A 72089-nucleotide genomic window follows, 5' to 3' on the forward strand; every position below is an offset into this window, starting at 1 on the left:
TAGGAGGCTTCTAAGTCCTACATGCCTCACAGGGTTCATGTCGGGCCCAAATGAGAACATATATAGAAGCTGGTTTGTAAATTATGTTCCATTTCATAAACTGACACTATTATCCCAAGCTAAGAATAATAAAATATCACAGTCATACTTTCACAACCATACTTTCACAAGTGTTATAGCAGGGACAAAACACTAATTTTAGTAGAGATATTGGAAACTTGAAATGGGTAGTCAGCTCACTGTCATTGTATTTGATTGAAAATGTTTAATATATCTCAAGTTATTGAAAAAATATGAGTTCTATTTCATTTTGTAGGTCATCTTGTATTTCTTTCGAGGAATCCAATTACATTCTAGATAGTATATTACAATCTGGCCGAAATCCTCCTTGTATAAATAGGGCTTCTGTGTCCACAGCCTTATAAAAGATACTGACTGTATCTGAAATTATTTGGGGAAAATAAGTTATCCCACTTAATGTGTTAAAAGTAGACAACGTTCTGGCATAATACTGAAGTGCTGCACTGTACCCCAATGGTCTACATTTAAGTGATATTATCCTCATTTTTAGGCTAAGCACGTTCGATTGTTTTGTCTGTCATTTACTCAGATCTCTGTTTTGTCTAGTGCCATGAATGTAAATTAAAACCTTAAACATGGAGTTTTTATTCTCTGTGCCCCTGAATAGACTGTGGTGCCTGACAGACACTGTGAGGTCAGTATTTTGTTGTACCAAAGTTCTAGTAGCTTCAGAAATCAGAGCATCCAATGATTTTGTGGCGTGTGGGTTTCAAAACTATGGTTGAAAACTGTATTCAGTGGTTGTTTCTGCACACTTTTCAAATAAAAATGCATTTTTATCAATTATTTTGTATATTCAAAACAATCTTATTTCTGTGCTGAAGTTGAATGAATGGTGGATGGGGAACATTAAATCAGTATCAGTATGGGAATTGTATCCCATTAAAAATGATATCCATCAAGAACTAGGAAAGAAGTGATTTGGATTTGGCCAAGTGGTTTTTATCCATCTCTCTAAACTTTCTAATTTATTATTTGTCTAAAGGCTGGAATTTTCAAGGGACCTTTTCTAATAATTTTAAATGATACATTTATAAAGTTAGCAGTTAGCATGTTACAGTATTCCATGGTATGTCAACACCTCAATGTATTATAACCTATTTCTTCACCATAATAAAATGCTGAGGCGGATGGTAATATCTCCTTTAGTTACAGACTGGTGACAGGACCAATGTTCAAGGCCAATTCAAGACCACAACCATACAGCTTCCTCTTAAATGTTCATTTGCAAAGGCTGCCTTGTTCCCAGAGTTGTTCTCCCTCCATATGTTACTTAGATAGGCTTTGCCAAGATAATGATGAGTTTTTAATTTAAAGATAAACAACTCTCCCACTGCAAGCAAATAAATCCTTGGCACCGTTCTCTCAACTTTACTCCATGGTAGCAGTAATGCTGTTTCACACAGGCAGAATCTTTTGCCTCCTGGATTCATCTTAAATAATTCAAGTCAGTAGAGACTTGCTTTTCCTAATGGTTTATAGGGTGTAAAAATAGTCATAACATGCCCCCTATTGAGGAAAAAATAAGGCCATCTTGTAATGGTAGGATTTCTCTTTTTAAAACTGTATGTAAGGTATTTGTATGATCACAGTTCTCTATACCAAGGAAAATTTCATTTCTAATATGGATTACTACTTGTGGAGAAAGAATAGCTGTAATAAGAGTGTGAGCATTGCTCTTCTGTTAGAAACTCATTTAGGGGACTTGCATTATGGTTTAGGAGGCCAACACACTAATTATAATTTGACTGAGGCTATATTGTAAGTAATAGAAAAAATTTGTGATAAGAACCAGATTTTTGAAATTATCATCACTTTGGACCATTTCCGTAGGTCTCTGAGAGAATGACTCTCTTAAAAAAGACTCTTTTTTAAACCTTTAACCAGAAGGTTTAAAAAAAAGAAAAAGCAGATTTCAGTCTCTTTCATTGATTCCCTAGAGAAACTTACATCATGAGTTCATTCACTCTCATGAAAAAATGAACCAGAAGGAGCAACTTGGCATCATGTTAGTCAACACATTGGATTATGAAACCATATCACCCAGCCTCATGGGCCCCCTTCTCCCCTGACTCCCAAGAGCAGTTCTGCGTGAGTCCTCTAGGCCAAGAGGGTAGGTCAAAACAAGACTTCTCAAATGAACCTTTTAAGGGCAGTTTTCTCTTCACTGCCCCTTCCACAGAACATGAGCTTGCTCAGTATGTCAGGGAAACATGGGCAAAGGAGAGGATTGAGATACAGATTCCTGAAAATCATTAGCTTACCGCCACTAGGAAGTCAAAAAAGAACTTGAAGGATAACTTACTAAACAAATACAAGGGATGAGTTATACAATGGAAATGTGAAGGAATACGTTGTGTGGAGAATAATTTAGACAGTACTGGGGCTTATTCTTTACATGCCCGTCCAGCTGATGTCCTGGCTATTCCGGAATACACCTGGCCTGCCTGCCCCTAGGGACACATGCACTTGTGCTTGCCTCTGCCTGGACCCCTCTTCCACCAAAAAACATCTCCTTCCAGTCACTTCCCTAGCATTCTTCCTATCTTTGCTTAAATATTACCTTCAAAGAGAGAGGTCTTATTTAAAATCAGTATCCTATGTAACTGACCAATCTATACACAGTTTAGTTTCAATTATCAGTCAGATAAAAATTGCTGCCACAGCCTTTCACCCCTGGTAACTCCTTTTCCCTATGTTCTGCTTCACTTTTCTTCATAGTCCATAGGACTTCCCTGAGTTTATCTGTTCCTCATCATTGGAAGATATTTCCATGAAGGTAGAGATTTTCCGCTTTTCTTTCTTCCCTGCCAGATGCACCTCTTCCCTCTCCCCACTGCTGTCGCCTTGGCATCTAGAACAGTGCCTGGCAAATAGAGAGCCCCAATAAATATTTGGTGAAAGAAGAAATGAATGAATCTTGTGTGAGAAACGAACTGGGTGGATTGTAGAATAACATAGTGTTAACTTAAATTTTTTATACTACTTTATTGAAGTAAATGTTTAAATTGGGCCTCCCTGGTGGCGCAGTGGTTGAGAGTCCGCCTGCCGATGCAGGGGATACGGGTTTGTGCCCCGGTCTGGGAGGATCCCATATGCCGCGGAGCGGCTGGGCCCGTGAGCCATGGCCGCTGGGCCTGCGCATCCGGAGCCTGTGCTCCGCAATGGGAGAGGCCACAACAGTGAGAGGCCCGCATACCGCAAAAAGAAAAAAAAAAAAAAATGTTTAAATTGTACAATTTATTGATTTTTTGTCATAAAACGTACCCACGAAAATATGACCATTATCAACACACTGAACATGCTATTACTTCCCAATGTTTCCCTGTACTCCTTCACACTCTCTCCCTTTACTCCGGTCCCCAAATACTGATTTGCTCTCTGTCCCCATAAAATAATATGGTATATCCTCTGTTTTTCTTTTGGATTTTTTCAAGTGTAATAATTTGATATTTATCCATTGTTGTAATATTTGTGGTTTATTTTTATTGTTGAGTTATATTTCAAAATGAAGGAAGGAAGGAAGAGATGTAGGAAAGGAATTATAATGTTTATGATATTTGTTTAAAGAATTTTTAGTTATTGATAGATTGAATTCCTACTCTGATATTGATAAAGATTCTATAATTATCTTCAGATCAGAAGATTTCAGGTTAGGTAAGAATTTTCAAAGTGAAGCAGTATGAAAGAATTCGATAAAGTGTGTGTTCTTAATTTTATAATGCTACCATTTTTTTCAAATTTAGAATAAAAACATAATAGATTACTTTCGCTGTTAATTTGGATTCACAGAAAATTCGGAGAAAAATTCAAAGAGCTATCTAAATATCTGCACACTGATAAAAACAATCTATTTATTATGGGTTATATTGTCATTAACAGTCAAATAACAACTACTTAATTCATTTATGCATAATAATTTTAATGTAAAAAGAAACAAAACCCGCAAAATATGGCATCAATTTTCTTTATTTTAAGGCATATCATAAGCAATTATTAAAATGGTATATATTATACCAATTGTTTAAACATTTCTTAATAATTTGTAACAATATATGTAATCAAAGTGAAACTAAGTTTCTTTTCATCTCCCACCTCCATGTAGTTACTTCATAGCCCACCTCAGACCTTCTTATCCAATATTTTGATTAGTATAATTATAAGTACAAATACTTTGACTACAATTGAGGTTTTTGTTTTTGTATTTTCTGTGTGGTACTACTTTTAGACTCATAAATTTCATTCTCCATTGTAGTGATTTTTTTATCACTGAGAAATGTTTATTTAAAGAAAGAATTCAAATGATGAAGCCGAAACGATGAGGAGATAGGAAATAATCCATACGTGACATATAAATTATCTACTGATGTTAGTAAAACAATACTCTTGTATTTGAAGAGTTCAGATCTTTTTAGGCTTCTGAAGCTGCTTATTCTTATTCTCAAGAGATCCAAACACCATCCCAAAGTGAAGCTGGAGACCACATGAGCAGGTCCTACCTGTATTACATTGAACTGTACTTCTGTGTTCAAAAATGAATATAGTGAAACCCAAATAAAATTCAACAGTGTCCTTCCATTTTTGATTTGAAAATACATTATTCTAATGGAAATCATCCAGGTTGTTAGGTCAGTTAGATGGGTCCATTCCAAAAGCTCACATTTATTACAACCCAGCATGATGGTTGGGGTATAAGAGGAATCTAAGTGATCTCTAAGTGAAAGGTGAAATCTCCTACCACACTGCAGATGCTTAAAGCAGAATTCATGATCCCAACACCCCTACAGATGTGCCAGGAAATGCATTACCAAAAATCTTCAATGTGGCATAAAGGCATGAATAATAAAGGTAAAATTAGCAGATTTTTAGCAGGAAGCTTTTCTGTACTAAGTACTCACGAGGGTAGACCAACAGTGAAAGGCCAACTCATCTCAGCAAAATATTTACCTGATTAGTAAGTGTTGTTTCTGACTGTCATCCACAGTGTGGTGCAGAAAGCCAACAAAAAAGCTGTGTTTGTTAAAGTAGCAAAAAGAGAGACATTTCTATAGCTGGGAGGTGTCTCAGACCACCAGGTAGTAGTATCAATAGCCAAGTCAAAGGTTCAAATGTTCGCTCCATAGTTAGCAGTTAGGAAAATTACTTAATCAATGACAGTATCCTCCTCTGAAGAATAGGGATAATAATATGACCTATTTCTGAGGGTTGTTGGGAGGACTAAAGCAATTAATACAGGTGAAGTACTTAGAACTGTTCCTGGCATAGGGTGACTGTGTCCTAAATATTATTAGATAACTACACCTTAAAAACTACAAAGCAATAGAAACAAGAAGTATGAAACTCACACACATAGTTACGCAACACTGCAAGGACTACAGTACTCTGCTGAATTTAGAAAGATATTACTTCATCTCATTTGTAAATACCTTTAAATATTTCATAGATCATACAGATGTTTCACATTCCACCTTGAAAGGCATGAAGCATCTTTCCTGAGAAAATGTTTAGAGTTATACACCAAAGAGAATGATCAAAAAGCCTACAGGTAATTCACCTTTTAGGATGACAAAGGTCTCCCATTATGCCTTTCGCTGAAGTGTGTTCTGCTTTCCTGAGTGTCAGTATGTTTGTATTTCTACAAGTTAGAGTTTTCTTTTACTTATAGCAATCACAAATTCCACCTGTAATTAATGCATTTATCAAAATTTAAGTCACTTTCATAAAATCACTAGACATATAATTCCAAGTTCATGAATTCAGATTCCTCCTGGCTGCAGACAGCAGCCACTGCTCCTTTGAACCCATAATGAATACCTTTTTATGGAGGTATGAGCTAACAGCACTGTGTTCTATACTTTCCCCTAAACATTCTACTTAGATAATATTAATAAAGATCAAAAAGAAAATCAGTCACAAAGGCAGAATCACAAAGTGTATTTCTTTGTGCTGATGTGTGGGTTGCCTCTAGCAACCGAAGTTCAATCCCAGCTGAAGAACAGCAGCCTCCTAAGGTGTTGTGAAGCAGCCAGAATTCTCGACTTTGGAGGGTTGTTTGGTTTGGGGAATTAGCTAAAAAGAATCTACTCCTTTTTCTGCCCTTAATTCAGTAGAGAATAACTCTCCCACTAACCATGGGTTAGGAGATGAATTTATATCATGGTAAGATATTTCTTATTATCCAAAAGTCAACTTTAAAATATATAATTTATTCACACACACACAGATAATCGCAGGTTCAGTACCAGAGCACCAATCTAAAGAGAATATCACAATAAAGTGAGTCACATGAAACTTATGGTTTCCCAGTGAAACTAAAAGTCATGTTTACACTATATTGTAGCCTAAGTGTGCAATAGCATTATATCTAAAAATATATATACATACCTTAATTTAAAAACACTTTATTGCCAAAAAATGCTAACCATCATCTGACAATGCAAGGTTGCCACAAACCTTCAATTTGTAAAAAAACCCACAGAGTCTGTGAAGCACAGTAAAAGGAAGCATGCCTGTATATTCTTCCTTATATTTATGTACAGTCAGCCCTCTGTACCTGCAGGTTCCACACTGACAATTGATTGAATCCATGGATGTGGAAACCATGGATACAGAGGGCCAACTGCACTCTGCCATTTTATATATGGGACTGAGCATCTGAATGGGTTTTGGTACCCGAGGGGGCTCTTGGAACCAATCTCCTGTGGATACCTAGGGATGACTGTACATAAAAACCACTATCAAAAGATCAGAGTTGACAACCTTAACCAGTTCCTTCAGCAAAAATCTGCCAAAAAAAAAATTCAGTTTTTTTTTTAAAGTTTAAAGAAAAATTCATCTTCCATCATGGGAAACCATCTGGTTTCTTCATCCATTAGTAAGTTTTGAAGAAAGAGTTCCTTTCTTTGAACATATATTGGTTTGATTTTCTGAAATGTCATCTTCCTGAAAAGTTATTGATGTATAAATTAAATATAATACAATATATTCCATTAAATACTGGCATTGAGCAGTTTTAATATGTAAATTTAGACTGTGTTTCAAGGAGTAAATAAGATGCAGGTAGTGATCTTTCTCACTCAGATCTTCAGCCAGGCGGCTCATTTCCGTAGCCTAACCAACATCAAATATGGGGTCACGCCTTCAGTCTTCAATTCACTGTAGAAAAGACCACACAATTATCAAAATCGAGCACATAAAGCTTTACTGACATAACTGCTGTACCACCTTCATTACCATCTCCACTACTGCTGTACTACCAAGTCTGAACGAATTGCTTTAACTGAATTGATGATGGTTAATCGATTGATTCTAATTCCCCATGAGGCACAGTAGAAGCACGTTATGGCTGCATTAACCTTAGGTAAATGCATCTGGTTGTAAGAGGACAGGAGTGAGGAAGAGTGAGAGTGTGTCTGCCCTTCTACTCAGTGAAGACATGCACCAGAGTGACTTGGAGATGGGACACACAAATCGACTGTTCCGTCAGGATGTTTTAGTTCTGTGGGTTTCTCATAGCCTAAACTTCTCTCCTCACTGTGTGAGTCTAGTTAAAAAAATATGCACACACACACACACACACACAAATACACACACGCACACATCAATATGTGTGTGCACACATATATGTATATATGTGTGTTTTATTGTTGCTGTTTTCTAACAACCTGATCCTTAATATCCAGCAAACCATTTCTCTGGTGTTCAACATAAGAAACATCTATACGTTCTAATGCTTGGGGGAAAAAAACTTTTTTTTTTTTTTTTTTTGCACTGACTGAGAGAATTCTATTTTATGAGTGATTTAAGAGATTTGCCAAGATTAATTTTTAAATATATGTGATGCTTGTTTTTCTTTGCATTAACAGCTACTTTTACATTCTAATTCCTCCCGGGAGTTATAATTCCATTCTACATTGGTGAATCTAGACTTACCAAACCATACTACCACTTACATTCTCAAACGGCCAATTGGTCAGATTTCATTTTGCAAACATGAGACCTACCATTATAGATATATCATTACTATTGGAATTTCTACCAAAATCATAAAACAAAGGGCATATTCATTCCAGTTATCCTATTTCAGTTAGGAAAATTTCCCATTTGACCTTTCCTCAGTCATAGGGAGAAAAAAAGTCTTTAAAACTACCTTTATTAATGAACTGCAGCTAAAGAACTGGCCATAGAAGTCATTCTCTCAAACTCATCCCCTCTGTACCAGCCTGAGTCTCATCACGCAATACTGGAGTCAGTACAATATGGAGACCACGTGTTGCTCCTTCCTCTCCTCCACTCTGGCTCCATTCCCTCCAGGGTCAAAACAGCTGAGATTGGCCATGATACCTCACTACCCCAAGAGGATGTAGCTGGTAAAGGAGCTAAAATCGACCATCCTCCCTTTCCTTGGAAAGTCATGCTTCCCTTTCTATTCTAAACGCTTCATCTCTTCCTGCTCTGAAGTGTCTGCTTCTCTTACTGCTTCTGAAATGTGGGCATTTCACTTCCTCTTTTAATACTTCTCGGGCTTAATTTTTCTTTATTAGACGTTGCAGGGCTATTGGCCAAAAAGTTAATGACTTAGCCTCTGGGGGCCCAAAGATTTTAGAAAACTTGATGCATAATGCTTCATCTCTAGTCTCTAATTACATACATCATTAGCAAAGTGAAGCATGGTTGCAGGGTGTCTTGAAGAGGGAGAAAGATCTACTTGAATCCCTAGACTGGGGCTAATCATAGGGGACCTGATTCTCCACGTCAGGCACTGTGCAGAAGAGAGTTTCAGAAAATGGGTTTCGGCCCTAGAGAGACTAGGCTGGAAATTTAAAAGTTGCTAGAACAGGAATTTTTTAATCACTTTCTAAATGATTCATGTAATTACAGACTATGTTTTCTTTTAAGTGATAATTTCATGGAATTTTATGGAAATGAGACTTGAGCCCAGAAGTCTTTTTTTTTTTTTTTTTTTTAACAAACCTGTCACTTCTGATTCTGTCAACATTAGAAAGTGATTTGATGGTTTCAACTATTATTTCCATTGCTTTAGGGGTCATTATCATTGCTTCATTAATTCGTTATTAGGTAGTTGTTGAAGACACTTGTCCTTAACAATGCAGGAAATAAAGTGAAAAACAAGGAACTATTCCTGCCCCCTTGACATTTACAATTGACTTGAGAGACAGACGTGGAAACTTAAATAAATACACATGATTTATGATTAAAATGCCCATTGGTAACACAGAAAATATGAGCAATGGAGGAACAAGGATGGTGGAGGAGATAATCTGTACTGTTTGGATTAAGCGTTGAAGCCAAGACTGGGCTTGTTTTATGCCAAAGAAGAGGAAAAAAATATCTAAATTTGTTCATTCATTTACTCATAAGGTAAGAATTCATATATCAGGTTTCAAGGATTCAGTGGTTAACAAGATTAATAGAGTTCCCACTCTCAAAGAACTGGGAGACAGACCGTAAACACGTGATTACGTAAGTATTAATTGAATGGATAATTTCTCAAGTGGTATAAATGTCAACCATGCTCAACAGGGGTCGTGAAGGCAGATGGTGGTGGGGGAAGAGAGGCCTTACCTTGTAGAGACGGCCTTGGATACCTTCAGCCTAGGAATTTCAGACCAAAGTGCCACTTTGGTTTTTAGTTCTTTGTTCTGAAATAGAAAACAAAAATTGTGCAGAGATCACATGTGTGTTAGCACATTTGCTAGCCATGTGCTTAGTGTTTCTGGACGACCCACCATCTACATCCCTCTTTAGCAGTAAGTCTGTTGTTCCAGTCACTGTATTAGAACACAGAATGTAGCCAGTTGCGAGTCCCCAAATATTACTTCTGAAAATACAAACACTCCTTGAAAAATGCATAATTTACCAAGGGATTCAAATTTAGTATTCTGACTTAGCCTCTGAAATTCAACAGCTGAACTCTCTGTTTCAATGTACAGTTTCTTTTATATGGACAGATGCGAAGAACTTCATGAAAGGACTCTATTAAAGAACCTTTTGAAAGACATGCACGATATTTATTGCACATTTGTCTTTCTTGTGCAATCTCTTGATTAGAAACTCCATGAAAATAGGCACCATCTGTTCTTTTGGTTCACGGCATCCTTAGCCTCAATTTTCTCATCGAAGCCTCAGTTTCTTCATCTCTAGTAGTAGTGGTCCTGACTACCATATATAAGGTGGAAGAAACAGATATCATATGACCATAATATTTTAAATCTGGAAGCACCTTGGAATTCTGGCAGATAATGCAATGGCTAATAACAGGAAGGGAAAGCGTTTAAGTTTTCAGGTACAAATCCTAGCACAACCACTTGCTACCTGTGTGACCTCATTTAGTTTACTTATCCTCTGTGCCTAATTTCCACATCTGTATTAACAGATATGATCATAGTCCCTTCTTCACAGGTTCTGAAATGAAATAAAAGTACGTAAACTACTCAGCTCGGTGTCTGGCACAGATTTTAAGACTGAAAGGCAGTTGGTTATGACTTTCTAGTCCAAGGACCATTATTATATCTAAAAACTGAGGTCCAAAGAGTTTAAGTGCCCAACATCTTGTTCAGGGCAGAACTCAAGATTCAAAGTCAGGTCCTCCGATAAATGGGAAGGAAATCCAAAAAAGAGGGGATATATGTATAAGTATAGCTGATTCACTTTGCCATACAGTAGAAACTAACACAACATTGTAAAGCAACTCTATTCCAATAAAAATTAATAAAAAGAAAAAGTGAAAGAAAAAAACCTCACAAAGTCAGGGCCTCCCAGTCCAGAGACAATACTTTCTCTACAATGCAGCCAAGCCAAACAATTTCTTTTTACAGCTCTGGAAAATGAGACTTTCCAGCGAAGACTCATGCCCAAGGTTGACTTGCCAGTTGGCTGCATGGGCAGGCCAGAAGTCTTTCAAGGATACATCTGCACAGAAAGTTCTGGGCCTGAAAGGTAACCGTGGGAGGAAGGCAGAAGAGGAGCCATGGCTTTCAAAGAACAGCAACACACCAGCTCCCTTCCCTTGTAGGAAAAGAAGGACTTAAAAAGTCATATAATTGAAGTTTAAAAGTTATTTTGTAAGACTCCAGCTGCTCGTTTGGAGTCAGCCAGCACCAGAATGCATGGTTTGGGGAAATAGACACCAGAATTTTGATGGAAGAGAAAGAGTTAATAATTCTGAGTACCTAGCAAATGTCAAGACTTTTGCCTGGTGTTTTCCAGACATTCTTTTCTTCGATAAAACTCATCTCTGAGGAGTAACTTTCATTGTTATGTGTGTGAAAGAAATAAGGCTGGCAAAACTCAAATTGACGAGGAACCTTGCCTCCAATGACCCACAGGTAGTGTATGCAGCATGGGTCTGCAAATGTGCAGCCTTTATGCAGGCCCGTCTGACTCCAAAGCTCATGCTCTTTTCCCTGCAAGATGTTATTTTTCTGTGACCAGAGGAATTTGCCCAGCCTCGTTATATTACAAATAAGCAATCGGTGGACCCCAGGAGATAAAGAGATTCAGTGATTTCTGAAAGGATTCCAGGTATGATATATAGGAAAGAGAAGACAGCAAACTGTCAGGGAATTAGTCAACAATGAATCTACCCCAAACATCCAGCCCCCTGCAATACACCCAGTTACTCAGTCCCTGCCATGTCTGCAGCACCATACTAGGAGCAGAGGGAATGTGACACAGCACAAGAAAGGATAGTACCTTCCCTTTTAGTACACGGGATGCACCGTATGGTGGAGGTGATAAATATGTGACCATTCAAAAATTAAAAATAAATAAATTAAATGCGATTCAAGAGATGCCATAAGGCAGCCAGTGATTCAAAGGTATAAACAGAAATCAGTGTGACTAGAATAATTTTCCTACACAAGGACGTTTAACCTGGACCTTGAAGACAAGGTGAAATGGGTTAGGTGGAAAATAGGGAGAGAAAAAAGATGACGGCACAGTTCTTAAAGTGTAGTCCTGGAATCAACAACTGGAACATCCCCTGGGAACTCATTAGAACTACAAATCCTCAATTCCCAACCAAGCCATTGGATCAGAAACCCGGGGTGGCCGGGTGATGTGTTTTAAGATGTTCATCAGATGATTCTGATGTCTGCTCACATCGGAGAGCCACTGGACCAGAGTAGTTTTAAATGTTGGTTGTATATTGGAATGACCTGGGAGATTTACAATCTAGTGATGCCTGGGTCCTACCCCCAAAGTTTCCATTTAATTTGGTTGTAATCTAGGTTCAGGAGTTTTCAAAACTCCACAGGTGATACTAATGTACAGTTAAGATGAAGAACTACTGAACTAAGGAAAGCAGAGACAAGATGTGAATTTTGTACCTTCTTATCCCTCAGCATCTACACGGAATAATAACTAAAAGATGGAGCAAAAATCTTCACACATGAATCATTTCACTGTGATATTTCAAGAGTTAAGCACTTAAGTCTCACTCAGGAAATGTACTTCAGATTTGACAAATGGATGATATAGTTGTTCCTTGTATAATGGAGATATATCGAATATACACTCCAAACAAGTGCAGGCATATATCAGGGCCAAGTACGTGGCTAAGAAAAACTCCCCTCTGTACAGTACTTTACAAGTTATGAAGCACAACTTGAAACACAATATCATGATGACAACAAGCATTGGAATAAAAGTATTTTTGTGGCTGGACAAGTATGTAGAAGCTATTTGGAGTTTTTCCAAAATAAACTCCTACTTTCTCAAGTTGTTGCCTTCCAAACAATGCAGAAGCATAAGAGTTATCAGTTTAGACTATCTTTATTTTCATATATTTCAACTTCTGTGATGATTTATTTCATCTACTGGATTTAGGTCTTTATTTTTTTATCTTATTTTTTTGCAGTACACAGGCCTCTCACTGTTGTGGCCTCTCCCGTTGCGGAACACAGGCTCCAGACACGCAGGCTCAGCAGCCATGGCTCACGGGCCCAGCCACTCCACGGCATGTGGGGTCTTCCCGGACAGGGGCACGAACCCGTGTCCCCTGCATCGGCAGGCAAACTCTCAACCACTGCACCACCAGGGAAGCCCTAGGTCTTTATTTTTGATTCATAGGCTTTCATATGCTTTTCTTTAACTAGAACAACCAAATGCATGAGTTTTCATCATTGGTTTACAAAATTACAAATCAATGACCAGACTAAGTCCACCATTATTATGATTCTATCCAAGGATAGTTCACTGACACAGTTTTCCAAAAGAACCTAATTTTTGCATACTTAAACTTCTAGCAACATGCTCTTGGAAGTATATTAAATTTTAGGGATGATGGTGATTACATAAAGTAGAATACTCTTCAAAGCCTAGAAAATGGAGTCATTTCTGAAGATGCATTTTCATATGAGCATGTCATTAGTGAAGAAGTTAGAAATGTGTGAAATGTGAGATGAATTTCAGAGCTGTAAATTAAGATGATGAAAGATATGCCAAAGTAGAAAGAAAAGTAAATAATTTTGGCAGAGTTAAGCAGAAATTTTCTGGTGATACTTAGAAGAGGTTTAAAATCCTGAAAGATTGAAAAGAAAAAAAAAAGGACAGAGTTAGATGAGTGAATTTTATCCCCTTGTGTGTGTGTAGTGGGGGGAAGTCCTTGGTAGGATAGAAAAGAATACACAGAAAAAAAAGTATTCATTTCCATGAGTCAAAAAACTGGAAAACAGAAAAACATTTAATGTAGTAACTGTGACAATGGCTAAAATATATACAAATGATCCTGCAAATTTAACATTATATCTGTTCATTTCTAAATATATATCTTTTTTTTTTTTTTTTTGTGGTACGCGGGCCTCTCACTGTTGTGGCCTCTCCCATTGCGGAGCATAGGCTCTGGACACGCAGGCTCAGTGGCCATGGCTCATGGGCCTAGCCGCTCCGCGGCATGTGGGATCTTCCCGGACCGGGGCACGAACCCGTGTCCCCTGCATTGGCAGGCGGACTCTCAACCACTGCGCCACCAGGGAAGCCTGAAATATATATCATTTTTAAATACAACTGTGTGTATACTGACACACATGCATATCTGCACATGCACACACTTATTTGATCACCTAGATAAGTAGATATTGGGGGATGAAAAGCATGTGCTTCAAAGTCAGGAAGACTCAAATGCAGCCGAGTGATTTTGAACAAGTGTCTTAACTTCTCTGAATCTCAGTTTAATCCCTGAGGGAATAAATAATAACCTTCTCCCAGAGTAGCTTTGAAGATTAAACAAAATGAAGTATGTAGCATGCCTTAAAAGAGATGAGTTATTATGGATGAGAAAACTATGCTGTCTGTATGGTTTAGAAAGTTGATGTCTTTAAAAGGGTTATGCAGCTCTGGTGACCAATTTTTCACAAACTGAATCGGCTCACACTGTTATTTCTAAATAGGATAGTCCTAAGTTTGTGTGCAAGGTAGTATACCCCTGCATATGTCCTCCCAGTTTAAGATCTTCATAACGAAGTATCGACTAGGGCTAGACTAGAAACAGGTTCACTCCAGCTCAAGCACTTACTAAATTCAGGTACCTGGTCCAAGATCACAGGCTCACAGATGCTCTCCCCGACTCCCATCACTTTATAACTGTCACATTGTTTTACTCTTCTCGGAGCAGTTACCCCTCCCTAATTAAGTTGTGTACTTACTTGTTTATGTATTTACTGTATGTATCTTCAATTAAAATAAAGCTAGATGAAGTCAGGACAGTGTGTCCTGTTCCTACCATGTACCCACCACTTAGAACATTTCCTGGTACATCATAAACACACAAAACTATTTGCTGAATAAATAAACTAATGTGGCTTGGCCGGGCTTTTTAAAGCTGAAAAGGGCATTGTAACATTCCCTGCAGTGAAGGAAATGATTTATCTATTGAAGACAATAAATTTTGAGGTCATAAAAGTCATTCATCAATACTGCTATTATCTGAAGACTTTTTTAAATAAAAGAGAATGTTAGAAAATAGTAGTTTGAATCAACTTCATACAGAGAATCTCAGGCAGTACTGAGAGATGCTGCCCCATCAACATGGGCAGACTGCATCCAACCAAGAAGTTTCCATGAGGGGAACACAAGCTATTGCTTCCTCCTATCACACTAGTGGCTAGTCTGCAATTATTTGCTAAATTTGGGGATATAGAAGCAGTGCAATGGAAGCAATACATTATTCTGGTCTAGCTATTACACCAAAAGGCCAATTGGATAATGTAGTGTATAGGTTAAGTTGCCAGTTTACTTAGGACAATAAAATTACCTTTGGGGATGATATAAATAGAGACACAACTAAAAATATAAGATTGAATTAGAAGCAGTAGCACCATTGATGCCCTGACTCTGTGATGAGGGCTAACACTTAATTAGACATGACCAGAGCCTATGACCATAACAAAAGATCAGAGAAAGACAACAACGTCTCCAATTAAAATGTATTATAGATGTATGATAATTAAAGCAGTAGGGCATTGGAGCCAAATAGGCAGATACACCACTGGAACAGATTTCCAGCATAAAAATTTAGTCTAGGATATATCAACATTTCAAATTCATGAAGGAAGGCCAGACTGCTCAATAAAGTGAGACAGCTAAAAAGTTAGGCCCCTACCTTACACCGGACTGCCTTGAATTACAGATAAACTTGGATCTAAATGAGAATTCCGCCTCAAAATAGGAATCTGAGCACGTGTGTTTTTCATCTCTACTTTCTTAGATTTCATTAGAATGATACCAAAGGATTTTTTTTTTTTTTTTTTTTTTTTTTGCTGTACGCGGGCCTCTCACCGTTGTGGCCTATCCCGTTGTGGAGCACAGGCTCTGGACGCGCAGGCTCAGCGGCCATGGCTCAAGGGCCTAGCCGTTCCGTGGCATGTGGGATCCTCCCAGACCGGGGCACGAACCCGTGTCCCCTGCATCGACAGGCGGACTCTCAACCACTGTGTCACCAGGGAAGCCCCCTCAAAGGATTTTTAAATATTGAAATCCCTTAATAATAAAGAGGAAAAAAGAGGGCTATTAGCAGATCAGAAATGTCAGAACTGAAAGACCAAAAGTGAGTAAAGAGTTAACTGCAAGAGCAGAGGCAGCTGCAGGTGAAGCTGTGGCAGCTGAGGGAGATGTCTGATCCAGCAGACATGGAAATTCAGAGAACACAGATCAACAATCTTAAAAACGGATAGTTTTCGAGTTACCAATTCAACTTCTAAAAATGTATCTTAAGGGAGGAAGTAATTATACAAATAATCAGTAATGTTTGTAAAAGTCTGTTGAATTCATTGCTATTTACAAAAGCTCTACTGGAAAACAATCCAACAGCAGGGATTAAGTTAACTAAATTATTTCATAGCAATACAGTGGAAACCTTGGTGGCTCTTTAAAAAGATAATGTAAATTTAATTTGCCTGGTAAGCAAAGACTTTCTTGTTATACTGTTCTATAGAGGAAAAGAGCCCTTAGCATGGCCTAAAGGCTTTTTATGATCTAGCACCTTCCTACATTTCCAATGTCATCCTACACTATTTACAGCTCTTTTAGATTAGAAGCACCCACAATGGCCTGTTGTCTGGCTACCTGACATGCCCTATGACCCAGTTTTCCACAAAGGTCATATTGAAATTCATTTTCTTAGAGAGATTGTTCCCACCCACCAATCTAAATGGTCCATATACATTTCTCCATCCAGGTATTATTGCCCAGAGTATTTTGTCCTTTTCCTGCAGAACCTTTCCAAGATATTATTAGTTACATATTAATATATTTGTATCTGTCTCCCTCACCAGTTAGTAAATTCCAGAGAGCAGGGCTCATGTCTATTTTGTTCAACATCGTTTATCCAAATTTAGTGCCTACACCATAGTAGCCACTCAATAAGTATTTACAGACTTAACGTAACTAGTGATATGAGAAAATTGTTGAAACAAATAAAAGTTTAAAAACACAATAAAATGATGCCATATATAGTCTGTATCTCTAATATATACACACAAGTATGTAACAGGCACAAAATTCCCACAGAAATAGAGATATACACAACTGTGCTGAATAATTGCCCTTGGATGGTATGTTTGAGTGGTTTTCTTGTTATATTTGTTCATCCATATTTCCTAATTTGTATGGGATGAATGACCATGTTAGTTATGTAAAAAAATAAAAAATAGTTATTAAAATATTATAAGAAAAATATTTATAAGAAAAAATATTTTATCAAGTAACATTTGTCAAAAGGCCACTACATAAGAAAAGTTGGGAGGAAATGCCTTTAAAGACATTTCTTAAGAGGAGGGGGCTCTAATGCGACATAAATCACATCACCTGATGTAAACTAACCAACTTACATCTTACTTAGGTGAGAACCTAAGGAAAACCCAAGATGCGACGAGCTTACCCTCTAAAAGAAAGAGAACAGTGGTCCCAGGAAGGTAGAAACGGCAAAACTGGGGGATGGTTACACAACTTAAGTTGCAAAATATTTACAACCTCTTTATGTTATTATGATTTTTTTCTTCTGTTTGAGGAAAGCAGAAAGAATGTGGTGGTAGAAAGACTGGTGAGGCGTGTGCTGGGAGTCCGATCATGGAGCTCCGCTCTGGTCTGTCCTGGGGAAGAGAAGAGCTCCAAAAGATGAGCAGATTTCCATGGAAGACAGAGCATCTCTGTACTCCACAGGACAGGACAACGTGACACACAGAGAAGTCACAATGCTGAGGGATGAAGTAGAAAAGGTGACCAGGTCTAGGCAGTCCGTGATGAGCTATTCAACAGAGACAGAAGGGGTGACACTGAGCGCAAAGCAGTACTGGGCTGGAGACACCTGGGGGTCATCAGGTGCTCCAATAACCACAGGGCTTCTCTGTACTTCCTGTGAGGCAGGGGTACCACCAGCCTAGGACTGCAGCTCAAGGCCTGAAAAGGGCTTCCCCAGTCAAGGCGGGGATGAGTGGGCACAAGTAAAGCACATCTTACCACAGTGTATTCTAAAGGTTGATGATAAGTTTTACAACACTGAAGCATAAGAAAATCTCAATTGGCTTCTTTTTTTTTTTTTTTTTTTGCAGTACGCGGGCCTCTCACTGTTGTGGCTTCTCCCGCTGCAGAGCACAGGCTCCGGACGCGCAGGCCCAGCGGCCATGGCTCACGGGCCCAGCCACTCCGCGGCATGTGGGATCTTTCCGGACCGGGACACGAACCCGTGTGCCCTGCATCGGCAGGCGGACCCTCAACCACTGCGCCACCAGGGAAGCCCCCCAATTGGCTTCTTGAAGTAGGTGAGCCCTGAGGCAAAGCTTGGAGGCCCTGATGGGTATGGATGGAGAAAGAGGAGGAATAGGACGCCTCAGGACGGGGGAAAGAAACAAAGACAGGAGACAGCAAACCCGGCTATCTGGCTAGAGCTGAGTTCACGCAAGAGGGGCCTTGGCCAAGCTTCTAACTCAAGTCCACATCGAGAGATAGTATCACTGGTCTCCCCAGTAGAGAAAGTATTCTGGAACATTTGAATAAACTTTCAACAATTATTTAATAATATTTAATATTAATAATTTAATAATATAAAATTATGTTTAATACTTAACATTTTAATAATTATTAAGAGTACCTCCCCCACAGAGCTATAATTCTTATACATAGAAGATGCACACACACACTCACAAAAAGACATTCATACCCACATAGAGACACATGCATGTCCTCACACATACACATAGACACAGTCACACACAGACACACACATTCACATACAGACATACTTGGACACAGTGTCACAATGGCACACCATTGCACACAAGCACTCACACACACACAGGACACATTCATACACAGGCTCACAGATATACTGAACACACACACACTCACATTCATACTGAAATATAGAGCAGATTCCATCCTTACCTGGGCTTCAAGTATGTTCACTTTTTCTTTCAGATCTTCAATTCTTTTATCTTGTTCTTTTAAATTATTTTTTAAGCCTTCCATCTAAGATTTAAGGAACACAAATGCAAAAATCTTGTCAGGCAACAGAGAATAGTTCCTTAAGTCAGAGACTGTACAGGTTTCTGTGGTCAAGTAATGCTTATCAAATCAACAAAATTAAATCCCAAGCATTAGCGGACTCAGCAGGCTACAGAAAATAACAGGACAAATTGGCACCTGGGGACGAGAGCACACAGACAGTGCAATTAAACACTTTCATCTTTAGAAAACCTGTTTAAACCAAACTCAGCAGGAGTGCATCCTGTGGGAAGCAACACTGGTCCTTGCTGTGTGTCTCAGCCACTTAACGTTTTCATCCTGCACAGGCAGAGGCCAGGGGACATGATGCAAGGCCGTGGTCTGGTATGGGGAAGCTCCCTGCGGCAGAGATCTGGTCAACCAGCAGTATATTAAGGTGAGCCCACTTTGCTTTGGAAGAAAAGCATGTGTTAAGAGACAACGTGGAACTGGGGGATGTGGGGTGATATCCAGGACGGTGCCAGAAGAGAAGAAACACGTGGATTCCAAGGCTAGCTCTATCATTTAACTGCTGTGGGCCTCGGTTTTCTCATCTGTAAAATGAGGACACGGGATTCCCCCTGTCCTCCCTGACTCTCAAGGGCTATGACTCAATCCTCTGGCTGTTTGGTGAGGTCCTACCGCAGCAAGCATGAATGTTACATTTATGTCAAGAAGGCATTTGAGTTAGTTGGGAGGACTCCTTTTAGAAACAAATATTGGGTAGTTTTTAAAAAAAATGAATGGATGAAGTTCTGGTTTTAAGTCTAAACCAGATCAATACAAATCTTGACGTAAACTGTATGAGTATGCAATTCACCATCCATCTGGCTGCCATCGCGATGACCTCTTCTCTTTCACCTGCCAAGATGTTCCCAGCGAAGAAGGGCCAGGTTACAGCCCTGTGCTAACACACCCTCTACGTAAGTTAACCACTTATGAGGTTATGAAAACAGATCATTTCTTCTTCAAGAAAGGGCTGAATCTCCTAATCTACAAAATCTGCTAAAGAACAGTGTGCAGTATCTGGCTCAGAACACTTAAAAAAAAAAAACACCAAGACATCTAAAGAGCAAACACAATTTCCCAAATATCTTCATTGAGAACATCACAGGTGTCGGCATGGAGACAAAAGAGGACACTGAAAACAGAGCCTTGTCACATGGGGATAAAAAGGAAATGTCAATGGGGAGAAGAATCTCAGTGCTCATAGAGTCCAGGCAAGCCATGTGTGTTTGGTCTTCTCACTGTAAACATACTAGCTACCAGAGAAACACACTTGATTAATCTGACCTCCTGGATGACACTGCGCAGGTTCTGATGCTGGGAGTGAATCACAAACTGCAGATGAGAGATCTGCTCCTGGAGGAGGGAAATCTCCTTTTGAAGATCCTGGCAACTGGAAATGCAAAGGAAAAAAGAGAAAGATTTGCTAAAGCATTATACAGCTATTTTTACAGCTGTGCTACCAGGATCTCCTCACACATGACTCTGCTACTGGGCAACATGTGGGTAAGATGCCCAGGGTCCCTTATGCCAAACAAGACACACTGAAGATAAACAGTCATGAAGCATGCTCTGATTAGCTCAGACATGAACTTGAATGAGAGGATCAATTCATGTCAAAAGCTCCTCTCTGGCCACCCATGACTCCCTCCCTCCAGCAAGTAGTTGAGTCAAGTTGCATCGAATCAGGTGATGCACTTATATATCTAGTCTGTCTTACCTAAGAGCATCCACAGACCTAGCATCCATCAGAACACACACATATGGGATAGTAGGGTTAGAACATGGGGCCAGGAATGGAGACTTAACACACATATCAGAAACCAACTTCCAAGGATACAGGGGTTAGTATAGGTTGTGAATTGCCTGTTTTGTCTTTTTTTTTTTTTTGGCTTCCTATTTTTGTTAATTCTACTACATGTAAATAAGGCAAGGAAAGAAAAATTAAATTCCAGCTAATTTTTTTTTTTTTTTTTTTTTTTTTTTTTGCGGTATGCGGGCCTCTCACTGTTGTGGTCTCTCCCGTTGCGGAGCACAGGCTCCGGACACGCAGGCCCAGCGGCCATGGCTCACGGGCCCAGCCGCTCCGCGGCATATGGGATCCTCCCAGACCGGGGCACGAACCCGTATCCCCTGCATCGGCAGGCGGACTCTCAACCACTGCGCCACCAGGGAGGCCCCCAGCTAATATTTTGAGTCCACATTAACCATGGTGAAGAAAGATGAGTGAAGTTTGAATTTAGATTATTCATCCTTTCCCAAAGCTCCATTTAAGTAACTGGCATTGATTACATGGCTTTTGACTATTTCTCTTCTTGCCAATATTATTAGAGTTTGAGGCAAAATGCCTTGAGACAAGACCACTAAACTTGGGAGCATTGTAATTTTGGAGTCACATAACCTTTCTAAGCCTCAGTATAACAGGTATAACAATCCCTACCTTTACAGCATTAAAAGATTATACTGTACACTTAAAGAGATAAAGTGAACATGCTTTCGGAAAATGAGCGTTTTATAAAGTAATATATTATTTTAGCTTATTAAGGTTTCACATTAGTAGCCAACATCCAATTCAATCGCAATTCTGATTTTCACAGTCTCTACAAATATTACAAAGGTCATAGAAATTCATGTGACACTACAGCGGAACTTGTTCTCGTTTTTTAAAAAAGTCTCCATTTTGTTTTACATCATGTACTAAAACATTGCTTCTCAAACTTAATATGCATTGGAGGATCTTGTTAAATTGTCAGGGATCTTGTTAAGATGCACATTCTAATCCAATAGGCTGGGGAAGGGCTTGAGAGTCTGCATCTCCAACATCCTCCAGGTGTTCTAGTGATTTTGCTGGTCCATGAGCCAGGCTTTGAGTGCTTTGAGTAGCACAGCACTAATCCACTACAGTTGTCTCAATAATGTTTAATATAAAGTCACTCAAAGCCGAGTAACTTTCAGGCAATTTGTAATATTTAAGACAGTCTTGATTTTTTCCCTTGTTCAGTTTTGTATGAGAGAGCTTTAAAAAAGAGTTTGGGGCTTCCCTGGTGGCGCAGTGGTTGAGAGTCCGCCTGCCGATGCAGGGGACACGGGTTCGTGCCTCGGTCCAGAAAGATTCCACATGCCGCGGAGCGGCTGGGCCTGTGAGCCATGGCCGCTGAGCCTGCGCATCCGGAGCCTGTGCTCCGCAACGGGAGAGGCCGCAACAGTGAGAGGCACGTGTACCGCAAAAAAAAAAAAAAAAAGATGAGTTGTGGACATAAGGATCAAAGTGACACAGAAGGCAAACAGAAATCTGGCCCACAGCTGGTGCTAAGATTCAAAATTGCTCCAGAGAGAAGGGGAAAAAAGAGAAAAGAAAAGGAGGAAAGAGAAGTCAGACTCAGGACTTTCCTGGGGAATAATGAGAAAGAACTTGGGATGCTTTGCAGAGCCAGGTCAGCTTTGAAAATTCATAAAATATGAAAATACTGTATATTATTAAAGGTGAGTATTCAAAATGGTCCCATCGTGTCTTATGATGACCCAGAACTCAGGGACTGAAAGGAAAAAAAGTCTTTAGAAGGATGGGAGTGGGTAGATATGTTCTCCAAAATAGAAAACTCAGGAAATTTCCCCATGTATTTCATGAGAATATTACCATCAAGCTCACTGTAAATAAATAAAAATCTGAAACAGGTCTTAAGATGGAAGAAAAGTATTTCTGGAAGCACTCTGGAAAGTGTAGGGGTTTCAGACTTATCTGCATTATACACTGGAACAGTGATTTAAGGAAGTCGCAAAAAAAAAATTCTCTTAGGTTTGTTCAATAAACAGAAAACCTAGTCATCCATTTAAGGTCTTTGAACGTGAGAATATAGCTAAATAAGCTGCATTTGAGCTCCCTTTAATCTCTGTTATTTATCTTTCAGTTGAAGCACTCAGTCTTAATGTACTAAAGCAAAACAGTAAGAAGAAACATAATGAAGGCCAGGCCTAAGAAAGGAGGCCAAACGTCTGTATCTAGGATTTATGCTCTGCTTCCCAATGCCTCAATATAAATACAAAGTCAAGGTTGAAATTAAAATAGAATTGAAAACTGCTGCTTCCAGAAAGATGTAGAAGATGTGTTTTCCCCTATTCTTCCTATTAAGTCAACCCAAAACCTGAACATTATACGTCAACAAACACAAGAAGACTCCGAAAGGTGGAAAGAAGAAGGAACACTAGCTCGGGACCCTGGGATCCAGGGAACAACACAATGGTGACTTCCCCGGGTTTTCTTTTTGCTTTATAGATGCTAGGCTTGGCGCTGAGAAAGTCCACAGCCTAGAAACGGCAATGGGAGCACAGAAAAAGCCCAAACAAAAAGAGAGGAAAACCTTGGCTCCACCCTTTTGAGAAAGGGAACTGAAGATGCTCTCTCAAATCACTACGGATGGAGAGTGAACAGAGTACCATTTCTGGTCTTCTTCATGTTAGATTCCCTAGTGCTCAAGAGAGGAAGTCAATCTTATCTTTAACTTGCAGAAATGTGAAAGCAAATGGTTTGTCTTTAGTAACATAGGATAATGGTAGAATAAGTGCTAGGCAAGAAGCACATCCTCAATCTCTCTGCTGGCCAATGTCTGCCAAAGACTTGGTCAAAGGAAATCAAGATCATGGAGGACTGTCTCTCCATCCAATTGTCAGGATACTTTAAAATCTATTTGGGGGTTAACTTCCACCACCCGAGGTAGCATTATTGAGTCCTGCCACACTGCCCTCTGCTGCTCACTGTTCAAACGGCTTTGACTGAATTGTTCTTTGGCGGCATGGTATCCTTTTTTTTTTGCGGTACGCGGGCCTCTCACTGTTGTGGCCTCACCCCTTGCGGAGCACAGGCTCCGGACGCGCAGGCTCAGCGGCCATGGCTCACAGGCCCAGCCGCTCCGCGGCATGTGGGATCTTCCCGGACCGGGGCACGAACCCGTGTCCCCTGCATCGGCAGGCGGACTCTCAACCACTGCGCCACCAGGGAAGCCCAGGAAGCCCATGGTATCCTTTTTAGAAGTATTTTCTGAGGGGCTTCCCTGGTGGCGCAGTGGTTGACAGTCCGCCTGTCGATGCAGGAGACACGGGTTCGTGCCCCGGTCCTGAAAGTATCCCACATGCCGCAGAGCGGCTGGGCCCGTGAGCCATGGCCGCTCAGCCTGCGCATCTAGAGCCTGTGCTCTGAAACGGGAGAGGCCACAGCAGTGAGAGGCCTGTGTACCACAAAAAAAAAGTTTTTTCTGAGGTACAGCTTCTGTGTTTACTATAATGATTTTGTTGAAGACATTGTTCATGGTACTTTTTACGAACATATCCTGGAAATTTTTCTCTCTGGCCTTATAGATACATTAAAAAGAACTGGACGTTTCCTAAAGAACTGGTTGGGTTTAGTCATTTGGACACTGTGAATCACAAAACTAATCATAATTTTCTCGTTGGGTTGGCTGCTAGAAAATTTAAAATTGAATCAGTGGTCCACTGTGAGCACGTGTACACATTTTGTGGGCCAGCCTCATTATATTACCTGTTCTTGTATCTCCTTGGCCTTCTCACCTAATCTATTTCCAGTTAAAGGATTATGTTACTTTTATGTAGTTTTTGTAAATGATCTTACATTTTCTTAGAACTCAGGGTACATAAATACATAATTGCAAAGGGTATGAAGAACATGAGGATGGCCATATTTGCACAATCCCAGAACATAACCCTTTTAAGTCTTTATAAATTGTACTTATTATCAGGGATTAATGCATTATGCTGTTTATAGGAATGAAAATTCCAGAAGAAATAAAAAGAACTAGATACTGAGAGACAAAATGAATGCAATAAAAGTGGCAACTGAAACTATGTTGCATGTACCAGATGCTGCTACTTCTGGGCACACTACTCATAGCCAGGCATTGGGCATATGAATAACCCCATATGGAATTCCCACTTGAGAGAGAAGATAGTGAGATTGGTGGCATCCTGGAGCTTCTTTGAAGCTATGAAAATATCATACTAGAGTCTACAAGGACTCAGGTTTCCTGCTATTTAGGATTTGATGTTTCTTTGGACCTTTATGGTGGCCATTACTAAATGTGAGTCCCCAGTGGAAGAGAGGGAAACTGACGATCACAACCATAAGAATAGGAGATGCCAGGTCCTTACCTTTCCCAGGCCAGACCAAGGTGAAAGAATAAACAAGACGTAGGTATAGCTCTGTTCACATTTCAACCAAAACTCAGGAATATGTATTATTATTGCCAGTCAAAATCTTCCCCATTGTTGTTTTCAGTGGTAGCACTAAATGGGCGGGGGATGGGGGGGGTGTTTAAGACAGCCCTCAAAACTACCAAAGATAAGTGTACAATGTAAGTAACAACAGTATGCTTTGACATGCAACCACATCTTCAAGATACCCTGTTTCTTCCTCTAAGGAATGTACCATCCCTAAGCAGCTTCTACAGGTACGCTGAAGCCAACACACTACTTGTCTTTACAAAGCTCAAATGTGTTCCCCAAGGGATAACTCTAAAACGGGCCTGTGTGTTTGTCTGTGACATCACAGGGCAGAGAGAGAAGTTGGAAAACTGCCTTCTGCTTGTAGCCACACAGGGGACTGAGGAAACCAGTCAGAGAAAAGGTCTCTGGAGTTTCCAGAAATAAGAGAAAAAAAAGTCGTCTCCTCTATAGAAGAACAAGCACAGGCTTTGCTATGGCAATACTAGAGCCCAAACTCCCAGCCCTACAACTTCTGGAAAGCTGAGTGATCTTGACAAGTCATGTAACCAATTAGAAGCTCTGTTTCCTTCCTGGAAGGTCGATGGAAAGATTAGATTAGATAAGGTACCTCAGGTTATTTATAAACTGAAAGGCACTGTGCATGTGTCAGCTAGTACTGGTGGTGGTAGAAATATGGGTCAACCTTGTTTTTAAAAAAGATGCTTCTGCCTAACCTTTTTACTCCCATTAACAGTAATTGTGAGTTTCTGCTGTATAACAAAGTGAATCAGCTATACATATACATACACACCATTGTAAAGCAATTATACTCCAATAAAGATGTTAAAAAAAAATAATTGTGAGGATTAGCTTAACATAATGGTACATACATGTCCATATGCAAGAAGAAACTCTTTTTCTTCTGAATTATAAAAACTTAAAAGTTATCATCCTCAGAGATGTTTTCTAATATTAGAAATGCCAAGTTACAACATATTGAATTTTTTATCTCTTTATCAGAATTGTAGAATGAAACTCACTGCAACTCAAGAAAGTCATGGCACCTATCAAACTATCTATGTTTAAGGGAAATTAAATCACACATAGCCCCCTGCTCAGGGAAGAAGCCCTAGGCTATTCTTTGAGTAAGGGGAGACCACCCACAAGGATGGGAAGGGACGCCTGCCAAAGGCTATTGGTTGGATGTCAATGCAGGGGTTGGTCAAGATGATCTATCTGTCCAATACAGGAAGTAGTATTAGGCCAGTCAGACTCTTTCCTCTGGAATCTGAAAGGAAAATACAGAGAATACAAACCAGCTGGTGAAAAATGGTGGGAAAAGGTAATGAATCATCCAGGAAGAACAAAGAACAAGAAAAGAGTGAAACTGCATAAACACGCATCACTAAGTGGATCAGCAAAATAATCTGGTTTTTCAAATCACATTAGGTGCTAAAGTGTTGTCCTCCTGTCTTCCCATGAGTACATCTTCTTTATGGCCATATCTATTCAGTCTTAACCTAACAGAAATCCTATTTATGGTAGCTTAACCAAGTCTCTATTGCTTTAACTAAAAGAATCTGACTCATACTGATTTCATTTTCTTGTCACTTAGCAAAGTGAATACCTCTACACATGGCTCAAAATAACAAGTAAAATAAATAACTGTGATACCTACAATTTATGAAAACTGCACAAGCCAGGATGTTCAAAACCTTTCTGGAAACACAGAAGCTCCATTTCCCTCAAGATATTTCTAAAACCTCCTCAAGAGTTTTTTGAGAATTCTTTATCCTGACTGCTCATATATAGCAGAACTGAAAGAATAGATCAGTGTGGTTTTTAAAACCATTACATTTTTGGCTCAAAGACTGACAAAACCTCTATTATCAATAAAAAATCATGTTTTAAAGAATAAATCAAACTCATTGTCTGGACTCTTAATGCAAGGCACAGTGTACCAGCTGTAGTTCTGCTGCATGGAAAAGCTCTCTTTAGGGAAAAAAAAAAAGAGGTAAGCCAAAAATTTACTTAGAGTTAAATTATGAGTATATACACGTAATTCCAAAGACTTATGGATATTTTCCATAGTATTTCCTTTATTCTCTACAGAGATGTACTGTGCTATGAAACTCAGAATTCCACCTTCTGGGGCTATATGCGTGTTCACAGGGAAGCATATGAGGAAATTAATATCAGTGGTATCCCAGTGTGTTTCAAATATGTTGGTACAATTGCCAGGGTCAGCCCAGTTCTGGACTTTGGCTTATGAGGTCCAATGAAGAGAAAGAGAGATAATGGGAAAGGAAAAGGAGATAGGAAAAAATCAAAAGACCAAGAGGAAGTGATGTCTGAGCATATGTTATTCAATAAATGAGAAGAAGAATGTGTACATTTTGAGATTCATAATAGTGCCTAGAGCAATAGCTCTAGATGGATGAACTAAGATCTTGAAATAGATTTGACTTTGAATGTTATATCAGAATATATAATGATTGTGGTAGGCTTAGAATTAAAAGAAAAGAAAAAAAAGAAAGGAAAGGAAAAGAAAAGAAAAGAATAAGTTCATGAAATTTCATATGATATGAGTTATTCTATGATATTCCAGAGAATTTTTCTAACAAAAGCTGAGTAGTCAAGCCATTCGATATCCATAAACCCATAAATCCATCCCTACCCCAGCACACAAGGACCAGGACTGCTTGTGGATTACGAGTATTTGTAAGTAAGTTCCAAGAACTAAGGATGATTTTCACAGTATTTCCTTCATTCTCTACAAAGTTGGGAGCACGACAAAACTATCTTACTATTCCACTTGCGGGCTAGCTAATTTAAGGCCAGATGTAGCAGAGATCCATCAACAAAATCAGAAGCATCAGGGGAATGGAGACCTCAACAGCATCCTCTTCAGCACCAAGGGTAAACAGGGAGGGGACAGGCTCATTCACTCTTCAAAAGGATTAACGAGCCACCACACACATATACACACACCAGTTTCCCTGTACCCCCAGTGACCTCTGCCCTGTCCAGATTCCCCAGTGGGTAGGGAGGGAGAGGCACATGGCTGTTAATGCTAAGAAATCTCCCTTCCTCCTGCACTTTCAGGCTTCCTTTCCCTTGGGGGATAGTTGCTTTCTATCCACTGGTCAGTGGACCGGAAGAGAGGAAAGATACCAGGAACTGCTTTTACTTAGGATATTTGCAAACCTTTTAGCATATGTAGCGTTGGATTTGAGATGCAGCAGCTTGTTTTCCAAGGACAGTTTTTTTTCTAGCAGTGTCCTCTTTTCCTAGGAGAAAATAAAATACAATTTTTGCTCATTTCTTTTCCTTTATTTCTCTCTCTCTCTCTCTCTGTCTTTCTCTCTCTCATTCTCTTTCTATGTGCGTGTGTGTTCAGCAAGGAATTCTTGCAAACTGTTTGCAAAAGATGCTTCTTGTAATACTAGAAACATGTTTTGAGCTAAAGAACTAATTTCATATGGAGCTGTTACAACCCACCCCAGTGAAGTCCGGGGCAGGCATTCTCCAGCATGGTTTACAAGTGTAGCAGGGAAGAGCCAAATCTGACTCCATGTTGGATCTGTTTCTTTTACTTTAACCTTTGCTTCCCATTGTTTTGGTTCACTGAAAGGATACTGTCTATACATAACGGCCTGCCTCGGGGAACCCTGCCCCTCTGCCTGACTGTTAAACCAAAGTGCCTTTGTTCAGGGAAACATCCAGACCCTGTTCCACCCGTGGATGGCTGCAAGAAAGAAGAAATTAACACATCCCCTCTCCGAGGCTGGCCATTCCAGGTGATATTTGCAAAACTATGGCCTTTTTACTTTACTTCCTCATCTCCTCCCCCTCTGTGCTATAAAAGAAACTGGCATCCAAACCCCGATGAGATGGTTATTTTGAGACTTTAGTCCGCCATCTTCTCTGTCTGCCAGCTTTGCCTCAACACCTCGTCTCCGATTTATTAGCCTGTCGTGCGGCGAGCAGAGCGGTTTTGGACTCGGTAACATAAGTCGCTCAAGGACAGGTCAAGACTAGTTGTCTTCACTGCCCTCGTTTGTCTGGAGAGCTTCGCTTTGGCCTCTCCCCCAGTCCACTGCTCAGTCAAACTTCTCTTCTGTCTCCCCATCCCGCCCTAAATGCTAACTGCCTGCCCATCTCTCTCTAGACACTGGCTCTCCCATCATTCCATCTGCTTCTCCTCCGGTAGTTTGAGTTGTTGGTATCCAAGGGTATTATTGCACTTGTCTTGATACCTACCTGCTTACATGGCATCTGTCAGAGGTAGAAAAGTAGTAAATGTATATTTAGTGAAGGATCAAGGCCATAAGTGATAAAGTCACTTCCTAATTAGGATATAACAGAAATGTTGACATTGTGAAATAATCCCTAAAGAAATGCCTTATTGTCATCATTAAACCAAACTCTCTCCATCCAACAGGAAAATAGACAAGTCCATGAAAAACCAAGCTGGGATGATTGTGTTCTTTTTTATATCTGATGGAAATAGATGTTTTGACAGTATTTACAATGCTGTTTAAAATCATTCCTTCGGTAGTATTTATATGGGTAAAATACAAGACAGCGCCATTATAGCAAAAACCTCAGAATGTCTTTGGACATGGACAGGACTGGTTCTGAAACTTGGTGACTGTGTTAACTTTTGCCAAGGTTTTAACCCCTCTAGACCTTATCACTGTTAAGAAAAATTAGCCAAAACTTGTAAATCAAAATATATTATTTTAATGTCATATTGGGTCATTGTTTAATAACCTGACACAAGGGTTTTTTAATTCTCTTGGAGAATTTCTTTGTGTGTGACTTTATTATTTATTATTTGATTAGAGCCCTGACTTTGTGAAGTTGCATGATAATTTGTGGGTTTCTGACTGGTAGAAAAGGTAATCCCAAAGGTTATGGTTTATTGCCTTAAAGAATATTAACTACCTTTGTATCTAACCTAGGAATCCTATTCTATATTCCTTTTTTCAAAATGCACGTAAATAGACAATTTCAAAAAATATTTTATTTAAACCAGCTTTACAATCTTACTGGTTCCCTCATTAATTAATGAGTTGACTAAAACATCTGACATGTATTCATTCTATATTTGTTTGAGTCATGTTTTGACTTTTTGTTTGTTTGTTTTTGTGGTACACGGGCCTCTCACTGTTGTGGCCTCTCCTGTTGCGGAGCACAGGCTATGGACGCGCAGGCTCAGCGGCCATGGCTCACGGGCCTAGCCGCTCCGCGGCATGTGGGATCTTCCCGGACCGGGGCACAAACCCACGTCCCCTGCATCGGCAGGCAGACTCTCAACCACTGCGCCACCAGGGAAGCCCTGTTTTTGACTTTTTGAACATCCCTAAGATGGGGATAATACTATCTATATTGAAATGTTGGGATGATTGGAGATGTATGAGAAAGGTCTACATGCTTCTCTGAAACATATTAGGACCTCAATATATAATAATTTGAAGGTGCGAAATACTTCTTATCTTATGTGCTCTGTTATTTTTTAAATTTATACTTTTTCAAAAATTTCCTGTAGCATTCTTGTCACATGTATTAGATATTATTCTGCTATTGTGTAGCCTTAGTTGATCTGAGGGATCAAGATACTCTTTGCAAGCTTCTTATGACACTTGGGTCATCAAAGAAACACATCACTGATAATATATTTTGAATTTATAGGAGGCAAAATGGTGTTTAACAAACATTCTTTCTAATGGACTTACTCTCAATTCATGAATCTTTTATCACCAGGGTTCAAGGAGACCAGACAGCTGGACAAGTAAACCTTCTGCCTTGGTCAAGCCTCCAGTATTTAGCTTGGACTCTTTTTTTTAATTTAATTTTTATTTTATATTGGAGTATAGTTGATGTACAATGTTGTGTTAGTTTCAGGTGTACAGCAAAGTGGTTCATGTACACATACATGTATACCCATTCCTTTTCATATTCTTTCCTATATAGGTTATTACAGAACATAGAGTAGAGTTCCCTGTGCTCTACAGTAGGTCCCTGTAGCTTGGACTCTTAATGCTCCTTCTCTGACAGCACGGAAAATCACACTACATCAGCTAGCACTTCTCAGGGACAGTGTCTTCTGGGAAGGGAAAGGCGTTCACAGCACCACCGAGTGGGCAATCCACTCTTGCCAAAACCACACCTCTGAAGAGCATAAGAGTTCCCTCACCTTATTGATCAAGGTGGAGTGGACACCAACTTAAATCATTGCCATATGTTAACATCTAAATGATTGAGGAACCAATGGTGTCCTTTTTATCCCACATCAGAGAAGATGTGGGCATAATGGAAAGGATTGTGAACTGCTAATTGGAGGACTGTGGAATAGTCCCTCATTCGCACTGTCCTCGTTTATAAAATGATGATGAGGAATTAGGTGGTCTCAAAAGAGCCTTTGAGCTCTAAAATTCTAATAGAGCTAAATCAATGACACTGGGAAAAAAATATGATGCAACAGAAGTGCACTGCCAGCCAAAGGAACATATGCCATATTAAAATGCTCTTATTGGGCGGTTTTGCTGGCTTATCACTGTGTTTATGGAATTCATTCTCACTGCATTCCTGATTAAAGTGGGACAGATGGTGAAGGTTTTAAGTAATGCGTTCATTACCAGACCTCATACCACTAATGGCTATTTACCAGAGCAGTGACTTGTGCAAGTGAGTAGAAAATGAATCCTTCTCCAGGGGGTACCCACCACCAGGGCAGTATTTATCAACCTGTGTTGTGGATGTTTATTTTTAATTTTCATTTCCTTTTTGAACTCATGGCCTTTTCTTATTAATACAAAGGTCTCAGTACCCCCTCCTCTCATTCCAATACACACTTCCCTCCTGAGAAACCCTTCATCACAGCCTTTATCCTCAGTATCTCCTTAGACCAAGATGTTACCAAGCTTTGCTTCTTATAGTTTTATTTATTTGCATGATCATTTTACAAATGTAATGTATCTTTAAACTAAATATGTTTTAAAAATAAAAATAAAACTCCTCCACATTTTCCTTCCACTGCATCCCCACCTACCTCCACCTCCCAGAGATTCCAAAAGACTCCACTCTAGGAAGTCACTGAGCTAGAATGTTCTGGAAGGTTCCTGCGTGGCCTTGCTGAACCATGGGCATTCTGTCCACTTACTACGTCACAGAGCTCCTAGAGACAGCTCTCCACTATGGGTCAATATCAAGACAAATGCTAGGCCATCACTTCTCAAAAATGTCTGCCAGTCTCTAAGCCACTTAACCTTATTCTGGGGTCCATCCCTACCTTCAGTTGGATGTCAGCTTCCCTAAGGACCCCTGGAAGAATGAATGAAAGGAGATCTGGGCAGTTCCTTGAGTCTCACACAACCCAGATATATTACACTGCAATCTCCACAAAGAGACTGTATCTGGTTCATTCACAAAGAGATATCTAGCTTGGAGCTCTGCCTGGTACATGGTAGGAGCTCAAATATTTGTTGAATAAATAGTCCAGTGACTATACCCCGGAATTCTGAGATGAACTCACATCCAGTACAGATTTCCTGGAGTTTCTAGAAGATAGAAATTACATTACACTATTATTTTGTTAATTTTCAGGGACTGACAGCTGACCAGTAAACATGACCCAGTGTTACTGGGTTTGAGGTGATCGCAAATCTAAATTTAAATGTCAAGCTGTCAAGTAGTTTGATTAAACAACCCTATTTGCATTCCAGAATTGTCTTCCTTTCCGAAATGCAAAGGTACCTTGTGCTATCTTAGTTTGCTAAACTATTTATTACAGGATAAATATTCTAACATTGCAAAGTATTCATCCAAATGTTACAGTTTGTCCAAAACATCATAATTATAAACTGTTACATGAGGGCAAATCAGCTACTTGAGGACATTCTAGCCCTGTGATTTTGGCTAAAGTAAAACATTCAGCATCACCCACCGTACAACACAGATGTAGCTGTATATTATTATTATTAGATTCAGTTAAGGTTGGGCTTATTTAATTTTTGTGATTTCCTCATAGGACCTTCATTAAGATCACAAATTCAGCCAAACTCACAGTGTTATAAATTAAATTCTTGGGAAATATGTAAAAAATTAATCAAGGTTTCTCAGGCAAATATCTTGAATGTTGAAATGTGATGCTTTTGAAGTGATATTTCTGAAATAGCCTCAATATAAGGAGACTCATAAAAAAAAGTAAGACTGAGAAGACTGAAGGAAAATCAGGGAATTCATGTAATAAATATTAAAACGTACTGGGCAGTATTTACTAGAAATTAAAGTCTGTATTCTTATCTACTCCAACTCAGTTTCAAAGATGCCAGTTTTCTATTGGTTTGTTTTACTATTTAAAAATATTGCTTGGTTTATCTGAATTCTAAATTCTAAGGCATGCAAAACGAAATTTATGTGCTCACCTTTTGTGTGTATTTGGAGGGGCAGTTACTTAAAGGAACACTGCATGAAACTTTTAATCATTTTTGTTCTATCATTACTCTTCCCTAAATTTGGCTGAGCCGTGCGGCGTGCCCCCTGCACTGGGAGCGTGGAGTCTTAACCACTGGACTGCCAGGGAAGTCCCAAGAATGTCTTTTCTTAATTGTGAACTATACCTGTCCTAGGGCAGCCATAGGTTTTTATAAATCTAAAGGGGACTTGGGTGGCCAAAAATAAACACTTCACTGACTCCAATACATAAAAATGCTACAATTACAGGGATTCGCTATATTATTGCTAGCAGTAGGTAGACTTTGTGATCTTTTCCATTATTTCTATTCATAGCCTCACATGTTTCCCCTTTCTAAGCCATACATTTAAGAGAAAAAAAAAAGTGACAGATAATGATTCGACTACAGTGTTTGTAAAGAGGTAAATCAGTAACTACAATATACATCATATTAAATGTGTAAGGGAAGAAATGAACATTACTGAGTACATCCTAAGATCTTAGGAGTTGCAAAGAGCACTTTCACTTAATGTTATTTATTTTCATATTATCTTCTTTAATTCTCACCCTAACCCTGTCAGGAAGAAATCCCTTTAATTCTCCAGAGGCCTACCTTTTGCATTCTCTGTACAAGATTCTCCAGTTCTATGATTTGATTATGTTTTTCTTCAAGCTTTTCAGCAATTTGATTCAGATTTTCAACATGTTGCTTCAATTTCTGTTCTTTTTCAAGTGTGTTAACCTTTTGTCAGAAAAACAGTTATCAGACTATTGTTTTCATTAAACCTATACAGCTATTATCTCCCTCTAAAATTTTCTGAGTCGCCAAAAAACTTTAATAATTCACACTTGTTTAGAATTACTTCCTTGAATTCAGTCTTTCTTCAAAATAAACCTGATGGACTACAGCAACACTAAATCAATGGAGAATTAATTACATATAAATATTATTTCTAGAATGTTGACATTTGCTACCATAAAGCATACTCTGTGAACTGGTATAAGAAAGAGAGACAAAAATTTAAGAAAAGCAAAACTTTTGACTTTTTCTCAACAAAGCTTATCTAGAACAAAAATAAAATCTTATACATTCAAGTAAAAAGTGTTTTCTTTTTAACCAGAAAGTGTCATAAAAGCAGAATAATTATCCCCACTGTGTCAGGGCGTTATCTCCTAGGCATATAGCAGGAGTTATACTAAAAGACATAGGAGAGAAGTCTTCAGCGGGCAGCCCATAGGCCACACTTGGGAGTGTTTCAACTGACTTGTAACTGACATGCGCACCCACATCTGCTTGTGTGTTTAATAGAACTCAAGATTTTACGGTTAGAAAAAAAAAAGTGTCTTGACTTCCCTTGAATATACCAGGTGGGCATTCCTGCCCAGACACTCCCTTTGCTGGGACATGGGCACTCCCGTCCACACACACCTGCTCACTCTTTCACGTAGGTACTTTATCTGCACCCTGCATGCCTAGGAGTTTGTGACCATCATCACCCCAACCTGAAGCTTGAGGGAGTGTCGCCTATGCAGTGGATTCCTACTGGGCTTCCCTGGGGACCCTCCTAGGGCCTGAGCTGGCAGAGACCCAGGCGCCCTACCCACGCCTGAATGAGCTTCCCTGTTTTGAGTTTTGGCAAACACACACATACACACGTTTCCCTCTTCCAGTCCTAGAATACATTCTCCAGATAAAGTTTTACTGGCCCTAGGACACATATTTCAGATTCAAAAACAAACAAAGTGTAGGTGTGTGTCTATGATATAGAGACACCCATATACACACACATATATATTTGTATGATTTTATATTTTAATTTATATATTAAATATAATTTTATATGAAATATATATATGTACATATACATACATGGTTTTGTTCATTTACTCTGAAGAACGTATTCCAGGACCAAAAAAATTTTGAAACCATTTATGTAGCCCAACTCTTTCATTTTAGAGTCAAGTCAGAGAGACAGAGTGATTCAAACTGGGTCACCTAGTTAGTCAAAGGCAGAACCAGAAGAGAAGCCACTGGCCAGTGTCATGAGGCCAGCCCTGATTTCTAGGATGGGTGACAGGGCTCTGGGCAAGGGGGGCATAATATCTGGGTACCAGCCTAAACAGGGGTGGGGGGAGATCAGGGCAGAAGACGGGCAGCCTGCCTTTCCAGGGACTTGCCAAGTCACATGGCCATTGCTTGTTTCACATCTAACTCCTTCCCAAAAGAGAGACTTGAACAGCTTGGAGGTTAGTCCACCAGTATGCAAGCTGCTAGCTCGGTACCTGGAGTAAGTGTCTACTGTCCTCATGCTTCTTTCTAACTTCTTTAGACTGTGTTTGATAGTTTTCAAATAATCTCTGGGCCACATTTCTCAGAGCCACTGCTCCTGCTTCTCTGGAGGCTTCGAGCTAGAAACAAAAGGTCACTGTGCATGTTTTGACTTTTACAATAAAAAGGGTTAAAGACAGAACAGTTTGATGGGCAACCAAAAACACAGAGGCTGTAACCGTACCATTTGCACCTTCATAGACAATGGGTAAGAGGAAAGATGCTGTTATCTGGTAAGAAGAAAACATAAAATGAGAACCCCCTATTTATTGGGGCTGTCATGCAGGTGATTTGCACTGGCCAGGCCAAAGTGAACTCTATGAACATCAGTGCCCTGCATATATAGACCACACCTCTGCAAAGTGTTCCCCAGTGCCCCATCAGCTTATACACGTATTTGCAAGCGTTTTCGTATCATTGGCCACAACAGTACTAAAAGACATATTTCCTGAAGTAGAAGGAGGACAAGATTGAAGTATTAGGGGCAATATCGACAAAGTGTCACGAAGCTTTCAAAGATTTAACCTAAAGAAATAATCAAGGATGGCTGCAAAGATCTACCTACTAAATCACTGTAGGACTGTATATTAAATAAGCCAAAAAAGGAAAATATAAGGCACCCAACAATAGATTAGCTAAATAAGACAATGAGACTTTTGACTGAGTGCTCTAATTAATATGCAATTTTTAATATCTAATTATTACATATATAAAGACTTTTAAATTTTACTGTAGTAAAAACACTTAACATGAGACCTGCCCCATTGACAGATTTTTAAGTGTACAGTACAGTATTAAATACAGGCACAATACTGTACAGTGAATTTCTAGAACTTATTCGTCTTGTACAACTGAAACTATACCCATTGAACTTTTGTAAAATCTTTTTAATAATAAAAATCGCCTTCAAAATAAAACAGTGAGATTTAATTGATCAAATATAAAAGTGCTTCTCTAAGTATGTGAGCACATGTGTGGATTTATGGATGTGTGTGGATGTCTATCTAATTTCACAGATCCACAAATCTATCCTATTGGCACAAAGTACAAAATTAGAAATTTCTCCTACTGCTCATACCTTGATTTTCAACACTTCATTCTCTTTGTTCATTTCTAAGAGCTGTAGGTCTTTTCCTTTTATCCTTTCCATGAGCAGATCCAAACTGCAGCAAGAGGGATCCATTTCAGAGTCAAAGCCATTTTGAACGTGTCGACAGTGCTGAAAAGAACAAACAAGAAAATCATTCACCTGACTTTTCCTTTTCTCTACTAACTTTGATAACAGTAATTATCACTCAGTATTACATATGTCAAGGAAGATTCAGATCAACACAAATAAATCTTTTGAATCTCAAATATCAATGGGAAGTTCCAGATGAAACGCAGCTGGCCTCTGTATTTGCTCAAATTTGAATAGATTCTTATATTAAAAGGAAGGTAGAAGTACATCTTTCATGCCTTTTATATTCCCTACAGTTTAAAATATACTATTAAGACCTTTTAAGGAGATTAAATGATATCCATAAAGCCAGTTGTTTGTGTTTTTTTTATCTAACTTGTTTGCTGACCTTCTGTAGTTTGAGATGGCCGAGGCAGACATACTGGCAGCACAATTCATCTGCATTCCCAGGAAGCTATTCCTATTAGGGTCTCCAAAAATCTCCCCATTGTTATAGCCAATGGTCGATAACTAGCCCTCAATTTACTTAACCCACGGACACCATTTGACACAGCGGTCCCTCCTCACTTTCTGAAACCCATTTTTTTCCTTGTCTTCAGTAGCTCCATTCTCTCCTGTTGATCCCCCTAATTCACTAGCCTCACTTCTCAGCCTCCTGTGATGGATTCTTCTTCTTCCCAACATCTAAATAGCATAAATCTCAGGACTAAATGCTTAGATTTTCTCTCCTTTCTATCCACACTGATATGTTTGGTGATCTCCTCCAGTTTCAGAACTTTAAATACCATCCTTACTCCCCAAATCTCTACCCCATAGCCTGGACCTTCTATATCAGACTTCTACCCTCAACTCTAGAATCAGATATCCAACCTCCATCAGAAACCTCCACTCTGATAGGCAGCTCAACATAGTCAGAACTGAATGTTTGATCTTTCTTATCATTCACAAACATTAACCTTTTTTTCAGTTTCAGAGCACTTAAGAAAATAATTGAAGTGAGTTGTGTTAGTGTAGGAGCTAAGGATGTGTTATACATCTTACGCTATGTTCTAGTGTTCTCTGTGGCCATCCTGCAGAGTGGATAACACTGACATTGATGAGATGCGTGTGGCTCAGGTGAGGTCTAACCTGGCATAATCCAGACAAGGCTAAGTGCACATTGATTGACCTTAAGAATAAAAGGCTGGTCACAGGGGACCAGCTTATTTAAGCTTATTGACTGATCACGCAGACTAATGGCTTAAGCTTATTGACTGATCACGCAGACTAATGGCTTCAACTGGGTGCCATTGGTGTGGCCCAGGTGAATCTAAAAGCTTGTACCTTTGTCTGTTATTGGAACATGTTGCTGCCATGTATCCCGGCTGAGCCAATATCTTCCCATACAATTTAGATAAGTAAGCCAAGTTTAAAATATTCAAGTAAGACCTGGCCATTCCAATCTGATCCTACTAATGACATCTGTAGTTAAATATACATATGCCCATTAACATCTTTAGATACCAAGAAAATATTTAATACTCATCATTCAAAGAATAATTTAATAATATCAAAAAGTTATTTAAAGGAAGTCTATATGGCTTTATGTTCATTTACTGAAGGAATAAAAGTGGTACATTTTGATAAATTCATTACCTTTGCATCTTGTTTGTGATTTGTACTATTATGTCTTACATCATCTTTAAATATTTGATTTCGGATCTTTTCCAGAGTAGTTCGAATCTAAAAGAAAAGAAAAATATTTTTTTCAAAGGCATTTAATACCAAATACTTTTTTTTTCTATACCAGTTACAGGGTACCAAATTTATCTAGAAAGTATTACATATATGTCAATCTCAGATTTAAATAACTGCCATCAACCTAACTTGTATTTAGGCCATTATTGTTTAGATTGCAGAAAATGAGCATTTGGTCTTTACAACTGTTTCTTAGGCAAACCTAAAATATAACCCAAATGAATATTATACCACAAAATAATTACTATTTAGTAATTAGTATTTAATACTAGTTAGTTCTGTTTTTTTCTATATAGTAATTTAGTACTAATTTGCTATTTGGTAATTACTATAAAACAATTACTATTTGGTAATCACTACAAAATAATTACTATCCAGTAATTACTGAAAAATAATTACTATCTAGTAATTACTAGAGAATAACTACTATTTAATAATTACTAGAGAATAATTACTCAGAGGAGATCATACAAACTTATGCATGAAATACAAGCCCCGTGTCTTGGTGACCTATGGAATTGCAAGACACTCAAAGATGAATTAATCGCTCTAAGTCACAAACTAGCTATGTCCAAATTTTTCCATCTGTTCTAAAAAGTAGTTCATGAGAATATATACCTTTGTCAGACATTATCATTGGATTCTCATAAGATTTCACATTTTTAATGAAGTAACATGCCAACATGTACAAGTCATTGGCGATAGTCGCTCTGAACTGCTTGAGAAGGAACAAGGTAAGGAGAGACAGAAACTCAGCAGGCATCATAAATATCTACTTGGCAAAAAAGTATCAATACTTATGAAAGAACTGAGAAATGATGTAAAACAGTAGGATGCAGTGGTGAATAGTGTGGGACAAATTAAGTGTTGATAGGTGCTCTGAACCCTCCTGGCCCTTTATTCAGTTTTAGTCCAAGTGTAGGAACAGAGGTTCATACCCTCAAGAGAAACGACAACGCATGTGTTTAAATTTCAGCTATCAAGGTTGTCCTTTGGCAAACTAGGTTTGTTCTTCCTCACATGTTCTAGGAAGGGAGAAACAAAGCCCAGTAATTCATATCAGACTTTATTGTAAAAAATCATACCATGGTAACATGATTTCCAGTGCCCACATACCTCTTTCACATATTCGGTTTCTTCAATAATGTGAGCTGATGTGGACTCATACGAGGCAGAATTATCTTCTATCTTCCCCTTCAGGGGAACTGTCGTGGTCACTGTTACTGCTGTCATTGTGAAGCCCAGCTTTAGGAAAACATAAATCGGTTGGACAAAACTAACCTCCTTGATGTTATAATTATGTGGTTTGTAAACTGAAAGGAGTTCTGTATTAGCACTGTAATCAAATATAGTAAAAAATATTATAAATTATGGAAATCTGTATATATCCAAAACCCAGGAATTAATTTAATATTAAAACAACACCAGTTGAAACAGTCATTGATTAGAAACTTAAAAATTAAACTGAGAATGAAAAATGGGAAAATTTTCTTTTCATTCAGTATCAATTAGACTATAAAACCTCAAAAGTAGAGACTATGCCTTATTCATATTCATATTCTAGCACACTGTAAGTGCTTAATAAATGTCTGTGGGGCTAATAATATAACAAAATCATATATATATATATATATATATATATATATATATATATATATATATATATATATAAAACTTATATACATGTATGTATATCACTTTATACTTTACAGAGACCTCTAATGTACTGCATTTTCTTTAAATCTCAGTAGCCTGTAAAGGCCATTTACTGAAGAACTATTTGTAGTAGTAAAAGATTTAGAAAAGCCCAAATGCCCACTAAAAGAGGACTGACTGAATGAACTACCTACTTCTATAGAGTTTTCTCTAGGATATATTTATTCACTGAAAAAGCATGGTGCAGAAAAGGATACATATAATTTCTCTAAGAAGAGAGAGTAGGATAGAAGGGGAAAATCTGTACTTTACAGTTTTGACACTGAAAAATGTAATTATTTTACCTAATTATAAAATAAAACTAAATTAAAAAGAAAAAAATAAAATCCTCAAAAATAAAAACAAATAAAAACAAATGAATATATCTGCATACAAACTTGGTGGCATATCCTCATGAATTACTTGAAGTGACTTTAAAACATGCACCAGGGACTATTTTTCCCAGATGTGATATGTCCTAAGAACAAAAAGAATCCCAAAACAATCTTAAACCGTACTCACTAATAATACTTTTAGTGGAAATATTGCTATTGTTACTTTGAAACTATTATATGTGTGTGCACACATTCACGTGACTCACACACATGAATGCATGATGTAGAATAAAGTCAAGAAGTCATTGTCTTAATGTCTTAAGAACCAAGATTTTTAGCATAAGACAAAAAGAAATCCAAATTAGAACCAAAAATATTACGTAAAAACCTTACAATCCAAACTGGAACTGTGAGTAGAAAATAATGATTTATTTTCCTTTAAAAATGTATATTCCAAGTCTATCCACTGAAAATTTAGAAACAGAAGCAATTAACACTCCCAGTGCCCAGACTATGGTCTCAGTACACTATTTTCTACTAAAATGCAACCAGGGCTTCTTGAGTGATTTAGATCTGGAGCAAGAAGTATATAAGGTGAGCCTGAGATATCTTGTCATACCAGAAAGCAAAAAAGTAACCAAATACTACTTGAATAAGACAGAAAAGCCAACCTGAAGAGGAATGACTGTGTTGGATTAGAACATATCAAAACTTTTTTAATTCCTGAAATTATGTTGACAAGAGAAAAACCACCACCAACAACAACAATCCTCAAACTCAATGGAGACGGGCCACGATTATACTAAAAATTAGCCCAGAAAAAGGGGTGAGGGGGACACCAACAAGCATTGGTCTTGCCTTTATGATATGAATTTACCATGTATTTCTTGGTAACCAAACAGTTGATTAGGAAAATTTTGCTACAGAATTTCTGCTAATAAACCCAAAAGGACTGATAGAATTAGAAAACCTACATTTTGCAACCCCTTGTGAAGTAATGGATCTAAGCCACAGTCATCAACGAGCTCTAAAAACATTAGGTGAGAGGTTGATGAAGAATGCATCAACTCGAGGGACCCCACTAATCAACCTTAACAGAAAACTAAAAAAGAGACAACCAGACACTATGTTCTCTAGATGTGGTACAATCACAAGTAGAAAGCATCACCTATGAAGTGTGCGGTCCCTCTATCTACTGACGGTAATATCTGAGAAAGAGGAAACTGTTCAATGACTCTACAAAGGTGAAGGTTGCAAACAGCCAAATCCAGATTATGTAAAATTTTACAGGGCAAATAATTATTCTTTCCACAAATTAGTTATATGAAGAAAGATGGGGAGAAGAGAAGAGAAATTGCCAGAAATTATGAGACTTAAGAAACATATGACCAAATGCAATATGTGAATTTTCTTTGGCTCCTGATTCAAATAAACCAGCAATATAAAGTCATTTTTGAAACAAGTAGGGGAATTTTAACACTGACTGGATAACGGATGATGTTAAAGAATTATTGCAATTTTGCAAAGCATTATTTGTAATTATTGTAATTTTAGGTGTGATAATGGAATTGATATTCCTTAGAAAGATCTTCTCTGTTAGTTATACATACTGAAATATTTGCAGGTGAGATAATATTACATTTGAAATTTTAAAGAGAGTATTTCACTCTAGTATTTAAAGAGAGGAAAAAATGGGGTGAGGTAAAAATGAAAGAAGTTTGATAAAATGCATGGAATTGTAGAAGCTGGGTGAGGGCACATGGGATCCCTACAGTCCTCTACTATTTTGTTTCTCTTTGAAATTTTCATAATAAATAGTAAAGGACTAAAAAAATAAGATAAAATAAAAGTCCTGTGAGGTAGGATTATTTATCTCATTTTACTGATAAGGAAGCCAAGAATCTAGTAGGCGCTATTAATTTACCCAAGATCACAGTAAAACTAACAGAGCTGAAACTCAAACCTTCGTCTTTTGGACACCAAGATCAAGAGTGTTTCTATCACATTAAGGTCAGATTCCCTAGTGAGAAAAAAATTAAAATTTAGCAATGACCTATGCTGTTAAAACACACAAAGAATTTTCATATTTGCTAGCATCACTTTAAAACTAAATAGCTTCTGGGGATGACTCAAAGTCCTGCATTTATCCTTTAATCTTCAATGAAATTGACAGAGTATGCCAAGAATTTTCCATTTTATGTTAAATCCTCTTAGACAGCCACCGTGGCTTCTATTTGTTTGAGGGGAACTTGATTTGGCCGTAGCAGCTCTGCAAGTCTGTTTTTTGCAGAATGTGAGCGGAACTACTTCTGTTACTTGGTCCTCTGAAGTCTCTTCCGGGATTAAGTTCTTAGTCCAAAACAACATTTAAATGCTGGAAGTAAAAGAAATGCCCACAGAGACCAGAAACGATGTGTTTGGAAATGAGAGAGGGGTGGTCAGGCTGGAGTGGTGGTCATCAAACCACGGCGGGGAGCTCAGTCTGGCTTCCAGCCTGTTAGGACAGCTTATGAATGGTCCTTACATCTTTTAATGGTTCAAAAAAAAAAAATCAAAAGAAGAATAACATTTCGGGACCCATGAGAATTATATGAAGTTCAAATTTAGTGTTCACAGATGAAGTTTTACTCTAAAATAACCATGGCCGTGCACTTACGTATTGTTTATGCTGCTTTTGCACTATAACAGCTCAGCTGAGTAGATTCAACACAGAAAATACATGGCAAACAATGTCTAAAATATTTTCTATCTAACAGGTCCTTTACAGAAAAAGTTTGCCCTCCCCTGGGGTAGAGTATGGCAACAGTTGGGAGCAAAATCAGGGGGAAAATAGAGGCAAGCAAAGCAATTGACTTGGTCTGAGTTGTTTTCTTGTTCTTCAATTCAATCGCCCTTGATCTATAGTCGCATTTGTGTGATTTACCTTCTCTTTTCTTTTTAGTGTGTTATATAATTGTGTACATTACCAAATGATAAGGGGCATTTCATCATAGGAATTAATCACTCTTTAGAATGGATCCCACTGCATTCTCAGTCTTTCATAATTTGAAAATTGCATCAGGCCTCACATTATACATCCTAAAATATATTCTCTTACGTGACTTTTATTCTTGATATCAAAAACTTCTGCTCTGCAAATGAACCTATTTATGGAACAGAAATAGACTCACAGACATAGAAAACAAACTTATGGTTAGGGGGTAGTGGTAAGAGTAGGGGGAGATAAATTAGGAGTTTGGGATTAACATATACACACTACTGTATATAAAATAGATAAACAACAAGGACCTACTGTATAGCACAGGGGGGAACTACACTCAATATCTTGCAATAACCTTTTCTTTTCAGAAAAGAATCTGAAAAAGAATATCTATATCTATATGTATAACTAAATCACTTTTCTGTACACTTGAAACTAACACAACATTGTAAATTAACTATACTTCAATTAAGAAAAAATTCTGCTCCTTAACCACTGATATTTCTCAAAACATCCTCCCTCCTCCCCTCACTGGTTGGGCCAACTTAAACAAGTTACATAAAACCTGAGCCCCAACTTACATATCTGTAAAATAGGGGTGATAACACCTAGAGTTGTAAAAAATGAAGAGTTTTTGAAATCCCTGGTTGCAGAAGGTACTCAATGGACAGTAACTCTTAAAATTCTTGCTCCGATTATTTTATATTATGAATAACCACAGAAAATAAGCAGTCCGTAACAGAGAGGGTAGATCCTGCCTATCTGGTTGCAAAGTTTATATGCAACTCTATTTATAGGAAATCAAATCCCATTTCTCTTTTGGTTCAGGAAACTTTCACGATCACAGTCCTTCATTTGTATAAAGAAACCGAAGGGGAACTTAAGCCAGGAAAGTCCAAATTACCATATGGCGTTACCATCCTGGGGCAAATCTATCTTAACATTTATTTCTGCCAGAAGTAGTTTAAGCAGATAAAATTTTCAAAATAAAACACAATCAGTTAATTAAAGTGAGAAAAGAATTTTATTTGTTTTATGCTAGAGTGGATTGAAGACAGCTTACAAGTGGCATCAAGCCAAGAGGTATTATTTCCTAGATCAGGGCTTTTCAAACAGGGCTCCCCAGGGAAAGGGAGGCGCTGCCCAGACAGGGCTTTGCCATCTGGACTTGAACCAAAGCAGCTCTGCTTTGTTCTGTCACACACTGAATTTTTCCATGAGACTTTCTGTGAACAAAGAATGTTCTACAGCTAAAAGGTTTGGAGGCAGACTGCCTAGTTTCATGGCCTGACTCTGCCACTCAGTAGCTGTGTGACCTTCAGCAATTCCTTAACTTCTCTGTGCCTCAGTTTCTTTATCGGTAAAATTCAGATAATATTATTATTAATAATAATAATATAAATGATAAACATGTGGTTGTTTGCGAGTTAACATTTGTCAAGCACTTATAATAGTGCTTAGCACATAATAAATGATTAGCACATGTTTGTCAAATAAGTAAATAAAACATAAAGCCATTATCTACAATTACTGCTGACAAGTAGTCTGACTGGTAGAAAAAAGTCCAGTAATACTTTAAACAGTCTGCAGATCGAGCTGGGCTGTAAAGGAAAATCCATTTGGGGGGATTTTAAGACTAGCAAATCCATAGTATTAATTCTTTCTTGATAATGCATCCATAATTTGTCAACATCCCCAGCTGATTATACTAACATCCAATGAATAGTTTACCATTTACGAAGCAATTCATACACATTATTGTGAATTATTATCCATGTGGTAAACCAGCACAGCACTGGGCACCCAGGATTATGGAACCAAACCTACTTTTCTGATTAATGACATAAGCATGGCTCAACCATTATACAATAAACACAAAGAAGGTGCCTGTTGTGGGTTGAATTTTGTCCCCCCTTCCATTCACATGTTGAAGCCCTAACCCCCAGTACCTCCGAATGTGACCTTATATAGAAACAGGGTTGTTGCAGATGTAATTAGTTAAGATGAGGTTACACTGGAGTATGGTGGACCCTAATCCAATATGACTGATGTCTTTATAAATAGGGAAAATTTGGGCTCCGATGCACAAGGAAAACTCCATGTAAAGTTGAAGGCAGAGATCAAGGTGATGATTCTACACATCAAGGAATGCCAGAAATTGCCAGGAAATCACCAGAAGGTGAAGGAGAGCCTGGAACAAATTCTTCCTTACAGTGTTCAGAAGAAACCAACCCTGCCAACACCTTGATCTTGAACTTTCAGCCTCCTGAACTGTGAGACAAGAAAGTACTACGTTTAAGCCATTCAGTTTGTGGTACTTATAGTCTAGAGATTTTAACAAAGGAGTTCCCTTCCTTTATTTAACCCTTGATTCATTCATTCATGTATTAAATATTTATTGAATACAGCTGTGTTAGGAGCTGTGGCTACAGACATGAGTCAGAGACCCGGCTTTCAGGGGACTTTCAGTACAGGGGGGAAACAGACATGAAACAAAACAATAAATATATAGGGAACATAATCAGAGGTGGTGTCATGAAGAAAAGCAGAGGCAGGGTAACAGAATAAAATTTGGTGCTGTTTTGGATGGGTGCTGAGAGAAGGCTGATCTGAAGAGGTGGCATTTAAGCAAAAGACGTGAATAAAGGAGGTGAAGCCGTGTGGCCACCTGGGAGAAGAGGATTCCAGGCAAAGGGCAGAGCAAGAGCGGAGGCTGGAACTTGCTTGAAGTCATGTTCTAAGAACAAGGTATGCAGTGTCACCTACCTTTTTTTTTTTTCTTTTTCTTTTAATGGGCAGGAATTTTTCTTTTAATAGACCGAAACTTGTTAAGACTTTCAATTTGCCTAAGGAGTTTTCTCCTTGGCCACTTAAAACAGGTCTAGCCCTGGCTGGTAAGGCTCCCTCAGGGTTGAAGGAAAGACAGGGACAGCAAAGTCTGGGATGCTGACAGTCAGGTGCCACAGGGCACATGCAACTGAGTCCAGCTCCATGGAAGGAGTAGCAAAGGGCAGCTGACCACATGGCAGCATTCTCCACTCACTTCTGTGGGTGCTGATTGAAAAGCACCATGGTGGACGCCTGGCTTGAATCTCCCTCCCAGGTATGTAGGGTCACCCTCTGCAGGAGTCTTTGCAGGAAAGATCCCTTACTTCTTCTTCACTCCCTGGGGCTGGAGCACAGGAACAACTCCTAGACTCAGCCAACTGAGCGCTCCCTCCTGGAAAGGCCAGCAAAGGATTGTCCCTCAGGCCTGTTAAGCTGGAGGCAGTGAAAATCCCGTCATTATTCTGGGCAGGAAGGAGTCTGGCACAGACGGTGCGTTGCGTCCAGCGGCAGGGACACCAGCGTGGTATCTAGTGACCAGTGGCAATGCCAGAAGAAGTCTATCCCCTTCTTGTTACAGACAGATCTTTGCTGAGGTACCGGGACTGGATTCTCCCATTTCCATACCTAGTTTTCCCATCGATTCTGGAAGCTGAATTTACTTCCAGTAAATTCCTTTCCTACTTAGGTTAGCCAGAGTCAGTGACTCTGCTTAATGACCGGGAGCCCTGTTTTCACACAGTTTCTGAGTTTTCACCTCCTCAGTTCTGAGCTAACAATATTGACAATTGTCTCATCGTTCTTGGTCACTGTGATAGAGAGCTTTGATATTAGAAACTGAAAGAGTAATTTACAATAAAAGTGCTACAAGGGTAATTAGGTTATGTGAGGGGGGAGAAAAACTAATACATCTCCAGACCCTTGAAGAGACTGGTCATGTACTGAATGCTGAATAGCACACCTGTTCTGCAGCGACATTACACAGCACAATGGTGACATCCAGTGTCAGCTGGCTAAATCTCAGGTGACTGTGCAGTTTACCTGAAAATGATGTACAGTATATCAAAAGACATGCATGTTAACACGGAGCCCAAGTAATTGCAATGTTGTTTGCAAGAAATAATCTAAGATTTTTAATGTAGAATTAATTTTTATTCATTTCTAAATGCTACTCATTTGTATTCACAAATATATGTATATCATAGCCAGTGCTATAGCAAGCTCTTAGATATGAAATAAAAGCTATTTAGTTTGGGGGGAAAAAAGGATTGAAATCCTAGTACAAACACAATGTAAAATATATACTATTGACAAAGCACTGTGCCATTTTACCAAAAATTATTTGCCATATATTGTCAGAATTAATCATCCCAACACACTGTGCTATAATTATTACCTCTATATCTATATCTGTCTATATGTAGGTATAAGACAACCAAGTCACAGAAAAGTGACATGTTTTTCAAGATCATAAGTTAATCTTATCACCTGAACCCAGAAAGACTGACCCCCAAATCCAAGTGTCTTTGTAATGAGAAAATCTATCTTCATAGTTCACTGGTATAATTTGAAACTTTGAAAAACAGCTGAAGGTTTCACCCAATGACCAGTATAGCAGCTTAACTGCAGAGGTGCAAATCACACGAATCCCTTCCCACCTGGGAAAGAGTGAGGGGATCGGGCTCTGATGATAGCCCACCACATGCAGACTGGGGTATGCTGCCTTTAATAATCCTCGTGAACACCTGAGGCTGTTAAGTGTTATTGTTCCCATTTTACAGATGAGAGAATGAGCTCCCCAAGGTTAAGCAAAGACAGCTCGTTAATGATGGTCATGGACCCCAGCCCACGGGCCTTGGGCTCTTTCCAAATTTCCACTTTGTCTCCTGCTGCATTCTGAATGGACTTCCAAGCCCAGTTTCTTGGGTCCAAGCTCATTTAGTAACGGGGGTTTTCCAAAGTAAGTGACTAAGTAACAGTCAAGTGACTCCTCCCATGAGGCCCCAGGTGCATCCTTCAGGAGCCTAAGCAGATGTTGTCGCAATAGATTTATTCCACAAACAGAGGCAGTGTGACTTCATGGTTTAAAGATGAGGGCTTCGGACTCAGTCGGTACTGCCCACAAGATCATTTTACTTCCCCACTAGCTGAGCAGCCTTGGAAAAGTTTTTTTTTTCAATTCCTTTATCACCATTTATTGAAATTATTAATTTTTACACATTGAATTAAATTTTATCTTTATCAAAAATCAACTGACTTTTTTGGGTAAATTTTTGGATTCTCTTCTAATCTATTTCAGTATATGTCTGTTCTTTTTTTTCATCTTTTTTTATATTTAATTTTTCTTTTATATTGGAGTATAGTTGATTTACAATGTTGTGTTAGTTTCAGGTGTACAGCAAAGTGATTCAGTTATGCATATACATCTATCCTTTTTCAGATTCTTTTCCCATACAGGTTCTGACAGAGTATTGAGTAGCATTCCTTGTGCTGTACAGTAGGTCCTTGTTGATTATCTATTTTATATATAGTAGTGTGTATCTGTTAATCCCAAACTCCTCCTTGGAAAAGTTTTTAAACTCCCTTAGGCTTTAGCTTCCTCAACTGAAAAATCCAGATGAAAATGTTAACTTCCTCATAGAGTTATATGACAACTAAATGGGATACAGCATCAAAAGTGCTTATGGCCTATCTGACCATAATACGCATTCAGAGAATATTAAGTAATTATCTTTATGTTCACAACTTACTGTAGACATTTACTTACAGGGCATCATTTGAAAGTGTCGACACCTAAGCCCAGTTGTCCCCCCTCTTCTCATCCCCCCCACCCCCATCAGTCAATTACTCCTCTTGCTTTGACCTTCTCAGTTAACAATCAACTTAAAAGCCACTTATGACTCATCAGTGAAAAACACATGAGAAGAAGCAGTTGTCACTGACATATATCTCAGTCATTTGTAACATTTATAAGGAAGGTGCCCTTTTGGAAAATTTTTGTGGCTTTATTAAATATTTTAAGAGCAAAAGGCTCAGGCATTTACAAAATATCTGTAGCTTCCTAAGCTGGTCTTGGGATATCTGAGCTTCAACATCATCTACTTCATTTTAAAAATTATCCGGTGAAGGAGGGAACAACAGATGATACAACGTGTGGGTGAGGATGGAGAGTAGCTGAAACTCCTGTATGTTGCTGGTGGGAAAGCAAAATGTGCAGCCACACAGGACGGTAGCACTTAGGCAGTTTCCTATAAAACTAAGCGCAGACTGTACAGCCCAGCAACCTCTCTCCTAGGGGATTTTTATGTCCCGTAAAACACAAATGTTTATAATTGCCAAACACTGGAAAAAAATCAAATATTCATCAACAGGTGAATCCTACTCATCAATACAAAAGAATGACCTACTGATACCCACAACGATATAGATGAATCTCAAATGCATTATGCTGACTGAAAACAGCCAAATCCAAAAGGATGCATATTCCATATTTCCATTTATATGACATTCTAGAAAATTTGAAACTATAGGGCCAGAAATCTGAACTAGGGATTAAGAGTGGGGGAGGGATTGACTACAAAGGAGACACTGGGGAATATTTTGGGGGGTTAGAGAGTGGTGACGGAACTGTTCTAAATCTTGATGGTGATGTAGGTTCCATGATTGTAACCATTTGTCAAAACTTACAGAACTCTACACTAAAAAAGATGGATTTATATGCTTTTATTTTTATTTTTTTTGTGGTACGCGGGCCTCTCACTGTTGTGGCCTCTCCCGCTGTGGAGCACCGGCTCCGGACGTGGGCCTAGCCGCTCTGCGGCATGTGGGATCCTCCCAGACCGGGGCACGAACCCGTGTCCCCTTCATCGGCCGGCGGACTCTCAACCACTGCGCCACCAGGGATGCCCTATGCTTTTATTTTTTAAAGAGTAATTCAACAGTACCCTAGAAAATTCAAAGTGCAATGGAGATTTCAAAATCCAAGGAACTTCACTGATTATACCAGAACTAACTGGAAGCCACAATTAGCTGAATTTGTTTTTCTTAATTCAAATTGTTAACCCCTCCAGAAGTGTAAATGGCAAAAAAAAAAAAAAAAATAGTGACGGAATCAGAATTGTTAAAAAGCAAGTAACTGAGTTGCTGACAGGTAGCTAGTGCTGTTGCTCCTAGAATAGTCCATGAAGTCTGACATTCAATATTGTGACAAAAACAAGGGAAATCTTAAACATCTTAAGAAAGGTAATCATGATTATTATTTACTAAGGTGGAAAAGTAGGAGGAAATATCTAAAAATATATAAGAAGTATACAAGGATATTTGCAACAAGAAGATTTAAATCTAATTCATGAACCTAGAACTCCTTATCTCATCTACCCATTCCTTTTCTGATCATCGTCTAGATGCATGTTTTCATTCTTCACAGTAGAGCATAAACACATAGACCATTGAGGCAGTGACTACAAAGTCTATTAAGGCTGACCACCCCCTTAAGCAGCCCGGACCCTGTGCTTCACTGCCCCCTCTGCCCATCCTCCTATATCAGGAAGAGGTCAGACTGATCCCAGTGCGGCATCCTACCGAAGTCCAGGGGCTAATAGAAAGATACAAGGCTGAGAAGCAGCTCCGGGCTCTGGGTGAAACCAAGTTCCTTATACCAGATCACGTGACCATTAGTGATGAGTGAGTGAACTCACCAAAATAATTAGAAGAAGTTTAGAGCTCAGTGCTTGAGCGAGCCTTCTTGCTGTTGGTGAACAGACACAACACAGGGAGCACGTCCACTCCAATTTCCAAAAGGTGAGAAGGATGAAGATGGATTCCTGTAATTGACATTTGACTCTCAAGAGACAATTGGAATGACATTGTCAGTGTAAGACTAGAAAAATACATTTTTTATAGAAAATTTTAAATTCTTACCAAGTTGAGAGAGAGAAAGAGAGAGAGAGATGTTGCCAACAGAGACTTAATTCATCAAACCACAGATCAGCAAAACATTAGTGTTATGAGCCAAGAGTTCATCAAGTTGTTTTGATATTACCAGCAGACAAACTGAGCTACAAATGAGCACATCCAGCTTTGGAAAACTATACTATTTAACCTAGGCTACCTTATTTTCAAACTTTAGGAGCATAAAATTTAAATCCTTGCATTCCAAGTTGTCCATAAAATAGACCTTCAAGTTATCTGAATGCTCTTTTTTTCCCCATAGGATCCTGCCATTTTCACAGTAACTTACAGGCATTCAGAGACATAGTGTCTTCTCTTTAGTTTCACAGAATCTGCCAACATTTTACAGAAGTTTCCAATCAACTGGAGAAATCTATGTTAGAGCATAAGTTGTCAAACGTAACTCACTAAAAATGCATTTGTCTTAAGAGTTAGCACAAAGCAGGGTGAATGGGGGTAATTAAGAAAACAGCTCTGACTGAACTGCTGTTCAAGGTCCTGGCTTCCTAAGAGATGTATAACCAAAAGCCAATGTTTGTGTAGTGTTAGAGAGTTCTTATTTCATTTGTTCTGTAGACTACTCATAGAAGAAACACCACCATGTAATAGGAACCTGGAATAATTTATTACTTTGGTCTAGCTCCTCTAAAGGTCCTGGAGGAGCAAGGAGTGGCATTTCTTCTGTTTTAGATTTTAAGAGTTCAAACTAGTGCCTGATTTGGTAAATCAACAAACAGCTGTATCAGGTTCATCCTTTAGCACAATCATAGAAACTACAGAATAATAAAATGAAAAGCATGTAAATCCAGATGCACTCCCTTCTACTTTTTGGCTTAAGGCTATAGATGACTCATGCTTTATGTTAAGTGTGCCACTAAAATATGTTATTAAGAAGTGCTCATATTTTTAAGAGTAGTTCAGTTATCACTGTTGGACCAAACACTCATAAAAATCCCCCACATTTAAATGCATATCATTTGTGAAGAAAACGTAGCAAAGGAGACATAGGCTCTCTACGAAAGTTAACGTCAAGAGTTAAACGTCTTTCCATACAGATGGGCAAGAAACACATGAAAAGATGCTCAACGTCACTAATTATTAGAGAAATGCAAATCAAAACTACAATGAGGTATCACCTCACACCAGTCAGAGTGGCCATCATCAAAAAATCTACAAACAATAAGTGCTGGAGAGAAAAGGGAACCCTCATGCATTGTTGGTGGGAATGTAAGTTGATACAGCCACTATGGAGAACAGTATGGAGATTCCTTAAAAAACTAAAAATAGAACCACCATATGACCCAGCAACCTCACTACTGGGCATATACCCTTAGAAAACCATAATTCAAAAAGAGTCATGTACCACAATGTTCATTGCAGCACTATTTACAATAGCCAGGACATGGAAACAACCTAAATGTCCATCAACAGAGGAATGGATAAAGATGTGGTAGATATATACAATGGAATATTACTCAGCCATAGAAAGGAACGAAATTAGGTCATTTGTAGAGACATGGATGGACTTAGAGGCTGTCATACAAAGTGAAGTAAGTCAGAAAGAGAAAAACAAATATTGTATATTAACACATAGATGTGGAATCTGAAAAAATTGGTATAGACGATCTCATTTACAAAGCAGAAATAGAGACACAGTATGGATACCAAGGGGAAGAGGGGTGGTGGGATGAACTGGGAGATTGGGATTGACATATATACACTATTGATACTATGTATAAAATAGACAACTAATGAGAACCTACTGTATAGCGCAGGGAACTCTACTCAATGCTCTGTGATGACCTAAATGAGAATGAAATCCAAAAAAGAGGGGATACATGTATATGTATAGCTGATTCACTTTGCTGTACAGTAGGAAGTAACACAATATTGTAAAGCAACTATACTCCAATAAAAAAAATTAAAAATTAAAAAAATAAAATAAAATAAAATTGAAGGTAGACCTCTCAAAGAAACAATGGAAGTCAGGAGATAGTGACATTACATGTGCTGAAGGGAAAAAAATGTCAACTAAGAATTTTATATCCAACAAAATTATCTATCAAAAATAAAGGCAAAATAAATTCTCACATTAAAAAAAAAAAAGTTAAACATCTTCCAAGTCCAACCTAGAATATGAAATGACTGATGCTTCCTGTCACTGACACAGGATTTATGATTTACTATTTTCATGGAATATCACAGAAAGATCACAGTTATGACATTTGGTAAATATCAGTAATCCATATCAGGAATATATTTTTCATAAATATAAATACAAGTTTGGCTCCTATCAGTTATTTTCAAATTATGCTACCATGGAAGCTGGACCAAAATATCTGTCGTACCACTGCAATGTTATTGCAGAAATGCCCATCACCTGGTAAGCAAAATGTGGCATAGCCATCCAATGGAATGAACATTAGTTAGCAATAAAAAGGAACCACTAGTGATACATGCCACAACCTGAATGCACCTTGGAAACATTATTCTAGGTGAAAGAAGTCAGATGCTAAACACTGTATATTTTATGATCTCATTGTATGAAGTGTCCAGAAAAGTCAAATCTAAAGAAACAGAAAGTAGATTAGTGGTTGCCTGGGGCTGGGGGTGAGAATGGTGAGTGACTGAAAACAGGCCCTTGAGATTTGGGGAGGATGGGGATGATGAACATATTCTAAAATTGGATTGTGATAATGGTTGTACACTTCCATAAATTTACTAAAAATCACTGAATTGGACACCTGGATGTATTTTATGGTATGTAAATTATACCTCCAATAGAGCTGTTTTTAAAAATAGCAAAATGAAAAAAAAAAAAAAAGCAAGAATGCCTTACATAAAGTCACTCTTTTCCTCTGAGGTTAAAAAATAATTATAGTCATGTTTTTCTACTTTACAGGAAAAAAATAACTTGATGGATAGAATTTTCTCGATTTGAATTTTTCACCCCCAAATGATTGCATCTGCTACTACAAGTTTAGTTTTTATTGAATTTGCATGAAATTGATATTTAGCTATTTCAGGTTTAAGATCTCAATATTTCATAATATTAAACCCAGAACACAGGATCCCTGAATTCTTTCCCAACCTAAACAGAAGAGAAAACTGACTTGAATAACATATAAGTTCCTTTACAATTTTTTAATCTATTTCAATCAGTGTAAAAGAGTCTGTGACTTGAAACTAATCTAGTTTCTAGTTTCAGTCACTGTCAAAAAGTGATGGAGGGCCTCCCTGGTGGCGCAGTGGTTGAGAGTCCGCCTGCCGATGCAGGGGATACGGGTTCGTGCCCCGGTCTGGGAGGATCCCATATGCCGCGGAGCGGCTGGGCCCGTGAGCCGTGGCCGCTGGGCCTGCGCGTCCGGAGCCTGTGCTCCGCAACGGGAGAGGCCACAACAGTGAGAGGCCCGCATACCACAAAAAAGAAAAAAAAAAAAAAAAAAGTGATGGATGGTGATTGCTGTGGTTCCTAATCTATGGCCTCGGGGTGTCCCGGAGGAGTCCAAATTTGTGTAAATTCCATGAGGACAGGAATGTGTCTTATTTACACAAAGCTGTATCCCCCTGTGTCTCCTAGAAAGAACATAGTGCCCTACACAATAAATATTCGTTCAGTGAATATATGACTAGGCCCGAAAATCCACAGATGCACCAAATATTTTCTAAAATCGAGTGTACACACACACACACACACACACACACACACGTGCTTTTGTTTTCCAAATTCAGTGGGTGGTTGTTTTAACACTTAGTAAAATGTAAATTTACTTAAACATGCTATTAAATTGATAGTAACGTGTTGCCATTTTGAAATGGTTTTCTATCAATAAATGGCCATTTAATTTTTTTTTTTTTTTCCTGCGGTACGCGGGCCTCTCACTGTTGTGGCCTCTCCCGTTGTGGAGCACAGGCTCCGGACGCACAGGCTCAGCGGCCATGGCTCACGGGCCCAGCCGCTCCGCGGCATGTAGGATCCTCCCAGACCGGGTCACGAACCTGTGTCCCCTGCATCGACAGGCAGACTCTCAACCACTGCGCCACCAGGGAAGCCCCTGGCCATTTACTTTTGATGTAAAACTCTCAAAGAGTCAAAGCCACTACTTTAAAAGACTTTGACATTCCCTTCAGAAATCTTCAGTTGTTCCCTTTTACAGTCATTATTCTAAACAAATAAATGTACACCTCACTTTTCAGTTTTGGCCAAATCTAGCTTAGATTTTCCAGCTTTGTCCAGATTTTGGATTACAGCTCAAGCCCACTGTCCAGCACGTTATAAATCAATACACTAACAAATAACATGCCTGTCATTCATTCTCAGAATCATAAAGGTGAATAATACAACTGAAATAGTGTCTGTATTCATTTCAAAAATCTCTTTTTAGTTAGTGCAGGTTTAGTTACTAAATTTATTTAGCAAATCACAAAGGTAAAAACCTTGTGAGGGTTGTCTAGGTCACAGGAAGTGTAAGCCATTTTCATTCTTTCTGTAAGTAGTTGAGAAGCCTCTGCTTAGGTGCAAATTCCTCTGTGTCAGGGCCCTTCACTCTCAAATTATCAGGGTAGGGCGAGAGAGAGGGGGGAGGGCCCAGCGGGAAGAAACAACAGCACCAATTGTGTGTGCTAGGGTACCTGAAACTCCAGCTCAGATCAGATTTCTGAAAAGCCAGACTTCTGCAGAACTGAATATTTAATAGCGTTAGGTAAAAAAGACAGATTATCTTTTCCCTATTGCAAATGAGAAGTAATTCCCTTTTGGACACTTCATCTAGTCTATATATACCAAGAAGTAAAAAAGGTTTTGATTCTTAAATCAAACAACTATAGTGAAAATGGTAAACAGACACAGCTTCAGCTACATTTGGAGCTAACTGCTTCTTCTGATCATATGTGTGTATATATATATATATATATATATATATATATATATATATATATATATATGTATGTATGTATATATATATATATATACACACACACACATATATGTATATATAAATTTATTTTCCCTTTCGAAGAAGGTTGAAAAGTTACAGCCATGTCATCATCCAGTTTTGCACTGTCCTGTACTGTTCTTTCTGTAAGATGACACTGCCCCTTTGCAAAATTGCCTAGGGCTGAGTAACTTTCAGCTCTAAAATCCCATGACACTAGAAAACTGTCGACCAGTAGGCTGTTCTCTTTTTGCTACACCTACAGCTACAGAAGCCAGCACGAATGAATGAAGGGTAAGACAACCACCTTCACTCGTTCATTTGTTTATGCTCTTAAAAATTTCGGGCACAGTAAGCTGTCAAAGTTGCCACACGGGGATTCACAGGTGACAGCAAGTTTTCCAGAGGGCTTTCTCCACCGCCTGTGAATCGCGGGGACCCCTGAACCAAGGGACTGCGTAACAGCCATCTAAATAAATAATCAGGTGTGCGCAGGGCTATAGAGGGGGTAGGCTTCCTCGGGGAAGGCAGCTCTGTTCCTGGAAGAGCACAAACTTCTCGCCCAGGGAATCCGAGCCCAGAAAAGAGGTTTACAGGGAGAGTATGCTCCTTACCAAGGATCCGTTTACAGGAAAATGCCCTTGGTACACTGGGCGGCGCTGGGGGGGCGACCAGCTCCAAGGGCACCTGGACACCCACTCACCTGGGGGGCGGGAGGGTTGACCTGCCCGCAGATCGCCGGGGCTCGCCTATCTTGGAGGGCGCTCAGCGAGCGCAGGGTCCGGGCGCTGCTCCACCCCGCTGCTTGGACCTCAGGCCGGGGCGGCCGGGCCGGGCTTGGTGGCTCCGCCCCGCAGGGCGCGCCCAGGGCAGAGTCCGGCGCCCCAGCGGCTCCGGGGAGGAGCCTGGGCCCCCGCAGCGCCCGGACGCGCACGCCCGGCCCCAGGCGCCCCGGGGTGCCTTCTCTGCATCCCAACACACGAGTTCCCAGCACTGCACAGCCCTCAGTAACTGAGTTATGTAAAGGGGAATAGTTGCTGCTGCTTTTTTAAAAAGGTTGTGTTTGCACTCCAGGTTCATAAATGTTTGCTTTTGTTTTTTATAATAAGCCTTTTTATTTTGGAGTAATTTTAGATTTACAAAAAAGTTGCAGAGATAGTACAGAGTTGCTTAAACCCGCTCTGCCGCTGTCCCCTAATAGTCACATCTTACATCACCACGGTACACTTGTCAAAAATAAGAAATGAACACCGATCCGTTACTGTTGCCTAAACTAGACTTTACATAGATGTCACTAGTTTTCCGCTAAGATCTTTCTGTTCCAGGATCCCGTTCAGGACCCAACGCTCCATTTAGTGTTATGTCTCTTTAATCTCCTCTTGTCTGTGACAGTTTCTTGGTCTTCCCTTGTTTTTCTTAACTTTGACTGTTTTGAAAAATTCGGCTAAGCTATTTTGTGGATATCTATCATTTGTTTTTTTCTGATGTTTTCCTCATGATTAGGCTGTGGTTATGGGTTTGGGGGAGGAAGACCACACAGGTAAAATGTCCTTCTCGTTATCACATCCTATCAGGGGCTACACGACAGCAACAGGACTTGTTACTGGTGATGTTGACCTTAATCGCTTAAAGTAGTGTCTGCCCGGCAGTTGCTACTTCTCTTTCCATACTGTTTTCTTTGGATGAGTGGCACCAAATTCAGCTCACACTCCAGAGAGGAGGGTTGGGGAAATGAAGCTCCACCTCCTGGAGCGGGGAGTATCTACTTTATTGTTTGGAATTATTCTGTAAGGAAGATGTGTTCCTTCCCTCTTAAATATTTATCTATTCAATCATTTATTTATAGCAGTGTGGACTCATATGTATTTAGTTTATAATTTGAGCTATAATTCAATACTACATTATTTATTTTGTTGCTCAAATTTTTACAGCTTTGGCTGGAACTCTTTCAGGTTGGCTCCTGTATCCCTTTGAAAGTTCATAAACTTTTAGACCTGGAGAGACAAGAAAACTCACTAATGATTTGCTCCACCCCCTCCCATGTAACAGATTTGGAGAACTGCAACCCAAATCCCCCCCAGTCCGAGGGCTTTTCAGTGTCTTCCTGGGAACCCTACAATTACTGATTCCCACTTCAGTAATAGGAAGTAAAAAGATTTTTTTTTTTCCCCAACAGATAAACTTGTGCGTCGGGACCCAATTAGAGAAGTGAAAGTTGATAGTTCTTAGGTAAGCTTTGGTTAACCAATCCTTGTGGTTCTATTAAATAGATATATGTATATGTAGAGCTAAATCATGTTCCAAAGATAGTCATGGATGTTTATTACTACTTTAAACATCAAAGAAATCCAGCTGTTGAGGATCCTTTGTTATATTGCTTTGGCTGACTCATGTTTGCATTTGCAGGTTGGTCCCATAAACATCACATTTCCTCCCTCTGAGCTTGCATCTGGCTCAGCATTTGAGGCTGTCCTGCTTTTTGAGAGCCTCTCACCTCTCTTCCTGTCCTTAACTCTCCTTGGAGAACAAAATCTACTCCATTAGTCCAAGTTTTGCCTGCTAAACACAGGATGGATGGCCCAGTGCCTGGCACCACAGACCTAAGTGATTTTCTGTCTTTCATGTAGTTTTGACAAAGTTACTAGAAATAATAATAGTTAAGGGAAAATATTTTGTATTTAAGGCCCACTCTATCCCAGAAGAAACTGACAAGATTGGAGGAGAAGGTGAGATTTTTGTGCACTTTTCTGGGAGGAGACTTCAACTGAAAGTACCAATTCTAATCAGTGTGAAACACTGACTGTATTTCATAGTTCTGCAAATGTACTATTCCCTAGGTAATTTTAATAAATCTGTGTGGAGGGCAACGGGGAACCACTCATTCACAAGAATGTGGAATTAGAAAATATTGGCAACCTACATAATGCAGCTCAGTAGGATCTATAAACCACCCATAAATATAAAATGCCAGTGGTGTGTCTTAGAGGTCGGAAACTGGGAAAGGAGGGATAGATACTTATGGATTTCTTTTATGGCTATAGCCGTTGGCTGCTATTTTGATGACAGAATATGTACAGATCATTTTAAATAGCCAAATATTCTAAAGCTTCTTTTCTTCACACCTTACCTGAGATTATTTATTTTTCTTTTTTGGAGAGGGGGAGGGGTGTCAACTGGCTTCACTTTAAATTTATTATCATTAACTTCAAGTGGGCCTTAATGCTGCCCAGTGATCATATGATACAGCCCCAGACCTGTTTCTCTCCTATTCCCCTACATGACTGTTTCAAGTTTCCTCCTCTCGTTCCAGATTTCCAGCAACAACTCCTCTCCTGCAAGCTCAGCTGATGACCTTGTTCTCTGCTTACCTGATATGATCAATGAATCTGAAGATAAACTTTATCTGCTCTAACCTATTTGGAGTTCATTCCTCCAGCTCCAAAGTTCAAAGTTTCTTCCCAGATTTGTTTTTCTCCATCACACTAGTTACCATCTGCACATTAGTTAAAAAGAGAGAGAGAAAGAGAAAGAGAGAGAGAAATTTGTCCTTTTCACTTTTGTACCTCCATTGCCTGAAGCAGTTTTAGACACATGGTAGTTGCACAGTAACTGTGAAATGAATGAGGACAATGAGTGGTACTTTACTGACGATGGTGGAAGAATCCTTAGGGGCTTGATGAGGGTGCCGTGGACGGGGGGGGGGGGGGGGGGGGGGGGGGTGAAGCTGAGCAGGAGACAGTATGGCCTCCACACCCGCTCCAAGCAGAGCAGCTTCAAACCTATCTGCTTTATAAGATTATCCATATGTTTATAAAAGTATTAGTATTATGTATTTTTTGGGAATAGCTTGGGTTGGTCCGATGGAGATTGTGTAGGGACTAAAGCATCTCCAAACCACCATCAGCACCCTCACTGGATAAATCCTCTGACAATGCCCCTGTGAAGGGGGACCTCTAAAGAGGAGGGATTTAGGGGCAGGAGAAAGTGCCTCGTGCAGTCTCCCCTCCTGGAGCACAGTGCACGTTGTCGCCCAGGTGGGAAGAAGGGTCTGACTGCAAATCAAGTGCCCACATTCAGAGCCTGTGCCTCGTGACACGGCCACTGGGGTTTATATTTGAAATAACTGTTGTTTATTTCTGTTTGGAAGTTATTTGCTAAAAGGAAGAATTACATATATACATATACATTATATGTATATACTATATATTATATATGCATATATATGTGCACATAGATGTACATATATGTATGTGTGTATATATGTATGTGTATGTATATATACATTATATGTAAGATATATGTAAGATATATTTTTTACTGCAAATCTTTACCATGTCATTCCAACCCCCCAGTACACATACATACACACATACACACCACCATTCATTAAAAGACTTCATTGCCTCCTCATGCCCCACTGTTTAAAGACTAAGTCCCTCCCCAGGGCAGAGAAGTCCTCTCCACACTCTCACCCCATCCCTCCTGCTTCATCTCTTGCCGTGTTGCTTGCTGGCAAGGTGAGATGGCTTGTAGTGTTCCAAACTCACTCTCATTTCTCACCTTGTTCCTTTTTGCTCATGTTTCTTCCACACACATCCTGACCCCACACACTATAATGCCCTTTCCCCTCCTCTTTGCCCTGAAAATTCCTTCTCCCTTTATTTGCTGCATACAGGGAAACCTTCCCTGAACTTTCCAGCTTACATGGGGCATCCCACTTAGGTCTTCCCATAAAATGCTTGATATGCTGCATTGGTTATAGTATCAGTTTCTTTGGCTGCTGTAACAAATTACCACACACTTGATTGCTTAAAAAATACATACATATTTATTATCTTCTAGTTCTGTAAATTAGAAGTCTGACATGGTCCTCACTGGGCTAAAATCAATGTATCAACAGGGTTGTGTTCCTTTCCGGAAGTTCTTGGGGACAATCTGTTCCTTGGACTTTTCCATCCTTTTCTAAAGGCTACCTGCATTTCTTGGCTTGTGACCCCTTTCTCCATCTTCAAAAGCAGCCTCATCTCTTTCTCTCAGTCTGAATCTCCCTCTTTCACCTACATTCGGCCCAATTGGGTATTTTAGGATAATCCCCCCGTTTTAAGATCCTTAACTTAATCACACCTACAAAGTAAGATAACAGGTTTACAAGTCCCTGAGATTAGGACGTGGACATTTTTTTGAGATCATGATTCTACTAACCACAGCTGTGCTCTTAAATCACTTTATAATTCAAACATCAATTAGTCTTTGTTATTAAATATTTCTTTTTTTTTTTTTTTTTGCAGTACGCGGGCTTCTCACTGTTGCGGCCTCTCCCGTTGCGGAGCACAGGCTCCGGACGCGCAGGCTCAGCGGCCATGGCTCACGGGCCTAGCCGCTCCGCGGCATGTGGGATCTTCCCCGTCCGGGCCACGAACCCGTGTTCCCTGCATCGGCAGGCGGACTCTCAACCACTGCGCCACCAGGGAAGCCCTAAATATTTCATTTTTTAAAGGTATAAGGTCAAGAAGGCTTGGCTAGATTATGTAGGAGGCGTGCTCCCATCTCCTTTTCAGTGATGCCTCTGCTTGCCTTTCTCTTCTTTCCACTCCCTTTCGCACAGCCCTCCCACCATACCGCCCTAAGGAGGGCCTGGTGTTGGCAGATTTTCTAAGCTTTTCCTCCTACCCCATACCTACAGTCTTCCTGGGCTTTCTGGGACTTGTTGGATGGAGAAAGGAATGCAAACATGGCAATGAAGGCATTTGATGTTGACAAAATCAAACTCTGTGGATCCCCCCTGAGTCTTGCAGACTGAACTCTGAGCTTGGGGAAATGAGTATTTAAATGTCTCTCACCAACTTGGGAAAACAATCCTTCTGCTCCATGAAAGCTGCTGTGCTGAGTGTTGGGGTCAATTTTTATCATTTAAAATTTTAATGAGTTTGTACAATAGGCGGATGTCACCCATGCACATGGAAAATAACTATAAATACAATTACATAATAAGTTAAAAGTGTCCCACACAAATCATCACTGGGTAGTAAGAGAGCTAAAAAGTACTAGAAGACTAAGAGAGAAAATTGACTTTAGTGAGCAATCAAGGGAAACCCTCAAGAGGAGGCAGGATTGGATCTGGGTCTTGAGTGTAAGTACCATGTTATACTGGAGAGAGGAGGAGTCTTTTGAAATCAGACAAAGGCAGAGGCACAAAAGCAAGTCAATGTTCAGGCAGATTTGGGAGTGACCCAGTAGACCAGTCCAGCTGGACCATGGGAGAATATGGGAGATAAATCAGAGAGGTGGAAACACATTGTGAGTAACAAACAAAAGCTCCAGATAATATATTTTTCTTGTTCATCCCTGCTAGGAGAGGAAAGAAAAAGTCACTGTAGGAAATGAAACTCTGGTTGCTTTGAGTTCATTAGTAAAACACTTAGCAAATATTTATGAACAATATACGAGTGGCTACTTGTATCTACATATCTGTCTAAACAGGTAGATCTTTTTCTAAGATTCCTTTCATATAAAGGATACAAAAACCATGACATAACCAAGCTTGACATTCCAAATATGTGCCTACTGGTTGAGCGATGGCACCAACCAATCAGAAGAGCTGCCGGCCATGATGAGCTGGTGCAGATGAACCAATGTGGACCAGCTGGAGGTCAGCCCTAGACATCACTACTTAAAACTACTGCTGCTCACTTAGCAAGACTAGATGTTCTTTCATTTTCTTTCAGAGTACACAGTTGGGTATATTCTTTTGGACTTAACAAGCTGTGATTTTTATAACCTTTCTTTCCATGATGAGCATAGTTCACCCTGCCTTAGCAGTAGCTGGAATAATCAATGTCACTTCCCTCTGTATTGTAAGGACAAGAAGACCACCCAGGTCTCTAGAAGAGACCAGTTGAACTTCAGGACATGTTTTCATATGCTGGGATGATAATCTAGGCCCCTGCTTCAGAGTCTAATACAAGAACAGATGGCCAGTTTGTTTTTGGTAATCACTGGGGCTGCAGTTGGCTGATGTATCTTTCCCAGATATTTAAATGCTACTCCACAGCCATTGTGATATCAGGGGTTTGAATAACTCATTCTGCAACAAAAAGATCAGGAAACAGTAACCCTCCCTCAGCGACAGGCAACACACTCTGGACAAACTCCTGATCAGTAAAATCATGGCAGTGGGAAAGAGCTGCGTATCCTAGATCAGTACCCTGCGGCCTAACATTATTTTGGCCAAAAGAGGAGACTAAGAAAGAGAAATTCAGACCCTGTCAGCCAAGAGACAGCATGGTACTATCAAATGGCATTGATATTGCTAGGCAATGATCTGACACTCACATCTAGACCATCAGACAGTATAACAAGACCACTACAAGAAAGGAAGATGAAAGCCAATGTCCTTCATGACCACATCCGTAAAGTGCTCAGACAAATATCATCAAATTGAATCCAGCAAAGTACAAAAAGTGTACCATACCCTAACCAAGTTGGGCTTATTCCAGGGTTGCAAGATTGGCTTCATTGTTAAAATCAATCAACATAATTCTCCACGTTAAGAAAGCAGAAAAATACCTGATAATTTTTAAAAATGGAGAAAAATAATTTGTTAAAGTTCAACACCTATTCATGATTTAAAAATAAACAAAACTCATAGAAAACTAAGAAGGAATCTTCCTTAATTTGATCAAAGAATATCCACCAAATTTATAGAAAATGTCATACATTTGGTGAAAAATTGAAAGCATCTGATCTGAGATCAGGAATGAGGTAAGGATGCTTTCATCACAGTTTTTATGCAATATCATATTGGAGATACTAGCCAGTGAACTAAAGCAAAAAAAGGAAATAAATTATACGAAGATTGAAAAAGAAAAATTATGTCCTTATTTACAGATAATGTGATTGTATATGAGGAATGTCCACAAGAATCTACACATAAACTATTAGAACTAAGAAGTGAATTCATCAATGTTGCTAGATACATGGTTAATACATGAAGAAAATCAATCAATTCTATTTCTACATAAAAGCAACAATCATCATAGAAAATGATGATTTTTAGAAAGATACCATTTATAGTAGCACCAGTGAACATAAAATAAATAAAACAAAAATGCAAGATCTCTACACAGAAAACTGCAAAACAGACTGAGCCAAACTGAGGAAGGTTTGTAGGAAAAGGAGAGCTGTAATATGTTCATAGTTTGGGAGCCTAATTAGTAAAGTGGAAGATATACTAGAAAGATGTTAGCTGTCCTCATATTGATCTTTCTAGCTTTAAAGAAATCACAATCAAAAAGATATTTTTAAATTTAAGTTGACAAGTTATTTATAAATTTATACAGAAATGTAAACATCCAAAAATAGTAAAGATAAACTTGAACAAAATGAACTGTGTTGGAGGACTTACACAATCAGATATCAAGACTGGGTAAAAAGCTATAGTAATTAGCTTTCCAAGTGGCCCAAAGATAAACAGTAACACAAATTGAATAGATTAGAAATCTAATAGATTAGACACATCACATATATCCAGTCACATAATTTATGAAATGAAAAAATTGGAAAAGATGTTTTTTAATAACAATTATCCATGATGAATCTTGTACTCTACCTCACACCTCACATAAAATTAATCCAGGTGGATTTTAGATTGAAATTTAAAAGACAAAGTAAACAAAGCTCTAGAATTTAACACAGGAAAATATCTTTATAACTTTGGCATGGGCAAACTTTCTTACACAGAACACAAAATCACACACCCTAAAGAATAAGATTAATAAATGTCGCTACATTAAAATTAATAAATTATTTTCATCAAATTACATCATTAAGAGAGTGAAAAGCAAATCACAGAGTGATATGATACACAATTAAATACTGTACATAAGTGAGAATAAATGCCCTCCTCCTGCATGAATAAATCTCACAAACATAAAGAAGGAAGCCCATCACAAAAGTGTGCACACTAAATGATTCCACTTATATAAAATTCAAAAACTGGAAAAATAAATTTGTGGAATCAGAAGTCAACGAAATCGTTACTCTTGGGTGCCTAGTATCTGGATTGGGGTACAAGGGCAGCTTCTGGGATGCTGGTATTATTATATTTTCTGGTTTAGCTAGTGTTCACTTTATAAAAAAAATTCACAATCTACACTTAGAATTTTTGCACATTCTATGTGTTTTTGTACTTCAATTGAAATATTTAATAAAAACAAAGAAAAACATTGTCTTGATTCCATTTCCTCTGCCTGTTAGATCTCCATGCCTTTGGACCAACATATAGACAAACTCTTAAAAAGAGATATTCTCTCCAGTGTCTCTTTTCTAATCTCTTAAACCGATTCCCAATGCTGAACTCCCTCACCAGTTTCAAGTCTTTGCTCAAATGCCACCTTCTCGGTGACATCTCCCTCACCACCTTATTTAATGATGCTGGCCTCTTTCCAATGCACCCCGATCTAATTTTCTTTTTTCTTTTTTTAACAAAGCACTTATTTCCCTCTGACACACTAGGTAATTTATTTAGGTGTTTTATTTGCTGCCTCTTTTCCACCCCTTCCATTTTTTGGTCCCTGATGAGTCTTGAGCAATATCTGGCATATAAGACGTACTCCATAATACTTGTTGAATAGCTAATTTGTGAGATTGGAGTAATAGAAGAAAGAACAAGCCTTAGAGAAAATGGAATGTTTTGTTCGAACTTTTATGACTAAAATGCCTATTAGATACCCAGTGAGGACAGATAACGCTGAAGTAGTTGAATATATGAGTCTGGAATTCAAAATTGGATATAAATATATATGAATTATTATAGCCATGGGAAAAATATAGAACTGGATGAAGGAACTGAGGAAATGAGAACAGAGAGTAAATATTGAGATGACAGGAATAGGAGGAAGTAGCAAAAACTGAGGAAAAACAGCCAATGAATTGGGAGAAAAACCGGATTTACGTAGCTTTGAAGTCTCAGATTTCTTTGTAAATTTCATGATGCCATGAAAAGAGAAGGATTCAATCACAAGGCCAATTAACGAATCAAAATGACTAGTATGTAACCATTGAAAGCTTGTATGTGTATGTTATCATGATGACGAACTGGGAAATTTAAATTTTATTAAAAATAAAAAAGGAAGCTATTTAGGACCGCTCAAACAGGTGAATAAGTTTAAAATCTGGAAAGAAGTCTAATATGCATCTTATTCCTGAAAACAGAGAGTGGCCAAAGGTCACAGCTTATCTTTACTAGCAAATAAATGTCCCCTCTGTGTGCACACGATTTGTACATATGGTGTGAAGCAGTCACAGACACCTGGGGAGGAGCATGGCTTTAGTAACAAGCAGGCATTTGGGCCCCAAGTGTCCACAGATGATCCTGAAATTCTCCCTCTGGTACCTCACCTCCCCCTGCCCACATCACGGATTCTCCCTGGGCTTTTAGACTCAGACACTCCCACACTTCAGTCCTAAGAAGACACTGCTCCCCATTCTATGACCTTAAAGAGACCCTAAAGGAGTGGTATTTACTTTAACATGTAGCTAAACCAAATAACTACTATTTGGTTTACTAACTTTTTGGCCAAGCCAATATACTGCTTGGAGAGAACTATCCTGCAAACTAAAGTAAAATATGGCTCCTGCAGACGTGAAGTGTCAGCATCATGGGTTTCAGGTGTGACAGGAGGTTCCATTAGTCCTAGAAACTGTTTCTTTTTGGTGGTTTGTTTGTTTAAGTTTTTTTTCTTTGTGGTAAAACCTACAGAAAACTTACGTATCTTAATCGCTCTTAAGGGTACAGTTGAGTACGTTCACACTGTGATAGAAACGTCACCACCCTCCATCTTCAGAACTCTTTTCAACTTGCACAACTGAAGTTCTGTACCCATTAAACAGCAACACCCCATTCTCTCCCCACTCCCAGCCCCTGAAAACTACCATTCTAATTTCTGTCTCTATGATTATGATTGTCCTAAGTACCTCATATAAGTGGAATCATACAGTATCTGTCTTTTTGTGACTGGCTTATTTCACTCAGCATAATGTCCTCAAGGGTCATCCATGTTGTAGCAGGTGTCAGAATTTCTTTCTTTTTTAAGGCTGAATAATATTCCACTGCAATGGATAGACCACATTTTGCTTATCCTTTCTCCTGCTGATGGACATTTGGGTCACTTTCTATGTTTTAACTATTGTGAATAATGTTGCTACAAAACATTACAAATGCCTCTTTGAAATCCTGCTTTCAATTCTTTTGAATATATGCCAGAAGTGGAGTTTCTGGATCATATGATAATTCTATTCTTAATTTTTTGAAGAATCTCACCATACTGTTTTGCACAGCACTTATATCATTTTACCTTCCCACCAACAGTGTTCAGGCTGGGACCTGTTTCCTGACCATCGTTTCCCACAATCCTCTCTGGCCCTTTCAGAGCGGAGTCATTTCCTATCTGCTTTCTTCACTCTGCCCTTCCAGAGCCCTCAAGCTTTGCTCTAGCCCTTGGTTTAGCAAAAGGAAAAAGAAGATCCCCATCCCCTCACCCCTGAGTCCTCCCTGGGCTTCTGGGCTTCTAGTAGGTTCCACATTCCCTCTACAGGAATGTTCTTGAGCACCTTTTCCTCCAGAGGTCCAGCCCCCCCACCTTGTGCCATCTCCCTCTGCATCTCTGCCCTGCACCATTGGTCAATACCGCATTCACTGCCGTCTTCCTCAGGGAAACGAGCATCTTTATTTGTTCTGACCCCAACTTTGGATGGTCCAAGTGACCACCTCGCAGTTCAGTGCTCATCTTAAGCTACGTGGCAGGCATTACCCCTCTTTCCCAGCTAGAGGGAGAATCCCAGCCCTTCCACTCTCCAACCTCTAAGCAATCTTTGGCTTCTCCCAGCACATTACTTTTCCAAGCTGAAGAAAATCTCCCATTCTTGTTTTATTTGCAGAATGGAGATTACTTCTAAGTCATGTGCCAAGGGAATGACCTCCTTTCTGTGGAGTCCCTGAGACTCACTCCAATATTTAAGGAAATAATTCTCTAGGCTTTCACAATGGCAAAATGATTTAAATGTGCACTGAGCACAACACTGAGATAATTCCTACCAAAGGCAGGGCTGGGGCAGGGGAGATATTTTTCCACCATTTCTATATACCTCTTTGCTTTTAGCAATGTAGTTTAACATCCTGACAAGTACAAAAATAGAAATATGCTTTTGAAATTGAAGCTAGAATTTTAAAATATATTTATTTACACTTCACATCTTTCCAAAAATAGCTATCATAAATATTCCCAATTACCTTAATAGTTGGAAGCACATAACATTTACTAGGAACTGGGAATTTAAAGTGAGCTAAATATCTGAGTGAAATTATAACTCAGAGAAGGGGCTCCAAGTATTCAAATATTGATTTTCACTGCGAGGAAATACTGTTCCTTGCCTTACAAAATTAATTAAGCTCTGTGTTAATTAATCACTACGCCTCTATAATGAGAGGCTGCCAATCACCCTGTCAGATTGTTTACAGCTGAAATCCTAGCCGAAAATTCATCTAGTTAATCATCTAAGTTAAATTTAACCCATGTCTCAGGACCTCACACATAATTCTAGATCACAGCAGTGATCCTAGCTTTTGAATCCCCTGTCTGCCTCTTTGCTTCTCCATGAAAGTAGCCAAGTTCCACATCTCACAGAACCTCGGACTGAAACTTATCTGAACCTTCCAAGGCTATGAAAGTAGAACTAATATACAGAAAATCTGTGCATCTGTCTGTTCTGTCTCATAGAGAAATAGTTTGATAAATAACTTCTTTTCGACTTGTAACTATAAAATGACTAAACTCTTTGACAAATTTGCAACTTAAAGAGTTTCAGATATGAGATCAATATGCCACTGATCTGTGAAAAAAATATAAACGATAGTCTCAGTTATAACACTCTGTTTATGTTTTATTCAGAACTTAAGACTTTTGGCCTATCACCTTTTCATGATTTTTCTTCTCTTTCACTTGTGCTATTTTTTTTTTTTTTTTTTTTTTGTGGTACGTGGGCCTCTCACTGTTATGGCCTCTCCCGTTGCAGAGCACAGGCTCTGGATGTGCAGGCTCAGCGGCCACGGCTCACGGGCCCAGCCACTCCGCGGCATGTGGGATCTTCCCGGACCGGGGCATGAACCCGTGTCCCCTGCATTGGCAGGCAGACTCTCAACCACTGCACCACCAGGGAAGCCCTCACTTGTGTTATTTATATGGAGCCAACTTCCTTGAACAGGAAAGCTATAGGAGTCAAGCCATCCCAGGGAAATGTTAGTCTCTCTGGCACTTATGATTTTAAAACCAGATTAACAAGGGCTTCTTGGACTGAGACTCTGGTTAAGCCTCCTGGGTGATGGGTAAACCTTTCCAGAGCAAAGAAGCAATGGTCTCACGCAACATTTCAGCCACTTAGTGTGACACTGGATGGGCAACAAGGTCCCTTTAAGCCCCATTAGTTATTTTTGACATTGGAATTTTCATTCATGTGGTTTCCTCTCAAGCAAAGTCTCAGGAGTGAGGAGGGGAAGGGCAAGGGTAGGAATTTGGAAAAAGGAAAAATCACAGAATACAACTGGCCTGGAAACCAGCCCAAGTCTGTGGTCAGAGAAGAATGCGGTGGTTGGACCAGGTGGTCAGTCCAAGGTCACGTTGTGTCCTCAAGTTCAGAGTCAGGAAGTAGCTTCAAGCAGCAGCTTCAAGCAGCACTGTTCAATAAGGCAGCCACCAGCCACATATGGCCATTGAGCATTTGGGATGTGGCAGCTGGTCTTAACTGAGATGCGATTTAAGCATATACACCAGATTTCAAAGACTTACTATGAAAAAGAAGAATGTCAACGATCTTATTAATTGTTGATAATGATTACAGATTAAGATGCAGGAAATAATGGGTTAAATAAAATCTAGTATTAAAATTAGTTTCATATGTTCTTTTAATTATTTTCATGTAACTACTAAAATTTTAAAAATTGTATCTGTAGGGCTTCCCTGGTGGCGCAGTGGTTGAGAGTCCGCCTGCCGATGCAGGGGACACGGGTTCGTGCCCCGGTCCGGGAAGATCCCACATGCCATGGAGCGGCTGGGCCGGTGAGCCATGGCCGCTGAGCCTGCGCGTCCGGAGCCTGTGCTCCACAACGGGAGAGGCCACAACACGGAGAGGCCCGCGTACTGAAATAAATAAATAAATAAATAAAAATTGTATCTGTGGCTCACATTGTATTTCTATGGGATAGCTCTGGTTTAGAGCCATCTTCTTAGAGAGAAGTCAAGCTTCCCATTGCCCTGGAGGGAGGGGCACACATAGGGACCCTGTTGGAACTTAAAGAGTCCAATAGGGAACGGATTTTCTTACCCACACACCTGACCTTTATATAATCCTCATCTCCATTATAAGATTTTTTCATGTTCAGCATTGCTGATGAAGATAATCATGGTATCTACCCAGAGGTTTTCTTCCAGTCACCGATTTGTATACATATAAGGCATCCATTCAGACAAATCTAATGCTAGATCAATGGTTCTTAAATGCAGTTCCCAGATCAACAGTTTCCCACAGGAAACTTGTTAGAAATACAAATTCTTCTTCCTCATCCCAAATCCACTGAATCAGAAACTCTGAGGATTGGGGCCTAGGACTCGATAAATCTCTCCAAGCGCTTCTGTTGCACTCTCATGTTTGAAAATCACTCGCTGCTCTGGAATAAACATTAGAGTAGGGCTGCCAGATAAAATTTAGGAAGCGCCATTAACTTTGAATTTCAAATCAAGAGCAAAGAATTTTTTAGTGTAAGTATGTCCCATGCAATATTTGAGACAGACTTATCCTAAAAGAAATCTTTACTTTTGTTCTAAAATCCTAATGTAACTGTGTTTCTGTATTTTTATTTGCTAAACCTGGCAATTCTGTTTTAGCATGGTGGGTGTCAACCCAGACTGTAAATTAACTCATCTGGTCTGGTCCCCACGCATTGGGATAGATTTTTAAATTTTTAATCCCCAAGGTATTCTAATGCACAGCTGCATACTTTTGCATTAAAGTAAAGCTTTTCAAACTTTAATATGCATTCAAGTTATCTAGAGATCTTGGTAAAACACAGATTCTGATACAGTATTTCTGGGGTGGGGCCTGAGATTTAGCGTTTCTGACAAACTCCCAAGTGATGTCATTGCTCCCGGTCTGGGGACCACATTTTGAGGAGCAGGGCTGCGGGAGTGCAGAGACAAGCGCTCTAACATCTGGTAAATGCCACGCAGGGGGCCACCTGGAAGACAACCACAAGGCAGGAAAGAATACGATGCAAATTTTTAGTACCATGAGAGAAGTTCAAAGTTCCAGTAC

General features: G+C 39.2%; 1 protein-coding gene across 4 annotated transcripts; it reads right to left on the bottom strand.

Annotated features, from left to right (window-relative positions):
* Positions 1 to 6266: 6266 nt before the first annotated feature.
* CCDC68 (coiled-coil domain containing 68) lies at positions 6267 to 57568 on the bottom strand. Of its 4 annotated transcripts, XM_081253344.1 has the most exons (13): positions 57430 to 57509; positions 51540 to 51684; positions 40123 to 40251; positions 38905 to 38991; positions 37168 to 37308; positions 36044 to 36169; positions 34374 to 34502; positions 28507 to 28589; positions 20374 to 20479; positions 18982 to 19065; positions 9667 to 9743; positions 7158 to 7236; positions 6267 to 7023 (listed from the first exon to the last, which is right to left on the bottom strand). In XM_081253344.1, the coding sequence occupies exons 3-12, from the start codon at positions 40237 to 40239 to the stop codon at positions 7179 to 7181; spliced, it is 1008 nt and encodes a 335-aa protein (XP_081109470.1). In that variant the 5' UTR covers positions 40240 to 40251; positions 51540 to 51684; positions 57430 to 57509; the 3' UTR covers positions 6267 to 7023; positions 7158 to 7178. The 4 variants fall into 4 exon arrangements, with proteins under 4 accessions (XP_081109470.1, XP_081109471.1, XP_081109468.1 ...); XM_081253345.1 differs by having other exon boundaries at positions 6267 to 7236; positions 51540 to 51665; positions 57430 to 57568; XM_081253342.1 differs by having other exon boundaries at positions 6267 to 7236.
* Positions 57569 to 72089: the final 14521 nt, after the last annotated feature.

The sequence above is a fragment of the Mesoplodon bidens genome, assembly GCF_964165515.1.
Source record: "Mesoplodon bidens genome assembly, chromosome: 13".
NCBI lineage: Eukaryota > Metazoa > Chordata > Mammalia > Artiodactyla > Ziphiidae > Mesoplodon > Mesoplodon bidens.

What these genes read in the sequence shown, in the direction of transcription:
- CCDC68 (XM_081253345.1), bottom strand. Translation starts at nt 40,239, where the DNA reads ATGACAGCAGTAACAGTGACCACGACAGTTCCCCTGAAGGGGAAGATA. An exon ending in AAACCGAATATGTGAAAGAG is followed by an intron (nt 38,992 to 40,122) that starts GTATGTGGGCAC and finishes CTTTTCTTTTAG; the next exon opens with ATTCGAACTACTCTGGAAAA. An exon ending in TGCGCAGTGTCATCCAGGAG is followed by an intron (nt 19,066 to 20,373) that starts GTCAGATTAATC and finishes CTTAAATCTTAG; the next exon opens with ATGGAAGGCTTAAAAAATAA.